Consider the following 63,773-nt stretch of genomic DNA (forward strand, 5'->3'; position numbering starts at 1 on the left):
GCCCAATAGGAAAGGCAGCTCTTATGAAAAATGGTTTGTTAACACGAAGAAGGATTTGCAAGAAATGAACATCACACATCAAGACATCCACAATAGAACCACCTTCAGAAACAAGTTACACACATTTAAGGGTTTCCTAGAGCCAGAAACAGCGACCAAGAAGAAACAACAATGGACGGCTGAAAGAAAAGAAGCAGCAAGCAGGAGGATGAAGGAGTACTGGCGCCAAAGAAAGTTTAAATCATGAGGAGTTATTTACGTGGTCCACAGCTGGCCAAAATCGATAGAAGAAGAAGAATATATAGATAGATAGATAGATATTTACATGTACGATCTTTCCGTCGGGTTTCCTTGCTGTCAATTCCTTTGTGGCCATGGCCCCGTCTCCTGCAAATCCACACTAGTGGCAAATTGCCTTCCACGCCGCTTGCCCCTCAGCCTCACCAACAAGTCTCAAGTCACCAACAACACTTTTCTGTCGCCGAGATCTTACTGTTTCATTGTCCCCGCAGCCGTTCGTCGCCGTGCCTCCTCTGAGGTGGGGTACGGGCCCACTCCACTCCAGTGTTGTCTACCTGTGTACGGCGCGCCGGATTCTATCTCCCGGCAAAGGCTGAAGTGCGACGCCCCTACCGCCAACTCATTTGGGGACTGTACATATACTTCTGATCTGCGGCGTCCTTCAGCACGACTACCCCTCTCATAGTAGCGGGAGAGGTGTATCTGAGGGTACTTGAAGGGTCCGGGCGACCTCAACTGGATATCGGCAGCGGCGGCAGTACTTGCCTCATATGTATTCCACATTCTAAAGTAACAAAGACACTCTAAAGCTGGAGTTAATCTACCTTCCTCCTGTCTACTTCAAAAAACTTAGAAACTTTTTCTTTCTTCAAGTTAAATAATAATTTTTTTTTCAAATTCTGCTGTGTCACCCCTTGGAAGGACATTTGGGGCGGGGAGGTCTGTACCGGGAGGTACACCTGTACGCCGCACATTTAAATGTTGCGCCTAATAGTACTCCTCTACAGGAGAAACACTGAACTTGAGACTGGGCCAACTTATAAATTCTCTCTGAAGATGACACCACTAAAATGTTTGTTATTGTGAAGTTTCCAGTACTGTGTGAATTTCAACTTGTTTTGTTTTCCACTTATCAAGAAGCTTGAACATTCTCTCATAGATGTCACTACTAACAAACTATGATCATGCACCCTGGTGCGAAGTGAAAGAACCTTTTTGCAGAAATTTTGAATTCATAAGTTTTTCTTATTAAATTTTGTTCATTCATCTTTAGGTTGGCAATTTATCTTTTTTTCCACCAGTTTTGAATTTAGTCAAGCAAGAATTTCTGTAATTAATTTTCAACCTATCAGAGGTTTCTTCGATTTTGTGTATAACTTTTGTATCCTCCAATAAAATTCTGTGGGTGTGTCTTGATTATTCATGAAAGGTCTCGAACCTTTCCCGAGGGTTTATAAACTGCAGATTTTCACGTCTCTTGGCTATGGGATCACCATCTTAACTAAGTGTGTGTGTGTGAAGCTGGAGGCGGGTGGTGCCTCTTTCATCAGGCAGCAGTTCTTCAGCAAGGTAATGGCCGTTTAACATCTTTATTTCTTGATAGCTCCGCAGTTTAACCCGAGGGATAGGCCCGAAACTTTAATATGTAACCAACTTCTCTTAAAATGTAAGTTCTGCCGGCTAATGGGAAAATTTCATAAAATCTGTAACTGTGATTCGGGGATAGAGTGATTTATCCTCTCGATCTCCCCTTCATATTGGTTTGAGGTGACTACGTTTTGTAACTGGCTTTCTTCCTTCCGTATTGTCTTAAATTTTTCTTATACGAGTCACCTCCATAGTTTGGGAATAGCCCCTGTTTTATCGGCCTAGTGCCTTTAAGGATTTAGAATGCATATTTAGGAGTGCAAGTACACACCTCCATTCAATTTGGTGTTTCGGTCCATTTACTTAACTTATGCTAAGGCCCAGTAGGTTTGGTACAAGATACCCCTGTTTCATTTTGTAAGTTGTGCCTTGATGGCAAGCAATTGTAAGTTCCGAGAGTGCCTTGAGTAGGCTTGAAAACTGAGAGCCGGTTAGCTCTTCTTCTAAGTAAGATTACTGAATGCCTTTTGAAGACTTAATATTGTGAGTTGGGAGCCAGGGCTCCAGGTATTAGGGGATTTCTGCCCTTAACTTAAGTGTGTAGCTCAGGAATTGTTAAGTGAGGGTTTGAAGCCCAAGTTCTGTTGATACAATCAATCTTGTCTTTCCTAGACTTGTTTATTGCTATTGGTACCTCTTACATTGTTATTTGTTGATTTTTTAAAAGAAAACATATATAACCTTTGTTAAAGTTTTAAATTACCTTTGATTTTGTTAACCCAGGCACCTTCTTCCACCTGTGGTGCTCCACCGGTATCCCCGTAACGTATACAATTAACAATCTTGACATCATTGTACAAGTACACTTATAGTTCTTGGTTACATAGTATCTCTGAAAGTCCTTGACTATCCACTTCATTTACACTCTTCAATACAATAATATCAAACCCTGAGAAATTTCTGCTCGAAGACTTATCCTTCCATCTGCGGCCGACTTCTTTCTTGACTGCTGCTCTGGGCCCGAGACACCGTTTTCGCCTCATAATACAATAACAATACACGGAGTAGTTCATCCATCTTCAATTCCCTGTAATAAAGCAGAATAATGGAATGTGAAGATCCTTGCAGCTTTCAAATACGCACACGCGACCTTGCTCCAAGCCACCCCGCCTGGGCTGTTGCCCTGAGTTTTGGTGAGGGAGAGTTCCCACCCAAAACAAATGACGTCAGCAGCAGCTGTGCTTGCCTTTCACTTCTCCAGACATGATTACGTCACACGGCAGCCATAATTGTTTGCCATACAAGACCATCATAATTTATCAGGTTGACCATCTGACAGCTCAGTGGTGTCTTACAAGTTCGTACTTTCGTACTGCCTGGTCCTTTCCATATCATTATAAATCGCGAATTATTGATTCTTAACCTCATTCTGTGCGTATACCTGCACACACTGCACCTTATCTGCGGAGTTCATTACAGGCCATTGAACATTGTACACTACACACTTATCTTCTGCGTAACCACGCTAATTAAGGCTTATCTGGCCTAGCCACCTACGGGCTGATCAAACTTATACATCTGGTCTTGGCATCATATCCCTGAACTCTGAGGTCTACCGTTCAAATTATGCTCATCTCTGAGAGAGTGTCTGAAGGAGCTGTTGTGATGACCTTACTGATTACAACGCTGACACACAAGTTATGAAAAATACATCTGTAATATATGCTCATGTAAGTTTCTCTCTAGCCAGCTCACCTAACTCACGAGGTCTGCCTGACAAAATCTACTTGCACAACTAACAAGAAGCAATCTACAACCGTGACCAAATATAAAATAATACATTCAAAACAAAAGAAACTACGGTATCTACGTATGCATTCCTGAGTGTGAAAATTATTTCATTAGAGTCTGAAGGGCAAAAAGGATTTATACACAAACATCTCCGTAGCTATTCTATCTCTAACCCATGCTTAAAGTAGAGTCTGTCTGACATTAATATCTCCTTATCTTAGCGGTCTTCCATGGCGGACCACATGCTTTTAGCACGCCATGGTACAGCTGTTGTCACAGGTCATAGATCCTTGGTTCGTCTCCAGTGGCCTCCCCGTGGTCTTGCTTCTTCTTGACTGAAACTGCAGGGATGTTGTCCCATTCCCGGCCGTGATGATCCTGAGATCTTCTTCTCCCGGCAGCAACTGATGTCTACTGTCACCTTCTGGGACGCGCCGTCATATATTGACATTTACGGATGAGCGTTCTTGCGGTATAAGGTAACTGAACGGTAATGCAGTAGTTGCATATTCCCTAATTTCGCACATCAGCGTTACTTCCACCATTTATTCACGTAAAGTTTCGAATAAGACAACATGCTAAACCGCACAGGCGCTTCAATTCTAGCCACACGTACAGCAAAGTTCTAGGTTAGTTCATCCTTCTTTCCAAGCTAAGCTTACTACTGTTTGTGCTATTTACCTAGCTGCTTCTAGCTTAGCGTCCTGTATATCGACAGATTAAATTCTGTTCACATGACAAGTTCCATTACAAGACTGCTAATCTACATCCCTCTTTATGTCATAATAAATTGTTATCTTGTTTTAAATAATTTTTCCTGCAACCCACACTACAACAGTGATATAAGAGAAACCTAGATATAGTTCCTGTTCCTCTTAATTACATTTACAAGTCGCACGAACCCTTAACCTGGAACTCACCGACTGAGTAGCTTGGAGCTGAAGAGGACATGACATAATGGTGTGCTATGAGCCAATATTCACGACCCACGAAGGTAAGTGGTGTAGAAAACAGAGAGGAGGAAATCAGTTCCCGGTATCCAAGAAAAGAAGCTGCGTCAGAATTGGGATTTGAACCCACGCACAAAGATGTGGACTACAGCCTGAACGCAGCGCCTTAAACCGCCCGGCCACCCTGAAATGTGCAGCTGATATTGCTCTCCGCTTTCTTAAGCAGACCCTAAGACTTGTTCGTCTAACAAGCCAGAAGTAAAGATTAGGTGATGAATTCAGAGTGGAGTAATTCAATTACCCGTATCCAAGAAAAAAGCGACGTCTGAAGTGGGAATCGAACCCACGCCCACAGAAGTGGTCTGCGACCTGAGCGCAGCGCCTTAGACAGCTCGACCATTCTGTCTTGCGTTGTTGTTGCTCTCAGCTTTCTTAAGCTGACCCAACGACCTTTTCGCGTAATAAGCAGCAAGTCATGTACTGGTGATGAATTCAGAGAGGAGGAATTGTTCCTGTATCCAAGAAAAAAAGCTGTGACAGAAGTGGGTTTCGAACCTACGTTCACAGAAGTGGACTGGGACCTGAACGCAGCGCATTAGACCGCTAGGCTACCCTGCCATGTGCTGTTGATGCTGCTCTCCAGTATCTTAAGCTGACCCAACAACTTGCTCGCGTAAAAAGCTACAAGTCAAGTATTGGTCTAGAATTCAGAGAGGAGGAAGTCAGTTTCCGCTATCCAAGAAGAAAAGATGCGTCAGAATTCGGATTTGAACCTACGCCCAAGGAAGAGGACTGCGGCCTGATCGCAGCGATTTCTACCGTTCGGCCACCCTGGATTTTGCTGGTGATGTTGCTCTACGCTTTCTTAATTAGACCCAACAACTTGTTCGCGTTGGTAATGAATTAGAGTTGACGATTTCAATTTCCGTCCGCCTCTGTGGTGTAGTGGTTAGTGTGATTAGCTGCCACCCCCAGAGGCACGGGTTCGATTCCCGGCTCTGCCACGAAAATTTGAAAAGTGGTATGAGGGCTGGAACGGGGTCCACTCAGCCTCGGGAGGTCAACTGAGTAGAGGTGGGTTCGATTCCCACCTCAGCCATCCTCGAAGTGGTTTTCCGTGGTTTCCCACTTCTCCTCCAGGCGAATGCCGGGATGGTGCCTAACATAAGGCCACGGCCGCTTCCTTCCCTCTTCCTTGCCTATCCCTTCCCATCTACCCATCCCTCCACCAGGCCCCTGTCCAGCATAGCAGGTGAGGCCGCCTGGGCGAGGTACTGGTCATTCTCCCCAGTTGTATCCCCGACCAAGAGTCTGAAGCTCCAGGACACTGCCCTTGAGGCGGTAGAGGTGGGATCCCTCGCTGTGTCCGAGGGAAAAGCCGACCCTGGAGGGTAAACAGATGATGATGATGATGATGATGATTTCAATTTCCGGTATCAAAGAAAAAAAGCGATGTCTGAAGTCGGATTCGAACACACCCCCACACAGTTGGACCGCGACCTGAGAGCAGCGCCATAGACCAGTCGGCCGCCCTGACATGTGCTGCTGGCATTGCTCTCCGCTATCTTAAGCAGACCCAATGACTTGCTCGCATAAGAGGCTACAAGTCATATATTGGTGTTGATTTCAGAGAGGAGTAGTTCAATTTTCGGTATCCAAGAAAAAAAACGTTGTCTGAAGTGGGATTCGAACCCACGCCCACAGAAGTGGACTGGACCTGTACGCAGCGCCTTAGACCGCTCTGCCATCCTGACTTATGCGAATGATGTTGCTCTCCGCTATCTTAAGCAGACCCAACCACTTGTTCGGGTAAATAAGCTTCAAGTGAAGTTTTGGTGTTGAATTCAGAGAGGAGGGGGTCAGTTTCCGGTGTGCAAGAAAAAAAGCTACCTGAGAAGTGGAATTTGAACCCACGCCCAAAGAAGTGGACTGCGACCAGAGAGCAGCTCCACAGACCAGTCGGCCATTCAGGCTTGTGTTGCTGTTTCTGTCGGCTTTCTTTAAGCAAACCCAACGAATAACACCATCTTTTAACATTTGGTCGATGATCTCTTTAAGAGCCTTCATTTTAGGAGGAGACAGCCTATAAGGCGGAAATCTAACTGGAATCGATAAGGTCAGTAACACCATGAGTATTAGGAAATACATCAGGGAATGACTGACACAATTTACGAATACTTTCAGCCTGCTCCTCAGGTAGATGTCTAAGGTCTAACAACATCTCATCCTGGATTGGCGAAACAGATGAACATGACACAGAGTTACATTTTAGAAAGGAATTTTACAATTATTAGCTAATTTGAAGGTGCACGACTTGCTCTGAATGTCGAGCACAAGACCAGTAGCAGACATGAAATCAGCCCCCAATATTACAGGGCAAGACAAGTGTTTAGCCACAAACTATTTTATATCTCAGGTGAAATTAGAAATACGAATTTTAGCAAAAATGCAACCCAAAATTTCTAATGGAGACAAGTTAGTCGAAACGCATTGGACAGAAGATGAAAGATAGTCAGGAAACTTACAAACAGTATTTAATTTGGAATACCATACAGCCGAAATTATAGAACACACGCTCCCTGAGTCTAATAGAGAAGTGGCAGATTCACTATTCACTTCAATTTTAAGAAATGGTACAAGTGCGGGGGTCTCCGCCGCAATTCTGTGGCATTTTAGGGCCTTTAAATGCAAGATTACCCTTACCAGAGCTTTCGATGTGTTTAACAGGGGCTGAGGCTTGGGAAGATGAACATGCCGACTCAGCCGATGACACTAGTCACTTTATATTATTGGCGTTCGCGGAGGTTGGACCAGAAGTTGATCAGGAGGGGCTGCTATTGTCATTAGGGCACTTCCTGGAGAGGTGAGTAAACGAGCCACATTTGAAACAACCTTGTGATGATCCTGCTCCATTCTTTGTCCCACCCGATTTCATCAATGGGCACTTGTTACGCAGATGTTCCGTAGACCCACAAGCACAGCATTCGCGGGTGGTGAAAGTTCGGCGAGGTGGAGACCGAAAACTATTAGAAGACGGAAGGGGCTCCTTCGCAACTCTTAAGGTGCCGGTATACCTCACTCCTTCAGCTGAGACAGCCATAGCCTCTAATTATGCCAAGGTTTGGGGACAAGACTCAAAGTCTGCACTATTTGGTCCTCAGAAAAATGCAGACCGAACACACGGGTATAAAATTTGATATCTTGGATGAAGTCCGCAAGATTTTCGTCCAGACGTTGTACCCTAAAGTAGAACTTCTGTGTTAAATATGACATTGCCCTAGCCGCAATGAAATTTGCCAAAAGTTGGGCGTGGAAGTCTTCTCTGGATGATCGATCAGCAATGGCCTTAACTATTTTGTCCGAGAAGACGCCTACTGAATACGGATACATAATTTGAAGAATTTAAGAGTGAGAGAGGGAAAACACTAGAGTGTGATCTTGAAATTCAACAAGGATCCTGAGAAATGAAATGACATCATTTGTGGAGTTTACTGAAAATTTAGAAATTCCCTTAAGCAACATAGCCAATGGGGAAAACTACTAAAACAGGTTGACATACTTGGTGACGGCCTAGAGGGTTGAGAAGCTTCAAACACAGCGTTGTTCAAAGAGAAAAGTGGAAATTGTTTCAGATGGCCAGACTCAGTTTCCAAAGGGGCTAGTCCCAAACTACTGAGGTGGCTCGCAAGGAAATAACTTTAATACATTACAGAAAGAAAAGAGTTACGAAAACATAGTCATCTTAAACCAAGATGAGGGGGAGCTCGAGAGGGTAACTCACAGTTAAAGACTTTATGAAATTTTACATGAAAAGGAAGAAGTGTACATCAAAACGGTTACATAGTTAGAAAGTCGGACCTTCTCCTCGGATAAGTATGTGGAAGCAGCAAGAAACATTGAATTTATGTGGCTATTACATGGTAGGTGTTCTGCCGGCCGGCAGGTTCGAACCCTCTACCTCCTGCAAGCTAACCCAAAACTCTATCCACTACACCATCTGCACAGCACGGATAATATGTGCTGACATAGGTAGTTACCCTATATATGGTTACAGTGTTGCCAGATTGCCAATCTTCAACGTTGTTTTTCTGCCGGATATACTCGCAGGACGAATTTTTGTAAGACTTTTTTTTTTATTTCTGGCATGTGAGGAGTCGCTCTGCGACGCCCGAGTGCGCGAATTTCGCTTCACAAATTAAAATTGACGTGAATTAATGAGGCACTTCCAAGCATCCTAGAAACTTAAAACTTGGTACCAGAGAAGCTAATGACTTCAGGATACCTAGAAAAATTGAAAATTTTCAAAATACTCTGACAGGCCTCGCTGGGAGTCTCAAATTTGGGGCTCATCATAACAACGCATTCGGATATATTTATCCTAAACGATAACCTATAGGTTTCATGGGCTTAAATTTTCCTAAATGTCCTAATTTTTAATCCCCTCCCCCACATCAAGATGGCGGCATAATCTGCCAGATGAGCTAGAAAATTGAAATTTAGCTAAATTATAGCTTTTAGCCTGTAAGCGACGGAAAAAATACGAGATTTTTAAAATGCTTCTTTTTTACCCCCAAAAATATCGAAATATGGAGGCAATTTTAAAGACGGTGCAGACCTTCCTTTTGAGGTATTTGGTGGCTGCACGGTAAGTCGTATCACAAAACGGATGGCACATTCTTAGTTCAATTTGGAGTCATCTACAACTTTGGTCCTATGACTTTTCGTCGTATCTCTATCCCTTATACGTTAAATTGGTTCTATTTCTGGATTGTACGTATTTTTTGCCATTTTTACACGTATAATTGGTAGTTTGATTCACTTATCCGAAGGATAGGATCATCAACTTCTACGTGCCCATGCAGTAGCTATATGTGTACCAAATTCTGTTTGTAGCTCTCACATATGTGTCCGAAAAGTAATTCACTGCGAGAGAACCGTAGCAAAATTTCACCGTATTCAACCTTTCTAACTTAATCTTACCCATAAATAGATGAGATACGAGAACATATCGTCGCTGCCGGGACGAAACCTCCTATATGAAATATTTTAGCTTAGAACTTTGGCCAGTAAGGTTCTGTCGTCTAAGGTGCAAAATTGTGTGCATGTTGTCAAGGCATTCTCGCTCTTCTTAATGTATGTGCTGCGGGTCAGTATATCCCCAAAAATATTATCACATAGGAGGTTTTGTCCCGGCAACGACGATATCATAGGACCAGCAATTTAGACTGTTATATATGGCGTCTTGTCGTAGACTTACAATCCTTTTGTCGATATGATGTACCTTTTAGAGCAGTTAATCTTCAACTGAAAGTAAAAATGCACATATTTTCGTATCTCGATCTATATTTATTCATTGAAGTCGATTTGTAACGATCCAGAAAGGGTGTGCGTGCCTTTGTAATTAATACTATAAAAATCAATAATGACTCTCAGCAGGAGGGCGTCTGCTATTGTAATCAGTGCTCCCCACATCGACTTTAACTGGCAGTATGAATGGGGTCTTTCTTCAACTCCTGTGTACAATTATAATTATTTTCCTTCTCGATTTGACTCGCATAAGGCTAGGGAACATGCATTTCAAAACTCCTTCACCCGATTGTGTTTGGTAGTAGGCTAAAGTACTCGCCATTATAAATAAATTCACCCTCTAAAATGTGCTTGACGTTAGCCTAGTGGCCTGCTATTATAATGGAAACTCAAAAACTGGGTGTGAGTGGCAGTAAGCTGACTGGAATTAGGAAAAAGGGCCTGTCATTATATTGACAACAGCACAACTCAATTTGACTGGCTGTAGGGAAGGTGCCTACCATTATAATAAAAATTCCTCGATTGTTATCTGTATGGAAGTAGGAAATGGGCCCTATCATTGCAACGAAAACTCCCCAAATATATTGTGACCGCGCAGCAGGCAATGGGGCACGCCATTAATAATGAAAATTCCCAAATCGTTTGCGAATGGCAGTAGGTAAGTGGACATACCGTTATCGTCACAACTCAGCAACTCGCTCTTTACATTAGAAGCAACGTATGTGGACCTCCCTATGCTGTTTCTCGGATAACGGTGTGAGACATGGAATTAAAAAAGATCTTATTCACTGCATGTACTGTAATTTACTTAGATATCCGTATACAATATAGAATACCGTAGCACGGTTACATTTGCTAGTCTATCTATCTATCTATATATAAATGTCGTTGTATGTATGTGTGTGTGTGTATTACATCTCCTCCTAAACCACTGGAGCGATTTACACCAAACTTGGTACACTTACGACTTAGTATCAGGAGACAAACCGCGTGGGGGTAGTGCACCCCAAGTACCCATAGGGGCGGGGGGCCCCAGGTGGGTGACATAAAATATTCGAAAGTAGTGTCGAATCCATACTTTTTATGGTCGCTGAGGTGAATGGTGACATTACGGAATGTTTTAAAGTCCAAGTTCAGCCCCCTTGGGGTGGGGGGCGAGTGATATAAGAAAATTATCGAAAATAGTGTCGAATCCATACTTTTCGGGGTCGCCAAGATTAATAGTGACACTGCGGATTTTTTAAAGTCCAAGTTCAGCCCCCTTAGGGGTGGGGGGAGAGGAGGGTGTGATACAAGAAAATGATCGAAAGAAGTGTCGAATCCATACTTCCTGGGGTCGCTAAGATTAATAGTGACACTCCGGATTTTTTTCAAGTCCAAGTTCAGCCCCCTCTGGGGTGGGGGGAGAGCGGGGAGTGATATATCCAAATGACCGATAATAGTGTCGAATCCATACCTTTCGGGGTCGCTGAGATGAGTAGTGACACTCCGGATTTCTTCTGACAAACCGCGTGGGGATAAGACACCCCATGTACGCATTGGGGCGGGGGGCGAGGGGTGACTTATAAACTATTCGAAAATAGTGTCAAATGCATACTTTTCGTGGTGCTGAGATGAATAGTGACACTCCGGATTTTTTGATAAACCGAGTGGTGGTAAGACACCCCATGTACCCATAGGGGAGGGGGGTGGGCGCAAGGGGGGTGACATAAAATATACGAAAGTAGTGTCGAATCCATACTTTTTATGGTCGCTGCGATGAATGGTAAGATTCGGAATTTTTTAAAGTCCAAGTTCTGCCATCTATGGGGTTAGTTGCGAAGGGGGAGTGACATATCGAAATAACCGAAAATGGTGTCGATTCCATCCTTTTCGGGGTCGCAGAGATGAATATTGACACTCCGGATTTCTTTTGACAAACCGCGTACCCATTGGGCGGGGGCCGAAGGTGTGACTTATAAAATAATCGAAAATAGTGTCAAATCTATACTTTTCGTAGTCGCTGAGATGAATAGTGACAATCTGAATATCTTTTAAAGGCCATGTTCAGCCCCATCTGAAAATTTTTAAAGTCCAAGTTCAGCCCCCTTTGGGGTGAGGCGAAGGGGGAGTGATACAAGAAAATGATCGAAAACAGTGTCGAATCCACACTTTTTGGGGTCGCTAAGATTAATAGTGACACTCCGGATTTTTTTCAAGTCGAAGTTCAGCCTCCTATGGGATACGGGGCGAGGGGGGAGTGATATATCAAAATGACCGAAAATAGTGTCGAATCCATACTTTCGGGGTAGCTGAGATGAGCAGTGACACTCTGGTTTTTTTTAAAGTCCACGTTTACCCCCCTTTGTGGTGGGGGCGAGGGGGGAGTGATACATTAAAATTATCGAAAAAAGTGTCGAATCCATACCTTTCGGTGTCGCTGAGATGAATAGTGACACTCCGGATTTCTTCTGACAAACCGCGTGGGGATAAGACACCCCATGTACGCATTGGGGCGGGGGGTGACTTATAAACTATTCGAAAATAGTGTCAAATGCATACTTTTCGTGGTCGCTGAGATGAATAGTGAATATCTGAATATTTTTCAAGTCCACGTTCAGTCCCCTTTGGGGTGGGAGCGGGGCGAGTGATATATAAAATGAATCGAAAATAATGTCAAATACATACAGTAGTTTTCGGGGTCGCCAAGGTGAATATTGGCACTCCGGATTTTCAGTATCAGGAGAAAAACCGCGTGGGTTTATCGCAACCCAGGAACCGTCAGGTGTGGGGGCGAGGGGGTTGAGATAAAAATATCATCAAAAATAGTGTCGAATCTACACTTTTAGGGGTCGCTGAGATGAGTAGTGACACTCCGGAATTTTTTAACGTCCATGTTTAGCCCTCTTCGGGGTGGGGGGCGATGGGGGGGATATAAAAATAGTCGAAAATAATGTCGAATCCACATTTTTCGGGGTCAACGAGATGAATAGCGGCACTCAGAATTTTTAGCATCATGAGACAAACCACGTGGGGGTTAGACACCCCAGCTACACTTAAGGGTAGGGGGCGAGGGAGTGAGATATAAAAATCATCGAAGGTAGTGTTGAATCCATACTTTTAGCGGTCGCTGAGATGAATAGTGACACTTCGGAAATTTTTAATTTCAAATTTTACCCCCCCCCCTCGGGGCGGGGAACGATGGGGGAATGATATATAAAAATAATCGAAAATTGTTTCGAATCCATACATTTCGGGGTGGATGAGCTTTTTATAACTTCAAGTTCAGCCCCGTTTGGGGTAGGGGCGAGGGAGGTGTGGTATATAAAAATAGTCGAAAAAAGTGTCGAATCCACAGTTTTCGGGGTCGCTGAGATGAATAGCGGCACTCCGGATTTTTAGTGTAATGAGACAAACCACATGGGGTTAAGATATCCCAGGTACACTTTAGGGGCGGTGGGGCGAGGGGGAGGCGAGATATAAAAATCTTCGAAAGTAGTGTTTAATCCATACTTTTCGGTGTCGCTAAGATGAAAAGCGACACTCCGGATTTTTACTATCATGAGACAAATCACGTGGGGGTAAGACACCCCTGGCATCCTTACCGGTGGGGGTGGAGAGGGGGTGAGACATAAGAATCATCGAAAGTATTGTCGAAATCATACTCTTCGGGGTCGCAGATATGAACAGTGGCATTCCAGAATTTTATAAAACAAGTTCACCCCCTTCGGGGGGGGGGGCGGGGGACGAGGGAGGAGAGCTATACAAAAATAACCGAAAATAGTGTCGAATCCACAGTTTACGTGGTCGCTCAGATGATTAGTGGCACTGCGGAATTTTTTCCAAGTCCAAATTCAGCCCCCTTCTGGGTGCGGGAAAAGTGGGGAGTGATATATCAAAGTAATAGGAAAGAGTGTCGAATCCATCTTTTCCGGGGTCGCAGGTATGAACAGTTACATTCCAGAATTTTATAAACCAAGTTCAGCCCCTTCGGTGGGGGCGGGAGGGGACGAGGGAGGAGAGCTACACAAAAATAACCGAAAATAGTGTCGAATCCACAGTTTTCGTGGTCGCTCCGATGGTTAGTGGCACACCGGATTTTTTTAGAGTCCAAATTCAGGCCCCTTTATTGTGGGGGGTGAGGGGATTTGAGATATAAATATTAATCGAAAATAGTATCGAATCCATAGTTTTCGGGGTCGCTGAGGTGAATTGTGGCACTCCGGATTTTTTATGAGTCCATGTTCATCCCCCTATTTGGTGGGAATTATGGGGGAGTAATATATAAACATGATCGAAAATAGTGTCGAATCCATAGGTTTTGGTGTCACTGTAGTTTTCGTGGGCACTGAGATAATTCGTCTCACTCCGAATATTTTAAAATTCCAAGTTCAATCCCCTTTGGGATTTGGGGTGCGGGGAAGTGTTAAGTAAAATAAACGATAATAGTTTAGAATCCATAATTTCGGGGTCCCTGAGATTAATGACACTCCGGATATTTTATAAATCATATTTCATCCCCCTTTGGCATAGGGGGAGAAGGGGTAAAACAGAAATTTTCAAAAATGACCGATATAATGGACGTAAGTATGTTACAGCGTAGCTTTCAACCAAAATTGATACAAGTATGACTTACTATCTGGAGAAAGTACTGTTTACGATAAGACACCCCTGGGATCTCTAGAGGAGGTGATTTATATACGTAACTAAAAGCGAACAATAATACTTTTCCGGACTACTGGAGCGATTCAAAAACCTGGTACACTTATGAATTACTATCAGGAGATAAATTGCGTGGGGTTATGACAATTTAGCACCCCTCGGGGTAGGTGTTGGAAAGGGTGAGATATAAAAATAATCGAAAATAGGGTCACATCAAAGTTGTTTTCGGGGTCGCTGAAATGAATAGTGACACTCCGGTTGTCGTTTAAGTCCAAGTTGATCCCCAACTGACAGGCGGGTGAGAAGAAGTGAAGAAAAGAAAATATCCAAATGACCGAGTTTAAGGATGTTTGTGTGTACGTTCAATATAATTGTCAGCTGAACTTGGTACAAATATTACCTACTATCTAGAAAAAAAATACTTTGGAGTGGGAAAGACACCCCTAGAGGCTTGGACAAGGGGACGAAATATAACAATATTAGTGTTGAATTAATACTTTTCGGGACTACGGGAGCGATTTCAAACAAACTTATGACTTATTATCAGGAGACAAAGTGCATGGTGGTATGTCAATGCTAGCACACCCAATAGCGGATGAGATGTAGAAATAATCGAAAACAGTGTCGAATCCATTCTTTTCGGGGTCGCTGAGATGAATAGTAACGCTCCGAATTTTTTAGAAGTCCAAGTTCTGCCTCCTTTCGCATAGCGGTGAGAAGAAGTGAAAAACAAAACTTCCAAAACTACCGAGATAATGGACGTATATGTGTATATTCCAGCATAATTCTCAATCAAAATTGGACCTACTGTTTGGAAAACAAATACCTTTGGGGTAAGAGGACCCTAGAGCTGAAATGTTAACATTAAACGAAAACGACCGATATCTGTGTTTAATCCATAGTTTTGAGGATCGCTGAGATGAACTGTGACACTCTGGATGGTTAAGTGGTACTTCAGCAGCAATCACTTGAGAGGGGGTGAAATGAATGTAAATATAACGGATATTACGGATGTACTGTATGTGGGTATGTTCCAGAATTGCTCTCAACGAAACTTGGTACACTTACCACCTTAGAAAAAAATACTATGGAGATGAAGAATCACAGCCTCCGCTGGGGGTGGGGAATGGGAGGGGCTGACGTGCAAAAATGATGGATAATAATCGATATTAATGTCGAAATCCATTGTTTATGTGACTCTTATACGAACTGTGACGCTCTTGATATCGTCTAAGTCCACGTACAGTCTCCATTGAGACAGGAGCATAGAAGGGCTTAAAAGTATACAGTATAAAATGACCGAGATTAGTGTTGAATACACTGCTTTCGTGGTCACTAGGCTGATTGTAACAGTATCAACGACGGCCGAAATCGTGTACATCTTTATGTAGAGTGTGACAGGTAAATACATATAATTATTACTTTAATTTTTTTTAGAAAGAATCAAATACTTCCCAGTCAATTCTAGCTTCCACAAGGACAAGGTTTTACTCGAAAATTAAAAAATCTAAAATTTGAAATCAGATACATCTAAATAACTCTAAAACTACATAATAAGTCGTAACAACATCTCAAAAATAAATCAATTAGCACCCACTTCACATTTAACTAACTGGTAATACAAATACTAAAGGTAAACTTTCGAAAGCTACCCGGACAACGCCGGGTACTACAGCTAGTAGAACTATAAAATTAATCCCTATACGGGATTATTAAATTGGACTCCGATTCCCACAGAACTTTCCTTTACCTTGGTAGATAATGGCAGGGACATGGCTTGATGCATCCGCACAGTCAGCCCGCTTCCAGTAAGCGACCGTACAGGCGTTAGCACCGGGCGAATAACACGCACTCTAGCGGGAGGTTTAGTACACGAGACGAGTAAGTCAATTCATTGCCAGATGGCGTCAATGTCCACAACAGTTCCCGACGGCAGGTACATACTGCTACGAATGCATCTTTCACAATAAACACAATACGAAGAGACGTAGAGTCACACTTTTAAATGAGTGGAAGAAAATGTAGATTATCAAAACAGACTTTCAACGTATTAGGTCGTGTGACGTACATATAGTACGTGTTGAAGAGATGTTAAGTACAGAACAAAAATGGCCAGCCGGACACCAGTGGGATCCGAACCCACAACCTCCCGATTTCTCGTCGGTTGCTCTACCAATTGAGCTATGGTAGCCTAGGCCATCTTTGTTCTGTTTGAAAGGATCTGAGCTACAGGTCTGGCACTGCTGCTAGCACACTGTAGAGTGTAGAGAATATTGAATTTTCACGACCGCATTGTAATGGAAACAGACTTTCATCGTATTAGGTTCTGTACTTGTACTATATGTACGTAACACGACCTAATACGTTGAAAGTCTGTTTCGATTACATTGCGGTCGTGAAAATTCAATATTCAATGCAGATTATGTTCAATCAATTTTTGGAAATTCAAAGTTATATGTGTCGTCCAGGCACAATTTAGAATTCAACAGATTATATAGGAGAGTTTAATTTCCATTGATAATGTTTGTCCCTTAATAACGTTACATCGTCATTATATATCTACTCTCGTCATATAACTGCACTACGTCATATTCAGCAAGGCGTTGAAAAGATGCAGCCATTCAATTTTCACTGACGTCAGCAAATCCTAAACATCCTAAGAAAGCTGTTATTTATTTGCAACGTCTTTTGTTCCATCACGTTTTATAGCAAAAAAGTGCCTAAATTCATTGATCATTACTTCTGCATCTGAATTAATGCGGTCATTCAGAATACTCTCGGACGTCGCAGTAAAAGTGGTAGCGGTCTGCAAATGTTCGAGCAGCTCGACCTAATTTACTTTGTCAAGTGGGGACGTAAAGGAAATACACACAGTTATATAAAGATGCACCAAGCCCAGGATTTTGAGCATGACATTATGTTTCTATAAGATATTCAGGTTTTAACACATAAGTTTAAATATTTTCACCCAATTTCATTATTTTCAAACATATTCATAAATAAGCCTCCTTGGCTCAGGTGACAGCGCGTCGGCCTCTCACCGCTGGGTTCTGTGGTTCAAATCCTGGTCACTCCATATGATCTTTGTGCTGGACAAAGCAGAGGCGGGACAGGTTTTTCTCCAGGTACTCTGGTTCACCCTATCACCTTTCGTTCAACCAACACTCTCCATTATGATTTAATTCAATATGTCAGTCATTAGTCATTGGCCCAGATGAGTGCGAAAGGCCTCGGCGATCGGCACATTCCTATCACCATTCCATTCGTAACCCGGTCAATGACTGGGAAACAGGTGTAGGTTTCAAATATTCATAAATGTACCTTCTTTCTCATCAACTATTGAAGAGATCTCTGCACAATTCTTTATGTATAATCTTCATATATATATTTTAACATTATTACAAGACATTTTATGAATATAGCAAGTAGAAGAATTTTTTCAATGTTTTTAACTATCACTAACTCGGCTATTATATCCATGCAAAATATCAGGTATTCAGCCCCATATAAGAGCTTACATATATAATTTTAAAATTTCTTCCTGCATTAATGTTAAGTGTGTATATAGGTATTAGTCTCCAAAATTTTACAGGCTTAGATTTTAAAGACCTGAGAAAAAGTACAAAAAAAATAAACAATACATTTTCAGGAAATGTAATATAAAATAAAACAATGTACCTTCTCATTTTTCCACTTGACATGGCTCAGAACTGTACTATGTGTCCTCTTTCCTCCAGTGGCCTCTTCCTTTCTGCATCCTATCACTTACCAGCACTTCAACTGATTATTAAGGTGCAGCATTTAGTCAACTTTTCTCAAGATGTTTTGAGTGAATGCTATCTTGAAGCCTATTCCCTCCAATACCTACATCTGCCATATGTTTCCATCGTTAAAAAAGTTATGCGGAAGGTTATTTGTATTTTGTTCATCATTTAGAGGCATCATACATGCCACAGGATTGCATACAATATCAGAATTAAGAGCAAAATCTGGTAAAAGAACATACGATAGTTCTTGGCAGTAGAGTTACATTTGCCCTGAGTTATTTAGAAAGGAAAAACACCAAAGGTTTACACAAGAAGTATGTTATATTCATCAGAATATATATAGATATTTAAATAATTATTGCGACATAACCGATCTTTCAAACATACTAATAAGTAAAGCCAAGTAAATGCAGATCTAAACCTGCTATGACGAAGGGTCTAATTTTTTGAGTGACTTTGGTTGCCCATACAGAATTGTTTTAAAGGTATGTATTTAGATCAAATTCGGGAGAAAATGCTTATAATTCTAATTTTACACAATTCCATCATTCGTAGCAAAAACAACGCCTGTAACACTGGGAGAGATTATGCCATGCACATATTTCCTGAAAGTCCAATCAGAGGAATGGCAAGTGGAATAAAAATGCGGTAACTTGTTAAGTCGGATTAAAATCTTAAAGTGAAAACAGCGTATGTCGGAGATTATCAGGTTTATCAGATATATCTCCAAAAATGAAGGTAATGACTTGTAAAACAATATAAAGTAACTGATGTTCAGCGCCATTAATACCAGAGATTATGTATATCGACATTTATATCGAGAATTAGGGCAATCAACCCATTTAGGACCAGTTATTTGCAACAACTTAGATCAGCATCGTCTTCGCAAGTTTTGGAGCAGTCCTTGGATTGCAACCGAAGATGCTCTGAGAGCAACGGTCGGACTGTGCTTCATTTTTTATGCAAGTATTACATAAATGGGATAGTTTTTCACAGGAACTGAAACATACGTCCGCAAACTGCGGAAATTCTTTTGAAAGATGAACGTTTTTAACAAAATACTGGGTGAAAAAAAAAAATGCCACACTTGGAGGTCTGCATGCGATTCCTCGTGTCATTGCAAGACAAAAGTTTCTACAGACAAATAGGATCTGGCGCAGTTGGAAAACAAGTCGAAAACGCGAAGATGGCAACACTGTCACATCCTGCAGTGCATCGGAATGTAATAGGGAAACGTGTGTCATCCCGCTCTACCGTACTCGCCGTCGCAGCTCAATGAGTAGACAGCTGGGTTATCAAGCGCACATGCTCCATGGAGGTATGGCTTGAATCCACGCCAGGTTGTTTTTTCTTTTGTGTGTGTGACTTCCGGTCCCTAGTTCCCATCGTTTGTAACCATAGCATCGTGTTGTTACGACAATAAACAGTCGAACATATGACAGGGTGTTCCATTCAAATAAGTGCATGAGTCGACTAACCACACAGTGCATAACCATAACTGGTCCTGTGAAGTGCATGCAGGGCGGCTTCCTGATGGAGTACACAAACGACGAATACGTCGATATGCTTTTAGCATCTGCTGCTGCTCGTGAGTATGCAGCAAGATAGCCTCCAAGGCGCCAACCCGATAAGAATGTTTTTCGTCGCCTTGAGCAACACCTGCGGGAAACCGGTAATCTTCGTCCACAAGTAGTGGACAGAGGTCGTCCAAGGACTAGACGTACCGCAAACAGAGGGCGACATTCTTGAAGCTGATCACTCACCTCGGCGAAGTACCCGTGATATAGCAAGGTAGTTCCCGGTATCTCAAACACTGGTTGTTGACGTGTTGCACGACGAAAAACCGCTCGATATCATTACACGTTATCTCAACACCAGCGGCCAGAAGACCGCATCCAACGAGTACAGTTCTGTGAATGCCTTTTGCAATAAGTTGAAGATAACGAACATTTTATAAAGAATGTGATATTGAGTGACGAATGTAGCTTCACTCGGGAAGGTATTTTGAATCATCACAACGGCCATTATTGGTCTGACAACAACCCACATGTCACCCGTGAACGTGGCTTTCAGGCACGCTTTGGCGTAAACCTGTGGGTTGGAATTCACTAGATTTTTATTTGTAGGAACACGTAAAGGAACATGCTTATAGTACTCCATCCATGAATGTATAAGACCTAACAGCTCGTGTGCATGCTGTACTGTCAATGGTGGATGCAGCTGTGTTGCGTAGGGTCCGGCAAAGTATGCTCCAGCGAGTGTTGAAGTGTTCGCAAATGCTAGGTCGTCAATTTGAACATCTGCTGTGAAGTGAACGTTGCTCGTACGTGTACATACCAGCTTTGTGAAGACAAGACTGGACGTCACACATACACTATGGAATTATTGTGCGTACCCTAATGGGCAATCCAGAGTAGCCTATCTACTGTCCCTGAATTGTGTTTCCTTGTACCGCATTGGATAGAGACGATGTTATTGTATCCACAATTATGTTCTACGTATTGGAGTTATTTGTGCCATGGACGAAACAAAGTGGTCGCTTACGTCTCTAAGAAGTTCATGTTATGTTTGAAGGTTCCAATAAAAGTAACTGTAACGGTAAGACAGAACATAGTGTATTACATATTGGACGTGTACAGTGGATACAATTTGATACATTAACTGAAAAAAATTGACGCGAACGCGACTCGAACATTGGCGCATCAGCACTACCGATATTTTTGGTATTACCTCATCTCAATGAGCTAATGAGACAGCCCCGGTACAGCGCGACCTGTGCTAGGCCACGCCGTTACAGCGTTGCCAGAGCCTCGTTCCTTAACTCGCATTTCTATTTAAACTATTGGTGGGGCTAGATTTTGAAAGATAAACTTTTGTCGTGAATTTCGACGGGGAACCGCATTCCGACCTCGACGTTCACCTTGTATATTCACGTTTATTTTCCGAGAGTAAACTTTTCAGAAAGCCGTACTATTCCAAAAGGTCCAACAGTGAAGTGGGTTAACACCAGAGTTGGAGGAGTACATCGGCAAGAAAAGTACAATCGCACTCTATTGAACGCTGTGGACGTTTCTTAACGGTGACTAGCTATGTGAGTTCGGAGATAATCTTTCCGTAAGAACATTTTGTTGCATTCATTACAAGAGAACGGCATCTCTCCAGAGTGCGTAAACAGGTGAAGTCTGAGAGTGGTTTTGTTGGTAAAGGTACTGTTGCAATCCTTACAGTGGTATGCCGCCCTTACTCCTGAATGAACTGCCATGTGTTGTCGGAGACTGGTGTTCCGTGTGAAGGAGCTGCTACAATCTTGACACTGGAATCGCCGCTTTCTGTAGTGAACCTCCATGTGCCTCCGGAGGTTCGCCTTGTGACGAAAGGAAGTGTTGCATTCTTCACAACGAAATGGTTTTTGTCCCAAGTGAATGATAACGTGTCTTCTGAGGTTGTCTTTTGAAGCAAACGAGTTATTGCACTCCTTACATCGGAAAGGTCTTTCTTCAGTATGTGTACTTGCGTGAGATTTGAGATGATTATCTTGAACGAAACACCGGTTGCACAATTTACACTGGAACGGTCTTACCCCCGAATGAATTAGCATGTGAACGCGGAAATAAGATCTGCTGGCAAACGACCTCTTGCACACTGTACAAACAAACGATCTTTCTCGACTATGAGTACTCATATGGCTAAGGAGAGTTCCTTTCTGACTAAATGAATCTTTGCATACATCGCATTGAAAAGGCTTTACTCCAGAGTGAAGAACCATGTGTCTTATTAGGCCAACTTTCTGGGTGAATGACTGGTTACATTCAACACACTGGAACGGCCTTCTTCCTGAGTGAACCGACATGTGCGTACGGAGATTGCTTGCCTGAGAAAACAACTTATTACATTTAAGGCATTGGTGCGATGCTTTTAAAGACGTGCGAGGAATCGTCTTACTTACCGCTTTGTTAGAAAGCGCTTGTTTTCCAGTGTTCACGATAGATACAGCGAGATTACCCACACTGAAATATACACAAAAGTAACTAATTTCAGGGGACAATTCTTGAGGAGAGATCAATACATGTACCAATAAAATTACCAGGCATGTCACTGCAACTGTATTTAAATCTTAACCAATCCAATTATCTGTTTGTAGTAATTTGTGCTTTGGAACCTACAAATTTGCACAAACCTTGTAGATGAAATCACCTTAATATTCCAGTATATATAAAATTAGCTGGAGTCAAGTGAAAACTTTACCCGGTGGAGGGAAATTAAGTATTAAATGTGTCATATCTAAAAACATTGAGCATGATTTTCCCATGAAGTAAATTTTGGTAAGAGCTGTTGCATCTTATTCCACAACTTTCTATAATATATCGAATCATTAAAGCCTTAAATGAAGTCTTTGATTTAACAAAAAGTGTAAACATGTATTTCTGAAATATCGCACATTCCTTTGACATGAAAGAAATAAAATAGGAAGAAATAATGAATTGGGCATTTGAAGATTAAAAATCTTCCAGGAGCATTAACAGGTTCCCATGGTAAAAAGCGTACATGAGTAGATACAGTTAGTTATTATCTCAAGTATCATAATGAATTTAGAAATCTGATGTTTTCCTTGGCTCACGTTCTGGGGTTCTTGCCTCTACGGCGGAATACTAAGAAACTCCCGTTATCACAATATTTTAGAAGAACTGCGCAGTAAAGACTTCCGTGTACATGCAGAAGTCCACGGTTTCCCTATGACAGGCAGTACTAAACAAAATTGGCAAACTTGTCTTTAAGGGTAACGAGACAAGAAAGGCTTCAAATTCGATCGGATGTCGAACATAATGTTAAGATAATAAATACAGAAAACTAATAAAATAACCGAACTTAAAAGGAAAGTCTATACCTAGTAATTACTTAAAAACGTACCTTATAATGACAGGAATGACCGAATATGCCGTCTGGGCTATTACACCAACACTTCACAGCACTAGCGAGTGAGTAGCCTGTGACGTTGCGTTATCTCAAAAGTTGTTACATTACGCTGTACACAGTGGTTTCATTCTTAAAAACTGCGGGTCCTTTTTCTGTCCTACGTATATTTTGAAATTCTAAGCAATGTTTAATTCGAAACCATGTTTGCATTTGTTCATTAATTCCATATCATATTCTATGCCATGAAAGTTTGATTATTGATGGAAATATGTACTGAAAAACAATTATTTTGTATGTTGTGTTGATTTAAAGTGTTCCGAATAACACTGACAGTCCATCCTGTATAAAACATTGTCCAATCTTTGTATGTTAACTTGATATTCCGGAATAACCGTAAGTATCACCTTTATTTAACATATTGGAGTTACACATTTTAAATTTTTGAGTCCTCCGTTTAAATCAAATTCCTTAAAAAATTCACGATTTTAACGATGTCTTTTCCTAACACTGCGAACGTGACATATTGTTTGTTATTTAAATGTGTTTTTGATTTCCTTGACCTTTAATTTTATCAACCATTTCTGGACTGTATTCATTAGCTATTGCGACTTGTTTTATTATACTGAATCCTTTGTTTTACTTTCTTCTTCCTTGGGAATTTTCATCGTTCCATTAATGTAATTGCTATATACTGCTAATTTTTGGGCGGTGGGTTATGAGATTTGCTTGTGGTTGTGGTGGTCAAAAAAATTTTTAATTCTATTTTATTTTAATTCTTAGTCAAAGTAATATGAAATGATATTTTCTTTTCCTTTTCCACTTTGAATTTAATATTATTATCCAGTGCATTTATAAAGTCCACGAATGTTTCAAAAGTAAAGAGGTTAGCTTAAAAAATATGTACCTCAAATTTATCTACCTGCTCACTTGTTGGTAATTATCCCCACTCCATTCTTCGTCTTATGTTTTCCACTCCATTAGAGTGAGTATCCGTTCCTCAAATTCTTCCTTCCCTTTCCTCTCAACTTAAACTCAGTTAATCCCACCAAAGCTACGTTCTGAAATTCGAAAATTAAAATCTGACTTTCCATTCAGTGACATGGGGTTCATTATAGCGACCTTCATAAGATTCTATATTGGTCACCCACATCTCACACTTTCCCAGTATCTAATCTGCGCATCACTTCCGAGGTTAACTTGTAAGTTCCATTTTCATTTTAGACCATTATTAAGATGGGGTCGTCACACCCACAGGCATTCTAGAGCTATTGTCAGCTCCTAACATGGAGCCCAGACGCCCCTAACCTGGGGTTAGACGCTGCTTGATGAGTTCCAGCGTCATTTGCCGCACTGAGGGGACCATCACCCTAAATAAGGAAACTCAAAGCCCTTACAGGATCAGGTGCGAAACTCGGCGTTGCGGTTTACTCATTACCATAGCGAAGTATGCGACCATACTATATCCATGTTAGTGTGGCGTGATGATTACATTGCAACTAATTGTTATACACATTGAAGTTTGTGTCAACTTTTATTAAGGAGCATGTATAACTGTCAATGATACTGAATTTTGCCTTAGTTATGTAGAAAGGGTGCCTACGTACCTCTTTTTAGGACATGTTCAGATGAACTTTGAAAATTGTGTCCGTGATGCTGTTTTATTTCCTACGTGAGAATTAACCATCTAACAATGCTGTTCTGAAAGAGCCGAGAGCTCTGGTATTATTGCCGTATTCTAACTGTTGAAGTAAAATATGCTAATTGCCTCCCAGTCTATTGACGGTCTTTTTTCTTAACTGAGCGCAACGTAATTGGTCACTCCGATCGTCTATGATCAGTTAGGTTGGCGCGTTGTTCAGAGATTGGAGCGTCTCCGGAAGATTTCAAATGATTACCATAATTCAAATCAATGCATTGGGCTATATAACAAGAAATTATGGTTATGTGTATGATTACCACGTATTCTATTGCGAAAAATCTGCGGCTTCTTAAATTTTTTAATTTCGGATATTTTGAATTTAGCTTTTCAGAAAGTGTTATAGCCGATGAATAAAATAACGGACGCACATACAAGACATCACTCACCAGCCTGTATACACACAGTTATATTAAGCATCTTTATTACCCCACCATAGTTACAAACGATCGGTATAAGGGAATAAAGGAAATATTACATGGCTAGACTAACTACATAACCACAACTAAATCTATAACTAATTTAAACAAAATCTTCTATGTCTAAATTACACTCTGTAGCATGCGCGGATCCCCAGCACCGCATGTAAGATGCTACCTATACAACTAACATGGTGGCGCCCCGCATGGGCGGGATACCAGACACCATGCACGGCACCACCCATAACTAAATCTACTGAGCTGCCTCCAACATGGGCGGATAACCGAACCGCATGTTAGGGCACCCTCTGCATCTACTCTAACGTCCTAACTAGTTATTCTACTGCCTACATCTAATTTAAAACAACTGGCTGGTCGCGGTATCCCCTTGGTAAGGAAAAATGCCCGTCCAGCCTGTGACAACACTCCCAGCCACGCCTCGAGGGTCAGATGCCTGCCCCCACCGACACCTAGTTGGCTATGTGTTTTCCTCCCATTCTTTGCATGGTGGATCACATGAGGCAGAAGCCGGTCCATCATGTGACCCGTCACGTTCTTATCCACTGTCCAGCCTGATGTATACGAGTCGCCTTTCTTACACACTGCCAGCACCCACCCTTGCTTCTCCCGTTTCACCACGTGCGGACATGCTTATTCTTTTTATCTTGGGGTGGGTTAGTCCCGCCCCACCCTTCCACCTCATATCTTCCACTCCCTATCCGATATCCTTCAGTCTGTTTGTTGCGAACGACGAAACAACATATCGGCCGCACATAACAAGAAAGTGGTTGACCTAGCCAGATCAACATCTCGTGATGCAGACAAATGATATTTCAATTTTTTCTGTTTCAGTGATAATTCGTAACCTGAATCTGTTTGAAAGCATGAATGTATGAAACTACATCTCAGTAGCGAAGGTGTAGATATGTAAACACATTTGAGACCAGAATTTACTTTCATCAATTTCTTGTGTGATTTTGGATATTGCTTCAAAAATTCAATTATGAACTACTAATACAATATAAGTTTAAATTTGAAAACATCGTAATTGCATTTTCGATGGACATATTGAATTATTATGCTGGTTGTGTTAAATTAAATTCCCAATTAGATGGATACTGATTCGGAACATTACCAAACTTTGATCAACATATTAAATCATTACAAATATATTTGACTTGCTGTACCGTGTTCTTGTTGTTGTATTCATCAGTCCATTGACTGGTTTGATACAGCAATCCGTTCCACCATATACAGTTCTAACCTATTGATTTCAACATACTACATCTCTTCTAATCTGGTCGTCATATTCAAATATTGGTCTATCCTACCGCTCTTACACTTCCCTCAAACAAGTCCTGCCATTGTATCTCTTCATCTCACGAAATGTATCTGAATTTATTTCCTGTCACCAATTTCATTCAGTATCTCTTCGTTCGTGATTCATACTACAACACATCTCACCTTCAGCAGTCTTCTCCAACACCACATTCGAAAATCATCTATTCTCACCCTTTGTGAGCCAGTTGTCACACATGTTCCACTTCCATACAATGCCACAATCCAGACAAAGTCTTGAAAATGATATTTCTAACTAGCACATGTACTCGTGCTTCGCTACGGTATTCTACAGTGTATACGGATATCGAAGCAAATTACTGTACATGCAGAGAATAAGTTTTTTAATTGCATGTCTGTTAGCATTATCCACAAACAGTAGAGGGAGGTTCCGAAACATTGTTTCCAATGTACAGTGTGAGTTGCAGAACTGTGATGATAAAAGCAGGCTCACTTTCCTACTGCCATTCACAATCGAGTAGGTAAATTTTCATTATAATGGGAAGTCCTATTACCTAATGCATTGTCACAATCGATTTGGGGAGTTTTCTTTACAATGGCATGTGCCCTTTCCTACTTCCAGACAGTTTACAGTTGAGAAGTTTTATTATAATAGCTGGCACCTTCCCTACTGCCAGTCAAAATTGACTTGTACTGTTATCATTATCAAGACAAGCCCCTTTTCTTAATGACTGTCACACCGAATTGGTGAGTTTCCGTTATAATAGCAAGGCCACTATGCCTAATGCCAGTCACATTTTAGATGGTTGAATTTGTTCCTAATGGCCGTCACACTTGCCTACTCCTAAACACAATCGGTTGGGGGAGTTTTGAACGAAATTGCATGCTCCCTTGACTTATGGCAGTCAAATCGAGAAGGGAATTATTAATTACAATGGTAGTCCCTCCTTACTAATCCTAGTTACAAAGGAGTTGGAGAAGGATCCCATTTCTACTGCCAGTCAAAGTCGATGAGGATAGTAATGACTAGAACAGCAGATGACCTCCTGCTGAGTCACTATCGATCTAAATATTAATTATAATGGAAAACCCACCCTTACATCGCTACAAATCGAATTCAATGAATATATATAGATCGACATACGATGTGTATGCATGTTTAAAATACTGCAAACCTTCCTTTACAGATTAAATGCTGCTATCATATCGATAAATGGACTATAGACCTTATTTAGCGGTCTAAATTCCTGGTCTTAAGATAGTCTCATCTACTTAAGGGGAAAATTGAGTTAGGAATGTCGAACTGGGTGCATTACTTTCGGGTACTAATATGACAGCTACAAACATGGAATTTGGCTCACGTATTGATACTGGGTGGGTCAATGATTGTGTAGAATTAGATGATTCTACCTTTTGTAAGAGTGATTCGAACTATAAATTATACGTGTACAAGGAGCAAAATGTAGCCATAATTGAGAAATAGAGACAAATCTAACATATAAGGAACAGAGATATGACGAAACTTCTTAGGACCAAAGTTGTAGATCACTCCACATTGAACTGAGATTGTGCCACCGTTTCGTGATAGGATTTACCGTTTAGCGGCGAAATACCTCGAAACAAAAGTCTGCAGGCACATTAAAATTGCCTCCATACTCAGAAATTTTTGTAGGGTAAATATGCAATATTTATTGATCTTGGAAGCTTTCCGTCGATTACAGGCTAAGACATATAATTTTGCCACATTTCAATTTCCTAGCTCGTCTGGCAGACTGTGCCTCAATCTTGCTTTGGAGAAGGGGTTAAAAATGAGGACTTTCACGAAACTAAAGCCAACAAATATGACGATGGTAATTATTACACTTGAAACAGGTAACTGTATGAAAATTTTACCAAAATAGTCCACTGTACATAGCCTGCAAAACTGTTCATATCTGCATTATTCATCCTCCTATAGAAAAAATGCACATGAAAAAGTTTTAGAAATGGATATCCAACAAGGTTGATCGATTTCCAGACAGGTTATTGTTGTAAATATTGTGGGAGAGTAGAATCACTATTTCGGTTTCCCATAAATCCCCAGTCCATTCCGGGAATTTGAAATGGTATTGTCCTCAAAATCTACCTTTGGACAGATTAATGCTTAATATGAAGTTTTGTTGGCATATCTCCAGTATTTTTCATGTTATAAGAAATAGGCTTTACCCGCACCCGCTCTTGAGTAAAGTCCGGTGGGACTTGTACCAAAAAACGGTCCGTTAATGATATCTCCCTTATTAATCCTTGTATTGAAATGATACATATGAGAAAAAAGTTTTGAAATTGATTTTCATTAAGGTCGGTAGATTTCCATTAAGTTCGGTTGTATATATTTTGTTGGAGTGCCACATCACGGTTTCAGTTTTGTATAAACCCCCAGTGAATTCAGTGATTTTAAACAAAATTGCCCTAAAACCTACCCATGGTCAGATGGATTCTAAATATGAAGTTTGGTAGAAATATATCCAGTACTTTTCAAATTATAGACAAACAGACAAACAAGCAAACAGAAACCAAAGCTAAAAAATATGCAGGTGGTCATTTTTACACCTGAAGCAGAGAATTGTACGGAAATTACGCCAAAACAGTCAATGTACAGATACATGATCGTTCCGACTTTATTCAAATGGAAGATTACTATATCAATGCTCAAAGTGAGCAAATTTCTCTGCTTGTGCTATACTGCATCTTATGTCTTTACTTCTACCATCATTAACAATATTCATCAACTTCCTTCAAGAATTAATTTCCTAATCTAATATTTCCTACATCACACAACACAATTCGCCACAACATCCGTATCACACAGTCAATTGAACTCGAACTGGCTAACCAGCGTGGCACACCATTTGCAGGTAGCATACCTTGAGTCACAGGTAACTCTCTACATTCTTGTGTCAACACTATGAATATTCCCCATTTTAACAATTCTAACCTGTCTCTATGGTATAAACACTCCAGTTCCAGGAACAAATTCCTCATCCACGTTATTAACACTATTACAATATCTGGTATATTTACTAAATTATTGAATTCTATTGTTTATAATACTTTTACAGTTCAACACTAACATCATCATGTCATCTTCATTTGAATTCCATCTCTCTGTATGCTGATCACTGCTCGCTTGTGCACCTCATTTCCCAAGATGTAACTCCCTAAATCCCATAACTAATATGTACCATTGGATTTGAAAAGTACAAGCCAAAGATCAACTCCTACAGAAATATAAAAGGCATAAATTTGGATCACCTTATGTATGACATTTACAATGTACCCTGGAAAGATATTCTACTACCAAACAATACTGATGATAAAATTGAGAGTTTTAATACATGTTACCAGACTGAATGACAAATGACTTGTGAAGGTTGGCTGCCCTGAATGTCTGTGGTCAAATGACCACTACTGAAAATATGATGGCTGTGGTGCGTGTTTCAATTGGTACAGGAGAATTAGAGTGTGCCATTTCAGGATTTCAAATACTATCCTGTATTGTACTTAGGAGCAGAGTCAAACATATCACAGGAAACATTTTATCTCTTTCTCAGGCATACAAAACACAAGTAGTGCTTGGAACCAAATTTGTTCACTGAGTTCTATGAAAGATCAATACCAACTGTAACTGTAACCTTAGGAGGGTCCCATGATTAAAAACGGTAGTACCGGTATACAGATAGAGTGGGGAAACGTGATGGAGACAGGTGTTATGTACACAGGGTCAAGAAAAATAATAACATGACACTAACAGCTGATCATGCGTTAGTGAGTCCCAATAAACAGAGTAAATCGAAGGAGGTCAAGCTTAAATGTTGTCTCGTCGTACTTGGAGATTCTTTAGTCAATAATATGAAAAATTATTTTGTGTACTTTTATCCAAGGGTCCAGGTTAGTCAACGAACACGAAAGTGTACACGTACTGGAGAGAAACCGTCCTGCTGTGTCGAATGCAAAAAAAGTGTTTACTACTAGGGTTAAACTCCAGAAACGTGCATACTGGAGAGAGGCCGTTCCGCTGTAAAAAACGCTATATAGCGGTTTACAGAAAGGAGACTACAATGACACGCAATTTTTTCATATGGGATAAAGGCAATTCCAGTGCCGAAAATACAATAAAACGTCTACCCAGCGAGGTAATCTAAAAAAAAAACGTTTGCTCATAATAGAGAGACATAATTTCAGTTTGGTCAAAGCTCGTCACCTGAGCAACACACCACGATGCATACTAGAGCAAAAAAATGCGATACAGCGTTTGAAGTTAGGGAGAGCCCCTGATAACACGCAGCTGTACATACTGCGGAAAGGCCACACCACTGCACCGAATGCAATAAAACGTTTCGTCTACTTAGTAACCTTCGCACCCACACGCTTCTTCATACCGGGGAAAGGCCCTTTCAATGTCAGGATTTCAACAATTATTCGGTAGGAGAAGTAACCTCCGGCTACACCTAATGATACACGCCCGGTGGTGGTATTACACAATCTACGTATAGTATCAATTTCACTTTAATCGTACAGCCTTGGCAGGTAATAAATTGTAAGAGCATAAGCTGATATGGATAATCAAGTAAACTAATCGCAAAGCTCGTTAACAACATCGTATTACATTTTACGACACGGAGACGAAATTCGCGAAAGCCAGTAACGAAGCGGCAGATTCTTCGAGTGCTGTAGTCATATGGCAAGCCCCCAAAATAATTTAAGTTCGAATGGAAAACCACGACTACCATGTCCCCACTGCGGCAAACACTACATAAAACTATATACGCATATAAGTCGATTTCATCCTGATATTCAACGCAAAATAATAGTACAGAGACAGCCAACCATAAACCACTCTGCCGATTCACAAGGTGATGAAGCATACAATACGAAGAATTTCACTCTCAAAATGAGAGTAGAAACCCGGTGGAGCCAATAGAAGAATATAATAAGAGCTTGAACCAGTGGAATTGTAAGTTTTCTTATGAAATGAGCACAGATCAGTTCGAAAATCTGTTGACGAATTCGCTGTTTTCTTAGCCGAAGCCATAGATCTCGTACCAGGTCCTAAACACCCGGCAAAAATACTTTGAGGCAAGAATAACAAAGAGAGGTGCAAAGCTACAGAGAACTTACAAGCAACACTCAAATCCGCAGAGGGCAACGGAGATAAACAAAAGAGACGTAATAAGTACCGATACCAAGGAATGCAGTATCTCTATTACAACCAGCGGAAAAAAGCCATCAGGAACGCTCTGAACGATCAAATGACTCACCGTACGGCTGATATCGAGGATATTGAGAATCATTTTTCACCTACTTTTTCCACACCTAACAACTGTGAACGCGAACATTACGACGACCTGCTGACTGAAAGGGAACGCGCTGTACAAGATGAAACCTTCGATGTAACGGTGCACAAGCACGAGGTAATCCTGGCTATGAAACGAATGGCTGTGGACACGTCATCCGGACTCGACAGAGTTCTAGTCAGAGCTATCAAAGATGATACGGAATCAACTATCATAGCTAAAATCGCTACGATAATGTTAGAGACAGGGCACGTTCCATTACTGTTCACAAAGGCGCGCACCATTTTGTTACCTAAAATGGAGATCCAACAGAACTGTCAGACTGGAGGCCTATCACCATATGTTCAGTCCTTCGTCGTGTCATCGAGAAGGTCTTCGACGCAAGATTGAGTTACATCCAATTTAGCGAAAATCAAAGATGATTCACGAAATCACCTGGCACCATTATCAACACCGCTTTACTCAGATCTGTGTTAAACTCAGCAAATACAAAACACAAGAAACAAGATGTTACTTGGGTCTTCCTAGACATAAGCAAGGCTTTCGACAACGTGGGCCATTTACACTTAACGAAAACGTTAGCTTCGTCAACTGCGTCAAGCAAGCTGAGCAATATAATTTGTAAGCTTCAGGAGAATAATACAACTCAGATACAGGCCAATTTCAAGAAAACGAATCCCATTAAATTACGCCGTGGCATAATGCAAAGATCCCCATTGTCACCAGTTTTATACAATCTCACAACAGATCATATTTTTCGAGAAATTGGCGAAAAAGAACTATGTGACATGCATGGTTATTCTTTTGTCAATGAATTACAACCTTTAACAATATTACGCTTCACAGATGATACGGTTATTGTAGGGAAAAACCGAGACTCTGCAATAGAATTGACGAAACTAACCCTACAAAGGTTTCGTGAAATTGGTCTAACAATAAACCCTGAAAAATCTAAACTTTTTTTTTTTATTTTTTTATTTTATTACAAACTTCCCCCATGCGGAGGCTGCCACAAGGACAAAGTATGTCAACTGCGCGGTATTTTGTTTTCTAAGTTACTGCTGACTTTGCTACTGGGCCAGGTAGAAAAATCACAAGGCTCAGGAATAAATTTGCAATATTGTTGCTCAAATGCTATATAGATGATTGCGGAGTATGGTCACTGAACCTCGTATTGCGGCGATAGTGATGTCTTGAAGTCGTGTCCGGCTGAGGCCGAGAGAATCCCATAGCTGTACAAGAAATTTAGGGATTGTGCCTCGAGCTCCGATCATGAGTCCATGGACGGAAATATTGTCTAGGTGATATTTATCTCTATAGTAGTTTACAGCTGGCTGGTAAACTGACTTCTTTTCGGCGTCCACCTCTTCGGCCTGGCCAACGTGCGACTCGAAGCATATTGTGAAATAAACGAAGGGCTCATTTCAGTTGAAGAAGGTATGGAGATTACATGTATTTCGAGGAACGAATGTGTCAAATACTTAGGGATAAATTATGCAGATACCATGTTATTTGATCCCAAGAAATCAATGACACTCCTTCAGCAGAAATTCAGCTCGTTATCATCCCGTCCCTGGCTTCATCCAGATCAGAAATTCTCAATTCTAAATTCCCCAGTCTGCCGTACGTTGACTTACCAGTTCCTCTGCGTTCCTGTAGGTAAAATACCACGGTGATTTCTGGATGAAGCTGATAAACTCGTTAAGAATACACTAAAGGGATAAGATCATCCCCTCCTACTGACACTCCGGATTCTACGATTTACTCAGATAAACGGTACAAAGGGTTAGGCGTTTTTAGAGCAAACTGGGAAGCCTTGATACAGAATATAAACAGCTGCAACATTCTGAAACTGGATGAGAACCGACATATTGAAGCCACCAGAAATGTAGACGAAGAAATTAACAGATGCTTAACTGAGTTAAACGTAAATCGTAAAACTAAGGATATGAAGAACAGACACGGTGAGTATGACACCAAGAAACTCAGAAACAAATTACGAGAATCAGAATTTGAAAAAAATGGCGCCAGTTGAGAAGTAAACCGCTGGGTTAGAAACCAAGACGGCATTTCTAGCACGGAGTGGAGAGATGCGCTGAAAATAGCATGTAATGTTGCACCTTGATGGTAACCGCTGCAGAAGATGTAGTGAGACTGAAACATTACCTCACGTCTTGGGTTCCTGTGCCTTCGGTGAAGCTCTTCGAAACACTAGACATCACAACATCAGGTCATCCATAGCACAGACACTCTGTGAGTGCATGAGGAAATCCATGACATTGGAGTAAATGGCCGCACGACAAGGATTGATATGATCGCAAACAAAAGGAAGAAAATATATACATTAGACCCCACAATAAGATTCGACACACGCTCCAACCAACCAGATGAAGTGGACCAAGAAATGAAGTCTATCTACCAGCCTACAGTGACGTATTTTAAGAACAAATACGAACTGGAGGACATAGAAGTGAGAGGTCTCATGATTGGAGCAAGAGGGACAGTCCCTAAGAAGATGATAGAACTGATTTAGACCTTTAACGTCAGTACCAAGGAGTTCATTGACTGGGGGCTGAAAGCGCTCAGGGGTACTCCTGTGATACTCAGACACCACTTATACTTGCCAGACTGAGACCCGCCAGATCGAGACATAATTTACTTATTTTATTTTTGAATGAATTGTTTGTGTAATCTTTGTCTTTGGCAGCCTCCAGGTGGAGGAAGATTTTGAAAAAAGAAAAGCTGTTAATCATCTGCAATATTGTTCAACTGAAGCTCTAGTATTGATTGCTATGTAGGGGGCAGTGATTCTCTTCATTGGAGAGGGGAGGGGAAGTAGGGGAATATCGTATGCATGAACTCTTTCGTGGAAAGGGAAGGGCAAATGCTTCTCAGTCATCTTCTAAACCTTTTAGTGTATTAGCTAGTAAATGTAAGCTAATTATTATAATGAAACAAAAATATGGAAATGGATTAAAGAGTTTCTTGTAATACATTATTTTTGTTCTTAGTGATAAATAACTACCTAGCAAACTCTCTCCAGTGGCGAGATATCTACATCAGATATGCTTTGCAGCCAGGTATCAGATAAAACTAGGGTAGAACCACTATTTAACATACTTCACAGGGACCACATATTTTAACCTTAAATTTTTGCCTGTATTAACATAAACTGTACTATCATAATTATTTATATAATGACAGCTATGAAACAAGGACATATCTACAGTACACTCTGTACAGTAATTACAACTTCTTGTGGTTTGTGTTTAAGATTACTCTTTGTGTTAAACTGGCCCTGCTATCTACCATAAGCTAGAAACATGTATTGCACTTAAAGTAGCTTTGGCTCAGATTGTTCTTTGAAAATAATTAAATAAATTTAATCAAATAAATAAATGCTTCAGAAGGCCCTATTGAATTTGTTCATTTGCAATATCATCAGATTACAGACCTATGTGTTTTGTGGAATACAACTGAATAATTGCTGAAGGCACAAACATAAGGAAATGCGACTGCTAGATGATGGATCATGATCTCATACACGAATCTTCATTGTACACAGTTATGCCTTTTAGTATTCAGTCTGCAAGCCTCTCTGAATTAATTAAGTCCTTCCATAATCCTCTATTTTCAACCAGCTCTGTAGCATTTCTTACAGTGACTGGCAAAATGTATTGATCATCTGAATTTTCATATCAAAAAGCCTGTTAAAAGTAAAAATTTATTTTATTACTTATACTGATAATGTTCATGAAAAAATTATCTAAGTAAATAAGGGTACCAATAAAAGACAGATAAAATTACTTACATATTGATCAATGTAAATAATAAAATAAAAGTTTCACAATTTAACATGATTTTTCCTTAGAAAATTCATGCGATCCATTAATTTTGCCGGTCAGTGCAGTTGTACACCTTTGAAAACATTGTCTCCCTCTATGTCTCTTAGTTGGTTAAGAAATTATTTTTAATGTTATTAAGAAATATTCCTGATAATGGTGAGCTACTGGTGAATAGACGACAGTTGCTATAAGGTCTTATAACGTAATACATGTTTTTCCATAAAAGTTGGAAAAGGTACCAAACTCACAAAACACCACATTAAAATCTGAATGAAATAGCAATCGGTTCATTTAAACATGTTTGCAGGTGTTTTCCAAGCTGCAGTGTACTCATTAGCACATATTTTTTAATTCCAATAGTCTGAACATGCATATTAAATTTAATTCTTAAAAACTGTAATAACATCACTCGAGAGGCTTATGGCGAATAATTCCATTACCTTATATCAAATGGTGTCACCTTACCTAGGTTTACCACCCACATATATGAAAAAATATTTAAAGCTCCCTGTAAAATAATGAACCTTTTCACTATAAATTTGCATGGGAATAGCATTTCGGAAATTTAAAAAGATGTGAATGTACATAAACTAATCTCTGAAATTCGTTATGAACATTGCTGTATCTTGACAAGGAGAAGTATCACATTTTTATTTTATTTCAGTATATACAGTAGTATTAAAATTAAGCAATCATTTAATTCAGCCTTTATTTCTAAGTTCTTAACAACTGCTGTCATTGCACGTATTGATGAAAATCACCATGTTCGTTAACACCAGTCGGAGTTGTGAGGAGAAGTCTGGCTCTCTCAAGATTGACTCACTCATGCGTAGTGACAAATCGATATGGAAAAATGATCAACTACCTTGAATCTGTAAATGCTGGATTTGAGTCAGAATGTATGAATATAATGGATAAAATCTAACATGCCCGAATTTGTCTGTAATAATGCATCAGTAAGAGGGTTGTTATTGTAATTGAAGCATACCGCACAGATAAACAGAAGAATTTCCAAAATTTCCAAAAACATTGTCATTAGAACGGGGTTTCTCATAGACTGTATAACAGCGGCCACAGTTGGATGTGTATCCTAGTATGACTTAACTTGACTCTAACCACTATCTTTTCGTGATTTCAAACTTTCAAAGTAACCTTGTAAGGAAATGATTAAACTGACAAAACATGACCAGTACACAAAGATAAAACATCCACCAATGAGCATGGTAAGAAACATATTTCATGTTGTGTAGGGTAAGTAGTGTACTTACATGTTTTCTTCTTTGATGTGTGGGACCAACTCAACAACTGTTTGTTGTTCTATTGATATTTCCTCTTTAATATCTGCAGAGGGCTATGAGTAAAAAATAACCCACAGTAAACAACCAAAATATATAAATAAGAAACAGCTAAAAAATCAATTTAATATTGGCACAATATAACTATCATTAAATTATCTTCCAATGTAAAAATATAAGAAATGGAAAGGAAAATTCAAGTGTTAAATCAAGTAATAATTATACAGAAGATAGGAAAATTAAAATGGACAGATGGGGGTAGTACTAGAAGAGGAGAACCATTTCCATATCTTTACACAATACTACCACTTGCTCTCTCTCCACACTGACTACCTATTATGTGCTACATTCCCTCCTCCAATCTTTCTGTCCTTTACTTGACTCATCACTTTCTAGTGCTTTCTACTCCCATGAGGATTCTGACCCTCACCTGGACACATCCCGACCAAGCTCTCTAGGCTGATGACTTGCCCACATTCATTCCCAGACAGTTCCCCCAATCATACAGCTCTTCCATTATATTTTTTCCCACTGATGTATTTTCCAACAGACTTCCTTCCCAAGACATATTATACTGAATGATAATCTCACAGTATATTTACCCTATCATACCTTTTTCCTAACTGGACAGTAACCATACAAATAGTACTGAGCATAATTGGCAACCATCATCCCTTTCCATACACTACATTGAAAGAATTTGAAAAAGAACAAAGTAATACAGGGACAGTCTTTATGCAGGTATTGCTTGTATAAACAATAAAATCCCAACCTGAAAAGGAATAGATTGGACTTCAAGACATGATAAATTCAGTTGTACTGGAATAAGATATAAGATAATTTTTAGAACAGAAGTCTACCATACGATATGCCTTGATTTAGGAAGGACATTTAAGAAAAAAATATTCCTATGAACTTATCAGCTAAGAATTGATCATGGACATCATACTTTAAGCATGAAGAATATACATTCCACTGCAAAATTAAACCACAGAAATTCATTTTTAGTGCTAAATATATTAATTTTCACTGTCCATATTTTCACTTCTGTAGACTGGATAGCTGACTGTCTTCTATTTACCAGTGGCAAATCAACTTATCTGCAGATTGTCGTCTAATGTGTCCTTCTTCTGCTATTTCCACCCCTTCCCATTCAAATGCACAAAAATCTCTTGACAGGTGTCAATCTATAAATTTTCAAAATAGTTTTCAGCAATATTCATGTCTGAAACTCAACAACACCCTCTTTGCTGGCCACTGACCCTATCACTCTTTAACATTAGGTGGCTTATCCAAGACGATAGTGAGGAAAGTAATGGGAAACTACTTCACTCCTCATTTCCCTAGTACGCCTCTTCAGTGATGCCTAGGCTTATGTAGGAGCTGCTGAGGATCAAACCAGCCTTCGGACTGAAGACCTAACATACGTAACATACATTCAAGATCGTGGTATTATACAGGTACATTTCTGAATAGTCAGTGACAAGTATCTATAGACTTTTGGAACATAAGGAGCACAGAAGTTTCAGGCTGTATCTCCTCGCCATAAAAATGCATCTTATGATCCAACTATATGGAATACAAAGAAGAATGTAGGTGTTATGATTAGTATAGAACGCTGGGGTATACATTTAAATTGTAAGTTAAAGGTAGCACAAAATGAGATTGTTCCTTATAAAATATGTTGGACTAAAAATTTTGTATTAATTATTAATGTTCCCACTGTGAGCAAAAGGAACTGCAGGGAAAAATATATTGGAAAAATGGTAATTGGGAAAATTTTATTGGAAATATTTACAACAGGCAAATATTGAGGTAAGGAAAAACTGTGGAGGGAAAATTTGTTTGTGGAAAATCAGAACTGGAAAATAGGCAGTGAATCACCAACCATATATAAGTTCAGAGAATCAGTATTATTTATCAATACTGTGATGGTACACATCACATCCCCACATTGGATTTATTACAGCATATTATTATTATTATTATTATTATTATTATTATTATTATTGTATGATGTGTTAAGGTAAGAATATTTGAAGCTGGAATGTCTCCATGTGAGGTGTCAGTAATTTATTTTGTACAGGCAGGTGAGAAAAACACAGTTATTTCCAGGTTTGGAAAGACATCCAGAGAAACTTTTGTGAGACTTGCATAGAGTCGAAGCCTGACACATGCAGCATTGTAGGGATAGGGATATAGCCACATGTTACCATGGCATGGGATATCTCTCGCTCATGATTGGACAGACATGCCTGTAAGAGGTGGGGATTTCAATACCGAGTGCGGATGAGGAAGTCTATTACACTTTGGGAGAACACGATCCAGCGAACATTACTATCACTCTGGAACAATTTATGGAGGAGTTTACTGGGAATATTATCTACCATGTCTTTCTTTCCTGGACACAAATCAGTGTACATTTGATTGCAGCGTTGTTGTTTGATTGTTAATACTAATACAACTCTTGTACTGATCCAGTACCTGGATTTGTTCTTCTGTATCTCATGGTAACTTTTCTTAATCTATAGCCCAGTTTGAAGAATAGATCAACAGCATGTGTCTCTAAAACTAACTGTTGGTATCAGTGAAAAGAGTACAGCATTAAAGTGATGGTTTATTTTGAAACACAAAACCAGTTGAGGGCAATATAACTTATACTATATGTTCATATTAATAATGGGTCATCAGGCTCACTACAAATGTCAGTACAGTCCTTGATGTTGTTTTCCACAGTATTTGTCCTACAGTTAGTGAATGTATATTAGGAGTCTTCCAGCAGTTGTAAATATTTTTAATAATGTTATTTGTTTTACGTCCCACTAACTACTCTTTTATGGTTTTTGGAGATGCCGAGGGGCCGGAATCTAGTCCCGCAGGAGTTCCTTTACGTCTGAGCCCTCAGCCCGGCATTGTAAATATTTATTGAGTATGTTGCTCTCTTACAGATATTGTGTGTTGATGAAGTGCTAATATACATATTATTGCTAGATTAGAGTATACAAAGTCTATTTCAATTAGTGGAAAAGTTCAAGAACCTAGGTGCAGTGGTAAGGTCCAGTTTTGCAGCTCTTTGTCCTGAGTGGAGTCATTTATGCTCTACTATATATTATTAATGTTCTTATCATTATTACTGACCAATGACCTAAATGTTAGCCCCCTTAAAGCAAGCATATTATTATTATTATTATTATTATTATTATTATTATTATTATTATTATTATTATTATTATTATAAATATTATAAATATTAGAAAGAAGAATTATAAGGAAAATATTAGGTCCTCTAAGAATTGCAGAGTTTTGGAAATTAAGAAGTAACAATGAAATTTACCAGAACATAGAAAACATATCAGAAATAATAAGAAAAAGGAGATTGCTATTTCTTGGACACATTTACAGAATGGATGACAATAGACTAACTAAACGAATCTTCAGGTACCTTTGGGAAAAGAAATCAACCACCACCTGGATTCAAGAAGTCACGAAGGACCTGGAAAGGAACAACATACGAGAAGAAGAATCATTGGAAAGAAAGAATTTTGGGAAGAAAGTCTTACAAATGGAAGGATTCCAAGGGAGAAAAGAAAAAAAGAGGCACAAAGTGGACTGAAGACAGGAAAAAGAAGCACAGTGAAACAATGAAAGAATACTGGAAGAAAAGGAAAGAACTACGGAGGAAGAACTGAAATTGTAACGTGGTCCTTAGAAGGCTGGAACGCAAGAAGAAGAATTATAAATATAGTTATTAACATTATAAATTACTATTATTATTATTTTCACCACTATCATTATTTATTTATTTATTTATTCACTTATTTTAAATTCTATTTCACTGGAAGTCTCCAAGTGATAATTACAGTCAATTACGATACAAATATAAATATTTTGATCAATGTAATTTATAATGTTAGATATAAAGACCAAGCGTGATGCTATTAACTATTTATTTTATTTTTTAAATTTCATGTAATTCTTTATATTACAACTGTCACCCATCAGGGAGGCAATAATTCATAGTATATTATAATTAGCACCCAACAGGAGGGCAGATACTACTTTACAAAGCCAGGTTGAGTGGCTGAGGAGATTGAGGCACAGGCCTTGAGATCCTAAATTCGGTAGGTTCAATCCCAGTTTAGTCTGGGTCTGGTGCTCAAATATGTCACCCTCATGGTGATAGATTTAGTGGCATGTATCAGAACTCCTGTGGGACTATAATCCGGCACCTTGGCATCTCCAAAACCATACATGGAATTGTGGGATGTAAAGGCATTAATATTATTATCAACTTACAAAATTCAGAACATTTTACTTTATCTCCTAAATGTCCTTGTTCAAACAGTTCTGAAGCATTACAAGACATGAGCACAATAACCTACAAATTTGTATAATTTTCAAAGAACGGAAAACCATTTTCAGGGCTGCCGACAGTGGGGTTCGAACCTACTATCTCCCGAATACTGGATACTGGCCGCACTTAAGCGACTGCAGCTATCGAGCTTGGTCAGAGACTTGTTCTTGTACTTCCATTTCATCTTCTCTCCACATTGCTTTGTCATCTGCAAAGACTAACGCCTTTGCATCTTTGCTCCCCATTTTCTGTTGTACACTTGTGTAGATTCCATCCATGATTGTAATGAAGACAGGGAGAATATTACACTTCCTTGTTGGAGTCCTGTTTCTACATTAAACCAGTTTGTTTTTCCTATCTTAGTCTCCACACTACTCACTATTCATAAGTGGATTTTATCATTTATACTTCTGTGGATCCACATCCATCTACACAAAAAATGCCATCTCTTAATTCCCAGCTCAAGCAATCTTCCAGCTCACAATACTGACTAATGAATACGTTAAATATCACATACATCACTGGAGAGTCATGCTTGGATCAGTGAACTGTTTGCCGCTTCAAATAACACTATTTTTATGATTTATTACAACATGACCCATTTACATACCACTTGTACCTTTCATAGGAAGACACAAACAAAAACGCCAATGCACGTTTCAAACTTGGGCGATCTGCACCACAACGAGCAAATATTATTTATAATTCAATTGCTATTATTTATAGTAAGAAAATTCACCAGAATATGAAATAAAATATTGCACATAAGAGGCAGTAATGTGATAAGTTTACATTACTCATTTTGAAATTCCATCTTCACCATAAACATCTAAATCGTAATGTAAAATATCACTTTCAGTGGCAGTTGCAAATACTGATACATTTCTGCATTTTCAGGATGATGGCTAGGATAACATGCATTTAAGTATGGTTGGAAGATGGTCAACAGTCACACAAGGAGTGTCTAAAAAGTACAGCATACAGACGATGTCGCAATGGCAACATGTAGTAACACATACTGTAGGTAAAGAGACACCTCAAGAAGCACCACGTAGCATCGAACACACTGAGCTGTGCGGCTAGTTGAACGTAGTGCCTGTCGTGACTCGTGACATGGTACAATGGAGCAAAGCACAAACATCAAGTTGCGTTACATGTTTTATAAATCTGAAAGTGTTCGGAACAGAAGCATTAAGCAGAAAATCTGTTTATAACTGGTTCAAACACTACAGACAGTTTTATTTTAAAGTTACTTAAAATAATTTACAACAAAAATGAGATTTGGACACTATGAATAAAATTTAAGAAAAACCTTTTTTACAAACTCATACAGGATAGCAATATATTACTCTTTTAATTCTTGTGTATCAATTACAATGGATGACAAAATAAGTACATACCGTTGTGTGAAACCTTCAGTCATCTACAGCATTTATAAACATGCACGCTATTAAAATACCTTTTTATTAGAACCAGCAAGGCTAATACTGTTCAAAATCACACATTTAGTCATGCTGTGGACAAGCTGTGTAACAATGACAGGAGTTAGGTGATATTCTGAAATCTCCACCAACCATCTTACCAACCTTCAACTATACACAAGGTTACAGTTAAAATTGCTACTACATTTGCAGTAAGTACTTATATATTATATTACAGCATGATTACTATTATCATCAAGTTTACTGTCTTCAGTGATCATTCTATCAGAACTCATTGCATTCAGTCTGCTCCCATTAAAAGAGATTCTTCTAAGATGAGACTTCAAAGGATCGGCCAAATGGTTGAGGACGTCGCTCACAGATGTAGTAGTATAGGCTATCGATTCATACATGAGTTTTTATATAATAAAGATAGCTTCATTAATTTGTAACATTAAAGCTTTAAGCAGCAGCTTATACACAAATCATGCTCCCGTCCCAACAACATGCTAACATGCCACTGCTTGAAATAGGCAGTTCCTGCAGTATATTGCAATGATGCCAGGTGCCACACAACACAAAGCTGTGAATTTCACTACCCTTGGAACCAGTTGAAAATTAGAATATTATGTAAGAAGCCTGGCAATCCTATAAATACTACTGCATTTCAGAGGATCTTTGGACATAATGCTTTAATATGAAGTGTCATTCCCTGAAGTAATTATAATAGCTCTCCCACAGTATCAACAAAAAACAAAATAATAAAGCACAGAAACTCTGATTAAGGATATTAATAGTGTCAAAAGCATTAATAATAATAATTCTGACTGCTTTATGTCCCACTTTTATGGATTTTGTGGTCACCGAGGTGCTGGAATTTAGTCCCACAGGAGTTCTTTTATATGCCAGTAAATCTACCGACATGAGGATGACGTATTTGAGCACCATCACATACCTCCGGACTGAGCCAGAATTGAACCTGCCAAGTTGGAGTCAAAAGGCCAGCGCCTGAGCCACTCAGTCCAGTCACAGAAGCAGCTCGCATATGACATGTAGAGCAGGTCATTTGATTTATGCCATCAGCCACATGATACCAACATTGTTCAGTAGTCTGTCATTCCTCAAAAGCTCTCTAATATCCTTTCTTGAGCTCCTTAGTTTACTAATTTCCATATAAGCAAATAAAAAATAATCATCAATTCACATGCAACCTGGGTAACTACTGAACGTTACATTTTATCTAATTTCCTTGTCATTTGCAAATGTCAGGCGTTATTTCACAAAATAATGGAGATGAGAAGACGTATGGAAATGTATGGAATATTACCAATTATCTTAAGTAAAACGATACCAGTTTTATGAATAGATATTGTTTTACGAAGATCTATACAAGATGTCTGATAACAGTTGTGCATCCTAACCTATAAGAGCATTTAAGCAACAGGTCACTAGAATATTACCTCACTACATTAAGTTTCCTCCCGAAGAAGAAAGATGATCAATGAGAGAGTTTCACGATATTACTCAGTTTCCTCAAGTAATTATTTGAATTGTATCAGTCTATTGACTGCAATAATACCCTGTATAACATGTGAGCGTGGTGATTGTTAAGGCACTGAGTTTGTGTCAAGCTCTCACACCGTACTTATCCGATTCGAGTCCCGTTGGTCAAAAATATATTTACTGTCAGGATGTTGGCCGGCAGCAAATGGGAGGTGGTGGTGTACAATTTCCAATCACCAGATTGCATGCCAAAAGCCTGGATTAGATTCCAAATCTCTCCACATTGCTCAAATGGAGAGAGGATATGACACTGTTGATGGTGATTTGTGCGTCGGATGGGAATGTAAAGGCTTGAGTAGAACTCTTCATGCTATTCAACAGGAGTAGGCTATGGTGGGTTTCACCCAGTCAGTCGAAATCATGATTATAAATTTATTCTGAGTCATATGAACCATTGATGGAAACACATTTGGATTTAAAATCCTGCAGGGAAAGACGTGCAAGTTTATATTAACAGAAAAGAATGATTTTCATTAAATGTTCAGGTAATAAAATTAATAAACCGAACCAAGCCCCAAGGATCACCAGCCCTGCAGGCCATGGCTTACCAAGCAACACTGGATAAAAAAATCATTGAAATATACAGTTACCCTGTTCTTAATCAGCTAGCTTGAAGAACTGACATGATCGTGGTCCACATGGCCCATGAAATCATCGGAAATTCCTGCCTGTCACATTAATGCCACTAGCACATTTGAAATATCAGCATGTTATCTGTCATATAGACACATAGTCATATGTAGGCCCTGTCCAGGTATGAAATGAAAACTTTTACCGAATCAGTAATGATATCATCCAATGCTATTAAAGTTTTATTTTATAAGTAAATAGCAAATGTACCCGTGCTTCGCTACGGTATTCTACATTGTATACGGATATCGAAGTAAATTACTGTACATGAAGTGAATAAGATTTTTCACATTGCATTTCTCTTGACGTTAGCCGAGAAACAGCATAGGGAGGTCCGCAGACGTTGTTTCCAATGTAAAGTGCGAGTTGCCAAGTTGTGATGATAGCGACAGGTCCACTTGTACACCGCAATTCACTATGCGTAACGTCAATCACATTTTGATGGGTAAATTTTTTAATAATCGGGGTCGCACTTGCAAGGGGGCACCTATTCCTAATGATAAAGAGAATCAGCTAAAAGAGTTTTGAAAAAATGTACGCTCCCTTGCCGTCTGCTAGTCAAATCAAGAAGGAAATTATTCATTACCATGGCACATAGGCATAGGAGGAGGACCCCATTCCTACTGCCAGTTAAAATTCGATGTGGGGAGTGCTGATTACAACAGCAGACGCCCTCCAGCTGACAGTCACTATTGATTTGTAAAGTATTAATTACAATGTCAGACACACCCCCTTATAGATTGCTACAAATTGACTTCAGCGAAGAAACGTAGATCAACATATGGAAGTGTATGCATGTTCACCTTCATTTACAGAATAACTGTTGCTAATCGGCGCAGGATATCAAAAAGCGGATTGTACAGTAAAACGCTCTGGCCTCATTTAGCGATCTAAATGGCTGGCCCTATGATATTTCCTCGTATCACATCTATTTAAAGGTAGGATTTTTGTATAAAGGTTGAATACGGTGAAATTTGTGTAAGATTTTCACACAGTGAATTACTTTTCACATACTTATGCGACAGCTTCAAACATAGAATTTGGCTCCCATATGGCTACTGGGTGGGCCAATAATCGTGTGGAATTTGATGATCATATCTTTCCTATAAGTGAATCAAACCATCAATTATACGTGTACAAAGTGGACAAATTAGGTAAATCCAGAAATACAGCCAAATTTAACACACAAAAAGCTATAATTTTGCCAAATTTCAATTTTCTAACTCGTCTGGGAGATTGTGCCGCCATCTTCATATGGGGGAGGGTTTAAAATTAGGATTTTCAGGAAACTTTTAAGCCCATGAAACCTATAAGTTATCGTTCTGGATAAATATCACCGACTGTGTTCTTATGCAGATTTGAAACTCCCAGCATGTCCCCCTCAGAGAACTTTGTGAATTTTAGATTTTTCTAGGGATCTTGAAGTCATCAGGTTGTCTGGTACCAAGTTTTAAGATTCTAAGATTCCTAGAATGGTCTCATTAATTCACGCCTGTTTTCATTTTTATGTCTTAATTTATATATTTTTATAAGTCACTCCCCCTCCCCCACCCTAAACGGGGCCAAACTTTGATTCTTAAAAAATCAAGAGTGTCAGTATTCATCTCAGCGACACCAATAACTATGGATTCGACACTATTTTCGATTATTTTTATGTCGCAATCCCCCTCGCCCCCCACCACAAAGGGGGATGAACTTGGACTTATAAAATATCCGGAGTCTCACTAATCATCCCAGCGACCCCAACAACACTGGATTCGACACTATTTTCAATTATTTTTATGTATCAGTCTCCCATCGCCGCCCACCATGAAGAGGGCTGAACTTTGAAAAATTCCGGAGTGTCACTATTCATCTCAGCTACCCCAAAACGTATGGATTTGACGCTACTTTCAATTGTTTTTATATCTCAGCCCCTCGCTCCCCACCCCTAAGGGTTCCTGGGGTGTCCTACCCCCATGTGGTTTGTCTCCTGATACAAAAAATTCGAAGTGTACAATTCATCCCGGCGACCCCGAAAACTATGTATACGACACTATTTTCGATTATTTGTATACAGTATATCACTCTTCCATCGCCCCCCACCAAGAAGGGGGCTGAACTTGGACTTTAAAAATCCCGGAGTGTCACTTTCCATCTCAGCGATCCTGAAAAGTATGGATTCGACACTACTTTCGGTGATTTTGATATCTCAGCCCCCTCGCCCAACCCCGCCCCTAAGGGCTCCCGGGGTGTATTACCCCCACATACTTTGTCTCCTGATACTAAAAATCTGTTGTGTCACTGTTCATCTCAGTGACCCCGAAAACTATGGATTCGACACTACTTTCGATGATTTTAATATCTCACCCCCTCGCCCCTCCGCTCTTAAGGGTTCCCGGCCATCTTACCCCCATGTGGTTTGTCTACTGATACTAAAAATCCGGAGTGTACAATTCACCTCGGCGACCCCAAAAACTATGTATTCGGCACTATTTTTGATTATTTTTATATATCACTCTCCCATAGCCCCCCACCACGAAGAAGGCTGAACTTGGACTTTAAAAAATTCCGGAGTGTTGCTATTCATCTCAGCGACCACGAAAAGTATGGACTCAACACTACTTTCGATGATTTTTATATCTCAGCCCACTCGCCCTCCCAGCCCCTAAGGGGTCCTGGGGTGTATTAGCCCCACGTGGTTTGTCTCCTGATACTAAAAGTCTGTAGTGTCGCTAAAAACTATGGATTCGACACTATTTTCTATAATTTTTATATATTACTCCCCCATCGATCCCCACTCCAAAACTTGGACATTAAAAAATTCGGAGTATCACTATTCATTTCAGCAAGCCCGAAAAGTATAGATTCGACACTACTTTCGATGATTTTTATATCTCAGCCCACTCGCCCCCCCGAACCCCTAAGGGATCCTGGGCTGTCTTACCCCCACATGGTTTGTTTCCTGATACTAAAAATCCGGAGTGTACAATTCACCTCAGCGACCCCGAAAACTATGTATTCAACACTATTTTCGTTTAATTTTATATATCACTCCCCCCTCGCCCCCCACCTAAAGGGGAGCTGAACTTTGACTTTTAAAAAATTGGGAGTGTCATTATTCATCTCAGCGACCCTGAAAACTGCGGATTCAACACATTTTTCGATTATTTTTATACACTGACCCCCCCACCCCTAAGGGAGCTACGGAAGGCTTACCCCCACAGTGCTCATCTCCAGATAGTAATTCATAAGTGTACCAAGTTTGGTTGAAATTGCTTCAGTGGTTTAGGAGGAGATGTGTCATTTACATACATACAAACATACATTCATTTTTATATATATAGATGAACAATCAAGTCATCAATAACTGGGAAGATAATCTATATAACAAACAAATTTACTAAAAACAGCTTTGACTAATCTGTCTGTCCGGTCTACTGGACTGATTTGCTTAATATTTTTATTATTCTCTCCGGAATTACCTGCTAGTGAATCATGAGATACTAATAGGTCACTAAGTTCAACCAACTTCAGGTAAGGTAAGGGTTATTCTGCCCAAAGACAGGTTTGAACCTCCGCAGAGGTGTTCTTGAGCCGGAGATTACGTGCGGTAGGGTGGCCAGTTCCTTTCCGCTCCTCCATTCCCTTACCCCGCACCAACAGCGCGTGGCAACCCATCCAACTCCTGACCACGCCCGATGTTGCTTAACTTCTGAGATCTCATGGGATCCGGTGTTTCAACACGGCTACGGCCGTTGGCAGCCAACTTCAAGTAATCATAAAATGAAATCAATAAACGATCATTCCAATAATTGCAGACAAAGACTTACCTTCTGTACTTAGTAGTGACTAACACTTTCATTAATATTCTGATAAATGTGATTTTCATCCTTAGTAATGTCAATGATGCAGCCATGATTGATTACTACTTGTCATAGCAGAGAGTATACAATTCCCCTGATCATGGAAGAATACTATTTCCTGTTAATTACCCTTTGGTACTCCAACGTTTTCTAGCTTCCAAATATATTCAACAGATGGCAGAGCAACTTACATGCTGCTAAGAGAAAACAGTCTATGTTCAAACAGACCCCATCATGACATACGCTTAGACATTACCTGGGAACACCTATCGAACAATAACCTAGCCATCTAGAAGGAGCATCTTAAAAGAAGTTCTCTGCCAGGCAAAACACCCTCCCTCAAGTCCCGATACAACCAATCTGTACAGAAAATCTGCGATTAAAAATATCATAGCCGTCTATGACAGAATACCAAGCTTTACACCAAGAACTGCCGGATAAAAAAGCGATAGATTTGTACCAAACAGAAGGAATGATTGACGTCAGAATGGATGAATTCTGAGTATGAACTGTGGCAGACCTTAACGCGCTTCTTATTAAATGTTCATTAAACCACTGAAAAGGGCAGGCAGAATAATACAATTATGACAGGCACATCAAGATGAGTTATCTCACACATTTACAATGAATGCCACAATGCAACGTGGGTCTTCTAGTATTAGCATAATTATGTTTACAAGAAACTGAATGTATCTTCTTTATATTCAAATTTCTGGAACTAGATTATGATTTTCCACACATTAAAAGAGGAATAATTAATCCTCTCAGCTCGAACTTATCTCCCTAAACCTCTTTTCAATGTCCATTATCAGTTAGGTCTGCACGTACGAATATGAAATGAACGCGAGTTGTTACTCGGTTGTTCCTGACATCTCGGAACATGGTCAAGAGCTACACTGCGCTAGCTGGCCGTGCTCTGTTTTTGCAAGTTTTGTGCATGCTCACAAGTAATCTGCAATGCTTGGCAGCAATGTACAAGCAAGATCCACCACTATCTTAGTGCGTGCATTCACCGTACGTAGATAGTCCACCTTTGTGTGGACTAAAGCAGGACAAGTGAATGTTTATGAATAGCACCCCTGGAGACTTATGTAAGAATGTTAACAACATAGACAGCTCTAGTTCCTCCATCCAGTCATTTTACTGTAACCTACCTACCAAATTTTAGAAATCAAGAATAGGAAAATTTTTATTTCTGGGATTTCATCATGTATATTGCACCACGGCCTTGAATTTTTGTGTTGCAAGTTGCTTTACGTCGCACAGACACAGATAGGGCTTATGGCAATGAAGGGAAAGGAAAGGGCTAGGACTGCAAAGGAAGTGGCTGTGGCCTTATTTAAGGTACAGCCCCAGCATTTGTCTGCTGTGAAAATGGGAAACTACTGAAAACCATCTTTAAGACTGCCGACAGTGGGGCTCGAACCCACTATCTCCCGAATACTGGATACTGGCCGCACATAAGTGTCTGCAGCTATCAAGCTCAGTCTTGCTGAAAAAACGACAAGATAAAATGCGTACATGTTTACAGTTAAAATATAACTTGACCATTAAATTAAAATTTTAAACTAAGAAAACATAAAAATGGTTACAAGAAAATGTACCTAATCACTGCCATTTATGACACACTAATGCGAACAATATTTATATCACACTGACATAAAAATAAAATGCATAATAGTTTCCTTTATTAAACTGTACAATGAACGGAAGTTCAATTTTACAGGTATCTCTGAACACTTGGAGAAAACTTTTGTTATGCTTTATGGCCATAACGTGAAGGGAAAATACCGTAAACTGTCAACAACACAACTAACTGAAGTACATTCAAGGCACTAAAATGATCAAGCAAGAATGAATATAAACACATTGAAATATGCGTAAATACAACATACAAAGCAGATCAATATGTCTCATACGTTATTGCGACTTTAACAGTGGGGAAAACAGAGAACTGCAGGAAAAAGCATAACTCCAAAGAAACTAGGGCACAGAATGATTATAACCACAATATAACAATATAACAAACACATACTCTCGTCCCAATTAATTAACAGAGTCGGTGGACTTTCTCCCTTGTAGGCAATTGCCATTGTGAATTCCCAGCTGTAAGGCAAACACACTGCCATAGTGAGGGAAACTAGGTACACAAAGGTGACGGGCTATACACCCGCCAAATAAAGCATCAAATAAATACACTTGGAAATGACGTTGCATAAATTATATAAGAATTTATCCTAGCGGAAGAGTATAGACCGTACTGGAGGTTATGCTGTTTAAAGGTATGAAGTAAAATTAAATTGGAAAATTAGAAGACAAGTTAAAAAACAGAAAGTTTCTGAGTAAATCGGAAGGGCTGTCTGGTATGCTGTAAGGAGTGCAAAAATAAACTATCAAAAATCCTAAAAGGTTTCTGTTAACAGACCAATAGATATATTTACCCACATTAGAAGATTCCACACTTCCTCAAGACAATTTATATGTGAAAGCTCCAAGAATAAGTGTTTTATACGATTTTTTTCTACTGTATGTGTTATTACTGAATTTTTATTAGGACCCGTTGACATGAAAACTGGAGCCCAATAAGGAAATGGTTTATCACCTATCCTTTTTAATTGTGCCTTAGGAGAGGTCATCAGAGAATGGAGAAAAGTCCTCAAAGTATACATTATGCTAAGTGGACTCAGTTTTAGGGGATTTACAATTAGACTCCACGTATAATGCTGGTTTGGCAAGCAGTTTGCAATCTGAGCACCATCTCTTGAAGTAGCTGAGCAACAGTTTGAGGAACTTTATCACCAGGCAGGCAAACTAGGACTCAAACTCTCAAACGAAAAAGCAAAATACACTGCCGGGACTCAAGGACTGTGTTTAGTGCATACTGAGGGGTTGCATGTGTTAGTGATTTCTTTGTCATGGATATTAAAGATCAGATGGCGCTCAGGAGGTCTGTTTGTACACCCTTTGTTTTGACTCAGTAGACCACAACTCTGCTGAGGTTGAAGATGAACAGTGTACGAAACATTCATCCTGGGGCAAAACTATGCACTACTGATGAGAACGTGTTCCTGCTGGGAACTGCAGCCATTTGAACGGGTACACACTGTGGGGCTGCAAGAAGCTGGATCGACATATCGACGGACTGCTGCACATGTTGGGCATGATGTATCGGTGGTGTGTCGCTGCTTTAAGCAGTCGTCTGTGGAACATACCCACACCCAAAGACCAGGCTCAAGATGTCCATGTAATAAAAGCGCACATCAAGATCGATGCAATGTGCGAGCAGTGGTGGCTGACCAAACATCGTTCAGGAATGAAATCTGGTAATATGTTACATCTTCTGTGCTACAAAGGACCATTGGGAACCATCTGCCTGCAGCAAGATAATGATCATGCGTGCTTTTGCCAGAATACCACTGACACTATGACACCAACAAGCACGGCTACTCTGGTATCGTTAAAGGGTTGACTAGAGAAGGGAATGGTACTCTGATAACTTCAGTAACGAGTTTAGGTTCTGTCTGTATGGAAGTGATGGACGTACACGTGTACTGGCACAGACGTGGTGAGCAGCCTATTCCAGAGAGCATTTGCCCACAACACATAGGGGCCATCACTTACAACTCGCGGTCACAACTGGTGTTTCTGCAGGGTAACGTAACCAGTGGACACTACATTTCACAGTCTGTCGTCCCCAAGCTACTGCCATTTCTTCAACAGGAAGGTGATGTGCTTTTTCAGCAGGACAATGGACGCCCACGTGCCGCTGCTGTGATGCAATATGCTCTACATGGTGTACAACAATTGCCCTGGCCAGCAAGATCATCGTATTTCTCCCCAGTTGAACATGTACAGGACATTATGAAGCTGGGACTTATACATTCTCCAGAGCCTGCAGAAACCATTGTCAAACTGCATCAAAAGTTGCAAGATGCTTGGGAGAACCTATCGCAGTATGCAATTTGGCAATTTTACCATCATTTGCACAAATACATACTGCATTTAAGCCAGAGGGGGGTACACTGTAAATTGATGTGACGGTTTGGGCACTCTTTACTGTGACGTGTCATTCATTTGGTCTGTATTTGTAATCATTCCTGCAATTATGAACTTGAGGATGTTGCACGTCTATTCTCTGGCAGTATATATGGCCAATATTGTGGACAGTCCACTTATGATAAAAACAACATAAGGGAATGTTCAAAAGGTGTGGCCTTAAAATATTAGGAGAGTGGATACATGTGAGGAGTAATGAAACACAGGATGTCGAGGCAAGATTAGTTGAAATGAAGGAAGCCTACATGAAGATTCTTGAGACGTACGTTAAGGCTGCATTATCATAGGGAGTTGCATAAAAAAGGTGGGCAAAGTGGACAGGAAAAGGAGGTGAATCTCTTCAGTCAAATGTTCCATATGTCTGAAAGGATGGCAAAACAGATCCTAACACAAGTTTGGAATCTCAAAGACAAACCTAATGGCTGATGATTGGAGACTTAGTGGGAAAATGGAACAAGACACCATAGACACATCATTAAACAAAAATCCAGGATAGGAGGGTACGCAAAGAAGAAGTCAAACCAAAGAAATGACTTTCCATCCAAAGAAAAGCTCATATTAAGAAAATATGATGGACATGCGAGCAAGCACATGTAAACTTGGTTGGAAATCTAAATAAATGTGGTTCAATGAGGCTGTAACAGTGTCAAAGAAATCCACAAAAGAAGGGCACAATGTTAGTTGAATAGAGAAATATGTTGCTACCTGGACGAGAACTCTCATACCGGTGGATTGGGTACAGTACTCTGGATGACTTGGTGAAGTTCAGATTACCTTCTAGATTGACCTACTGTATTACTAGTGAGTTTTCCACCGAGAGACATAAAACAGATATTCATTATGAACAACAACTTGGTAATTATCATTGTAAGAATAATGACATCATACACTCCCCCAATTCCTCAACCCTGATATTGTACTGTATGGAGAGCTAAGAAAACCTACCGTTCTTAGCCCACCTGGTGGCCATTATCTTTAAAGCATTGAAGTCTAAACGGTCTGACACCTTGGTTAGCCGGTTCAAATCCTGTTGGTCGAAAATATTTTCACCATCAGAATGTTGGCCGGCACCATAGGGAAAGTGGTGGTATACAATTTCTAATCACTAGATTGCGTGCAAAAAGCCTGGATTAAATTCCAAACCTCTCCGCGGTGCTCATATGGAGTGAGGGTATATGACGCAGCTGATGGTGATTTGTGTGTCGATGGTGACATTAAGCCTTAAGCGCAGCCCTTGGTGCTATTCTACAGGAGTAGGCTATGTGCTGGCATCGGGTTTCACCCTCTCCCTTCCTACTATCATGTAGCACGTCATTCGTTTCATCACCTTAACTCCTCTGATTAGGTTGACTTCAGAAAGGGCATCCGGTCATAAAAAACTGCCACGACAGATTCATCTCACCTCATAACCGACCCCGCAGAGGCACAGGATAAGGGTTGGACAAACATATACGTACCACATTCACAAGACCTCATACCTTCCCATGTGAAGGTTTCAAGAGTGAGAGCTTTTACGTGTTTGTTTGTCTACACATTTTTAATGGTTTTATTTATGATAAGAAACTAACATTTCACAAGGTGTTTTTAATATCGTGAGCTTGTTTACAACTTTATACATTATTTTTAAGGTTGAACAAAGCCTAAAGGGCCTGAAACACTTAGCCCTTCCAGCCTTTTTAGATACATTATGTATTGATTAAGGTGGGGCTTTGATTTGCAGTCAACAGAGAAAAATCCAAACATTATATTATTATATTGCACTTACAAATGAAGTATTGGTGTTTGCTTCAAGCCAGACTGGTTCCTCTTTCATCTCTATTTCAAGGTCCATTTCTTGATGCAGATGAAGTAGCAGAAGGTGCGAGGATTATAATTTACTTGCACTGAAGCATGAGCCACAAATGCTGGTATTAAAAGTTACTTCCTCTGAAACATGAGCCAAAAACACATTATAAGTGTTGCTGTTTACGTCAATATCCCATAAACAAAGCAACAAGCTTGTTCTATCACCTTTTCAGTACATCAAGTTAATAAAACTCTCGTCAATTTATTTCTAATAATTGCACATCAATATGGAACAGCAATTAAATTTATAGCTTATAACTAAGTATCACATGACTGTCAATATTGTGATCATATACATTTGACCTCCAGTTTCACAGAAGCAATATTTTCACCATTGCGATAGGACTTAAGAGTTTTAACTAATTTTACATAGAACTGAAACCACGGGGTGAAGAGTTATCATTTTAAAAGTTACATGTGGATCATGATCAGGACTGAACTGCAGCAAATTTAATGAAAATCCAATAACTAGGCCACTTCTATATCACCTTGAACAGCCGCGTACATATCCTGGCTTGAAGCAGCTCACTAAGACACTGCCCTGTCCTAAATTTTATTTCTACAAAGCATCCTACATATACTCTAATTGTTTGTTAAGCAGGGTCATTCACCTAAGTTGTCACACAGAAATAATGTCTTTTTTTTTTTTTTTGCTAGGGGCTTTACGTCCCACCGACACAGATAGGTCTTATGGCGACGATGGGATAGGAAAGGCCTAGGAGTTGGAAGGAAGCGGCCGTGGCCTTAATTAAGGTACAGCCCCAGCATTTGCCTGGTGTGAAAATGGGAAACCACGAAAACCATCTTCAGGGCTGCCGATAGTGGGATTCGAACCTACTATCTCCCGGATGCAAGCTCACAGCCGCGCGCCTCTATGCGCACGGCCAACTCGCCCGGTGAAATAATGTCTAAACCTTCACAGATATCAGTATTCTGATTTCATATTCATAAATGATACCCAGGAGCTTGTAAAAACAATGTATTTTCATGGGGGTTGTTAATAACCGAGATATTGATACCAACTCAATACTTTTAAATGAACTGGCACAGATTCATACAGCTGGCCTAAAAGATCAACTGCATACAAGTTCAATAATGCAAGTATTTTAAAAATCAGACACTTACTTTTTGAGATATCAATAACAGCACAAGTGGTTTTTCATGCTGCATCAGACAGCGTGCAAATGGACAAGGATATATTGATGCGCAAGCAGTTTCCTGAATATGATTCTAGCCACAGAATGGATACCAAGCATGTAAGCATATTGTATACATGTGATGGGTTTGCAAAGTGTGTATGACAGGCAAATAACAGGACAGGGAGGGTTGATGTTTTTAAAAGGAATAAAATAAAGACTTTGACTTCAAAGGAACATAACGAAAGAGTGCATTCATGAAAGCATATGTTTGAGTCCCACCTTGCCCGGCCTGAACGTGATTTTCATAGTATCCCATGTTCAACAGCAGGCAAATGCCCAACTGGTACCTTCAACATAGGCCATGGCAACGTCCTTTCTGAATCCTTCCCATTCCCATCCTTGGCGAAAGACGCCAAACAGAGCAGAGCATGTTAAACATGGATTTCAAAACAAAACAAAGCAAAAACCTTTAATGTCTTTTCGTTTTGTGTTCGCCAGTCATATTATAACGTTGCACTCCCAGGGTATGTTACAGTATATAACCTTGTGTATATGACACTGTAGTTTACATTACATGCCTGGTATCCGTTCTGTGGCCGGAATCAATGACAGGAAACAGCTTGCGTGCCAAAATGTCCTTGGCCCACCGCGCGCTGTCTGATTCGGCATGCAAAAGCCGAAATGCGCTTTTTAATGATATCTCAAAAAGTAACCGTCCAATTTTGAAAATACTTAGATATTTGAACTTGTATGCAGTTGAACTTTTAGATCTGCTGTATATATTTGTGCGGTTTTGTTTAAAAATGTGGAGTTAGTACCAATTTCTCTGTTATTAATCATCCCATGAGAACAAGTAGCACATTATTTTTCAAGGCCCTGGGTATCATTTATGAATATGAAAACAGAATACCAATATCCTTAATTGTTTTGACATTATTTCTTTGTAACATATTAGGTGAATAACCCAGTATAATAAACAATTAGAGTATATTAGAGTAATTATCCATCCTTTAATTCTTTAGTGCTCTACTCCACAATGAGTGTAAATATAATTTTTAACTTTGTCAATCTATTGAACTCAAGATGTACACAGAAATTCAGTATGCTCTATTAGATAGCATTGCAAGAGCACTCCACACAGGGCACAAAGGTTAAGCATTTCTGGTTGTTAGCGCCTTGCACACTTGCACCAACAATGCTACCAACCACTACTGAAATGCTTTTTCCTTACTGGTCAGTGCATGTCCTTACTAAGGAAGGAACCTAGAGGTGCTTAACGGAGAGTTTTGTGTCAGACCAATGGTGTAAATGTTCAGGAGTTCTAATCCTCCCACAGGTGGTCATGACACTTGACTGCTGAATATATGTATTTTTTTTTTGCTGGTTGTTTTATATCGCACCAACACAGATAGGTCTTACAGCGACGATGAGACACGAAATGGCTAGGAGTGGGAAGGAAGCGGCCGTGGCCTTAATTAAGGTACAGCCCCAGCATTTGCCTGGTGTGAAAATGGGAAACCATGGAAAACCATTTTCAAAGCTGCCGACAGTGGGGTTCGAACCTACTATCTCCCGAATACTGGATACTGGCCGCACTTAAGCGACTGGAGCTATCGAGCTCGGTGACTGCTGAATTATGGGATTGGTGCTCACTGAAATAATTTCAACTAATGGCAGTGCTTGTTCAGCTAGCTACGTAGGACATGATAATAATGTTTTGATTTATGTCCCACTACGTACTTTTACAGTTTTCGGAGATGCTGAGGTGCCAGAATTTAGTCCCACAGGAGTACGTTTACGGGCTTGCCTACCACCATGAGGGTGACTAATTTGAGCACCTTCATATACCACAGGACTGAGCCAGGATCGGGCCTCCCAGGTAGAGGTGTGAGCCATGCAGCTATGTAGGAAAATGTCTCTCATTTCATGATATGTTACTACAAAAGTAAACATACTTCTTAGAGCATATGAATTGGTCTTCTGCACTGACACTGAATATTTTCGATTCCCCCCACATGCGATACGAGGTAAGATATACAAATAAGACTTCTTAATTGTGTATTTCAACATGGGTGAAAATACTGAAGGGTACATTGCTAGTAACAAATTTTGTCGCCTATACAGTATCCCAGTACTTCAAAAAAACTCTCCATGCAATTAAATGTAGATATCGGATGCAGTGAAACTTAAGTCATAGGTATGTGCTACATAAGATGAGTGATTTGAAACAGTGTAACGCAAAAGCTAAATAAATAATAATAATAATAATAATAATAATAATAATAATAATAATAATAATAATAATACTATTTGCTTTACGTCCCACTAACTACTTTTATGGTATTCGGAGACGCCGAGGTGCCGGAATTTAGTCCCGCAGCAGTTCTTTTACGTGCCAGTAAATCTAATGACACGGGGCTGTTGTATTTGAGCACCTTCAAATACCACCGGACTGAGCCAGGATCGAACCTGCCAAGTTGGAGTTAGAAGGCCAGCGCCTTAACCGTCTGAGCCACTCAGCCTGGCCTAAATATCTTCAAGAGGAAAGCTAATTATATGGGTGTAAATTTTAATGTTATAAGAATATATAGGGATGTGTGGAATTCTGAAAGAGATAAGCATGTCTCCTTATCGAGAAAGCCAGCTCTGTTCTGTATGTCAAGATATATTGGATAAGCTAGACTGATGCAGTAATAATTGATTTTGCAAAGGCATTCAATCTTGTGCAACACATCCTCCTTAAAAAGTTAGTGCGGATGGACATTGACATCAGAGAGGTAAAATGAATACAAGAACTCCTCAATCAAAGATCTCAGAGGATGCACGTGGGAGAAACGCTATCTTCTCCAATAAACGTTGCATCTGGTGTGGCTCAGGGTGGTGTTATTGGTCCAATTCTTATGCTTGCCTGATGCAATAAAATTGGAAGTGCACCTCTTTGCTGATGATTATGCCATATAGCAGGAGATAAAGACAGACGATGAAATATTTAGGTACAATTGAAGAATGGATGCAGGAAAATCGAATTACTATCCACAGTGAAAAAAGCAAGAAACAATGTTTCAGTAAAGAAATAACAGGATATAGGGATTATGAACTTGGGGGAAAAAAAAACTGTTGTAGAAGTTGATAGTACATATTATCCGCGCACTTTTTAGTGATAGATTTTTGTACTCGTTGGAGAAGTAAGAAGGGTTCCGTCAATACTGCCAACTGAATGGAAATGAAATCTGAATTGAATCGATAATATGATCGATCGATATGAATTTTATAAACCTTTATTATTTTAAGCAAACAACTGTGTCACACACACAATATTTAATACTATATAACATTTCCCGTTGCGAAACTTGTTCCTAGTATGAATTCTATGGTTTGGCTTTGCTGTGTAAACAACAACAGTACGAGTACTTAAAGTGTACGCCAGATGTCGCACAGCGATGATAAGCGATTCTTAGTTTGTGTTTCAAAGGTTGCCAATACGAATCTCGAAGATAACCAAAGTCGACCGCTTCGGCACTAGGGTCTAAATCTATCACTAAAAAGTGCGCGGATAATATATGTTACTATCAAAAATGATTTAAACTGGTCAGACCAAGTGGCAAAAGTAGTTCATATATACTGGAGATCATTAAACTTTATTCTGGGGAATCTCACGAAAGCTAATTCTGGTGCTAAACATAAACATATTTGCTAAGACCGATTCTCTAATATGGATCTGCATGCTAGGATCGATTCAGCATAGGTTTAATAAATTCCCTAGAAAGGAAGAATTATCCATTTTGTAACCAGGAATAGGAGGAATACAACTAGCCTTGAATCTAGAAGTACTAGAGCTTGCCTGTGTGGTCTTTATAAGTGCTACATTGGAAGGGCTGTCTAGAGTGGTATTACGAATAGGTTAGGAACTGCCTCATACTTACTGAGAAATGATCACTAGCATAAAATTAGTGTCAGAAACCAGCATACAGATGTCAGCAAGTTTACCTTCATAAGAGATTGGAATAAATTCCCTGCGGCAGCCTTTGATAGATTCCCTACCGGTATCAAGACATTGAAGAAGATCATTAGTGCAAGTGTAAAGTGAAAACTAAAAGTTGTAAATGATGGACACTGAATTTGTGATTTTCTGTTGGATTTAGAATGTTAAACTAGTAGTATTTTCTTTCCAGGGAACTGTTTGTTGATCTTGTTGTTGTTGCTGTTTACTGTAGTACCACACTCCTGTAAGTGACCATTGCCACCGGGATATTTCCCAATTTCGATGTATTTGTTAATAATACTATTTATTTCTTACAACGTAGGTACTCAAAATTAAAAGGTACACGAAAATAAATTATTAAGACTTTAACTTTACCAACAATATGTCAGACTTTGTGGACAATTCCTTAATGAAGAATATCTAGGAGAAGTAACACAATTAATAGAACAGAATTGCACAACGTATTGCTAAATGCATAATAGATATCTCGCAAAAAATAATGCCTATCAATCAATAACATACCTGTCACTTCGAAACCAAACCAGAAACTGTGATGTATGTTAGTAATCACTTAAACCAAAGATTTGACGAACAAATGTATCTTATATCAACGAGTAGAACAGGCTGCATTTAAAAGGATTTAATTATTATCGTGGACTACCTCCGAAGTATCGGGATATTTACTAAAAAGAACACGAGTACAATATCACGCTGAGTCTAGCCGTTGCCTACGCTATAATAGAAGGCCTGGACAAGCCGACACATTTCTGGGCGAACAAAGTCGTTCAGGCAATGGCCGCTTGGATCGCGTTTATGTTATGTTGTTTTCATGTTCTGCCTTTATTCTTATATTGACGATTCATACAATAACGCGAAATAATACACTTTTATTATCATTATACCCGGTGTGAATCAGATATAAATATGTAAAACTACTAGAGTAGAACGCAGCCCGGAAGGCGGTTTCGTTTGGCAGAGAGAGACAGAAGTATGAGGTGCGGTGCGATGTGGCTACTCATAACAGCATGTATGTGTGAACATTTTTTCATCCAGTTATATCTTTAATTCCAAAGCGATGACCTATAATTTTTGGGGGCTTAAAGTTTTCCTGAAAATCAAAATTAATTTTTAACATCAAACCTCGAGAAAGTGTTGAGGGTAATTTTCGAGATATTGAAGAAGTTAAATGGAAGTTGAGAGAAATGAAGGCGAAGTGCAGAGAGCATAACAGCATGAATGTGTAAACATTTTTTCATCCAGTTATATTTTGAATTCCAAAGCGACGACCTATATTTTACGTGGGCTTAAACGTTTCCTAAAAGTCCAAATTAATTTTTAACATCAAACCCCGCGAAAGTGAGGAAAATTTTCGAGATATTAAGGAAGGTAAATATAAGGAGAGAGAAATTAAAGGCGAATGGCACAGAGCATAACAACATGAATGTGTAAACATTTTTCATCCAGTTATATCTTGAATTCCAAAGCGATGACCTATATGTTTTGTGGGCTTAAAAGTTTCGTGAACGTCCAAATTAATTTTTAAAATCGAACCCCGAGAAAGTGTTGAGTGAAATTTTTGAGATATTAAAGAAGTTAAATGGAAGTTGAGAGAAATGAAGGCGAAGTGCAGAGAGCATAACAGCATGAATGTGTAATCATTTTTTCTTCCAGTTACCGTATATCTTGAATTCCAAAGCGATGACCTATATGTTGTGTGGGCTTAAAAGTTTCGTGAAAGTCCAAATTAATTTTTAATATCAAACCCCGCGAAGGTGTTGAGGAAACCTTCTAGATATTAAGGAAAGTAAAAATAAGCTGAGAGAAATTAAAGGCGAAGGGCAGAGAGCATAACAACATGAATGTGTAAACATTTTTTCATCCAGTTATAACTTGAATTCCAAAGCGATGACCTATATGTTTTGTGGGCTTAAAAGTTTCGTGAAAGTCCAAATTAATTTTTAATATCAAACCCCGCGAAAGTGTTGAGGAAAACGTTCTAGATATTAAGGAAAGTAAAAATAAGCTGAGAGAAATTAAAGGCGAAGGGCAGAGAGCATAACAACATGAATGTGTAAACATTTTTTCATCCAGTTATATCTTGAATTCCAAAGCGATGGCCTATATGTTGTGTGGGCTTAAACGTTTCGTGAAAGTCCAAATTAATTTTTAACATCAAACCCCGCGAAGGTGTTGAGGAAAATTTTCGACATATGAAGGAAGGTAAATAGATGGTCCAGTTTCAATGCCGTAGGATATTCGCCATTTTTATACATATCAAATATTGTTGTACGCAGAACATTTATATTGAAATCATCGAGGACCGTCACGGGCTTCTTCCTCTAAGGGTTCTTCTATGGTGACCTGAACATCGCATTATTTTTATTTCCGAACCTTGTTTTATCCTCTGTACTGTTTGCAGGCCGATACCACACGCGAGTGCTGTCTTCTTTTGAAGCGTGGCAACATGGCGTTCCTCACCTTCTCCGCCTATGAACGCCTGCTGCTGCATGCTTACCAAATACAAATACACTTTAAATACCATTTCCCTCGCCTGTCGACGGAATACTTGTCTTTTTGCTATTCCTGGATCTATCGTACACATGCAAATAGTTCCGTAAATTCGTTGATTATGATATTTACAAATAAAACTCTAAACATTTACTCGTGACCCGCACAAACAGGCACCTCTTACTGAAATGATTCTATTGGCTCAGCGGAAAACACGTCATACTACAAAGCGCGCGAATGTTACTGCGCAACCCTCTTCAAACCGCCTTCCGGGCTGCGTTCTACTCTAAGAACACACTACACTTCAAAGATTTCTTTCATTTTGCACTTGTTTATCACACAAGAATAAAGAATGGACCTAAATAGAAGCACTCACCCGACTTTTCCCTATTTCCATAATTTCAACACTTTTCTGCTCAGAGGCTTGCTCTCGAATTTGTTTAACAAATCAGTCATCATCAAGAACGGGCCTGAAAAACATTGTAAGTATAACGTACCGGTATGTGATGTGTGCTTGTTCACAGTCGCGGCACTGAAACATCTCTGTAACTTTGAAGTGGTAAGGAATTTCAGCTTTCGGACAAGGTTACATTTCCGAGATATCCGAACGCCCGCGTTGTAAATATTAATACATTTTTAAGAAGAAGACGGATTAGCGTCGGCACTTTGTCGGGGAGCAAAATTTCCTCACAGTACTTACACTGTAACCTGATTCGACAAGGTGCAAGCTACATATTCTGGAGTTAAGGAGCCCAAAGAGATCCTTTTCTGCTGCCCTGCCGAGAAATAGCAAGCCTCCATTTCTCCCGTAAACTCGGATCTTTAGGAGAAAGATGAAAATTTATATTTATGTAACTTATATTTCTTCGCTGCGTCAGATGTGCAGTTAGGCACGCAACAATAAACCATCTTAACCTACAGAATGGAAAGAGAAACTTGACGGTAATTGGCCCCAGGGGCTCTGAACTTTGGAGCCTGGGTTGGCGACCGCGGGACCTTCAGCTGAGTCCTGACATTTCTTCCACTTACTTGTGCCAGGCTCCTCACATTCATCTATCCTATCCGACCTCTTTGGTCAACTCTAGTTCTTTTCCGACCCCGACGCAGTTAGGTTTCCAAGGGCTAGGGAGTCTCGTTTTCACGCCCATCGTGGCCCTTGTCTTCCTTTGGCCGATACTTTCATTTTCCGAAGTGTCGGGTCTCTTCCAGTTTTCTATCTGATTAGTGTTGTATAGAGGATGGTTGCCTAGTTGTACTTCCTCTTAAAACAATAATCACCACCAACTTGACGGTAATTTGGAAGCACGTAACTAAACAAATGTTAAATGCATCTCAACAACCATCCAAATATTGCAAATCGTGAGAACAAATCAATTAAATGACGACAACACTCTCCATATTTCATGTTTGATAACGCCTTGCCTTATAAAATTAAGTTAAATACGTTATTTCTTCTCATAAAACATGTTGCAGTAACACACGTAATCATAGAATTCTCGCCAAACAACAGAACATAAACGCGAACCTAGCGGTGGAAAAGAGAAAACTATTACCCCGCTTTTAAC

At 39.7% G+C, this 63,773-nt stretch overlaps 1 long non-coding RNA gene and 1 other non-coding gene across 2 annotated transcripts; both read right to left on the reverse strand.

Moving 5' to 3' along the window:
- Positions 1-16,411: 16,411 nt before the first annotated feature.
- TRNAS-AGA (transfer RNA serine (anticodon AGA)) lies at positions 16,412-16,488 on the reverse strand. Its single transcript has one exon. It is a non-coding gene; the product is annotated as a tRNA-Ser (tRNA).
- A 20,350-nt stretch (positions 16,489-36,838) lies between these two features.
- Positions 36,839-60,403, reverse strand: LOC136885980 (uncharacterized). Its single transcript, XR_010861658.2, has 3 exons — positions 60,223-60,403; positions 54,500-54,660; positions 36,839-36,921 (listed from the first exon to the last, which is right to left on the reverse strand). It is a non-coding gene; the product is annotated as an uncharacterized lncRNA (long non-coding RNA).
- Positions 60,404-63,773: the final 3,370 nt, after the last annotated feature.

Source organism: Anabrus simplex, chromosome X (assembly GCF_040414725.1).
Source record: "Anabrus simplex isolate iqAnaSimp1 chromosome X, ASM4041472v1, whole genome shotgun sequence".
NCBI lineage: Eukaryota > Metazoa > Arthropoda > Insecta > Orthoptera > Tettigoniidae > Anabrus > Anabrus simplex.